This window comes from Podarcis cretensis (assembly GCF_951804945.1).
Source record: "Podarcis cretensis genome assembly, chromosome: 6".
Lineage (NCBI taxonomy): Eukaryota > Metazoa > Chordata > Lepidosauria > Squamata > Lacertidae > Podarcis > Podarcis cretensis.
This window is the reverse complement of record NC_137175.1, coordinates 44,364,690-44,436,412: the sequence shown is the minus strand read 5'-3', so window position 1 is coordinate 44,436,412 and position 71,723 is coordinate 44,364,690. Positions and strand designations below refer to the sequence as shown.

The following is a 71,723-nucleotide window of genomic DNA, read 5'->3' as shown; positions in this document are numbered from 1 at the left end:
ATTCTCCTTTCCCTTCCCCCCCCACAACAAACACTCTGTGAGGTGAGCGGGGCTGAGAGACTTCAAAGAAATGTGACTGGCCCAAGGTCACCCAGCAGCTGCATGTGGAGGAGCGGAGACGCGAACCCGGTTCCCCAGATTACGAGGCTACCGCTCTTAACCACTACACCACACTGGCTCTACACACATGTGTGCACAGGGCTCTTTTCTGACCTGCATATGGATGTGCAGAGGGGTGAATAAATCCTGTTCCCCCTGCATGTTCATTCATTCACCAAAGGTGGAAGGTCTGAAAGGGGCTTAGTATGGCAGGCCGAGAGCAAATATGTGGGTGTGGAACACCAATCCTACTACAACAACTGATGGTGAAATTCGGTTTTGTAAAGGTTTTAACTTCAGATGACTATTTGTATGATTTCATACTGGAGAAATGTGAAACCTAGCAAAATACTTCTTTTCTCTCTGTACTTAAAAGCGCCACAAAAGCAGCCGTGGATGTGTGGGTGGAGCAGAGTGTTCCAGCCTCCATAGCAAATGAGATTATCCCCTTGTAGTCCAGACCTCCCAAGCAGTCTCTGCAACACCACAAAGGCACACAGGGAGAAAGAGAGAGTCTAACAAAGACTCTTGCTCCCATGCCAGTGCAGAGTCGATCAGTGTGCAAGAGGAATTGTGGGAGCTGGGTGGAGTATCAGCAATGGAGAGAAAGCCCATTAAAATCCCTATCAAAGGAATTTTACTGTGTGTTTTCCTTAATGGTGACTTGCCAATACAATTCAGTCCAGTCAGTAGCAGTTTTTCTAAGTAGATTTCCTTGGGGCCATACTCTGAAAAACCTTGGACACGGATGCAATGAAGTGACAGAACCCAGGGTGCATGGGCTCTGTTAATAATATAAAGCACATTTAAAGTGCACACCTTCTCCCAGAGGATCCTGGGAACTTTAATTTACCCCTCACACAGCTACAGTTCCCAGTGCTCTTAACAAACTACACTTCCCAGGATTCTTTTGAGGAAACTATGTGCTTTAAATGTGTGGTGCGGATGTGAACATAGGAAAAGCAGCACATAGAGTTAATCTAGTTCTCACCAACACAAGTTCAAGGATCTGAGACAGATGGATTTGCTTTCCATCTTTGCTGGGATCTGAGCATATGGTTAACTATGGGTTTTTTTACCCAAATAAAAACAACAACAACAAAAATAATACTATAAGAAAGGGAGCAGCACCACTTTGGTATGAAATTACTTTGCCCTGCCTTATTTTTCCTCTTCTATTTTAGGGTTGCCAGATCCAAAAGGCTTTCAGCAGGTGCCAGAAGGAGGTAATAACCCAAGCAGAGGAGAATGAGCTGTATATTGAGTGCAAGCTTTATAAGCCTTGATGGGCTTGCCCAGTTCTTTCCATTACTTCATTTGCCCCAGCGCTGGACAGGGCTCATCTATTTTTCTGATTTCTCCTGGGGGAAGTTTGTCCGCGGATTTAATGACCAAAGTATCCAAGGAACGTTCAAAACATGAGTTCCCCTTTGTTGCTTTCAGCACCTGGCTGGATCCAGCAAGAAGCAGAAGTCGCATTCTCTCAGTGTGACCTCACTCTTTCCAGCTCCTCAAGCAGCACCACTCCCCACCCCGTCCTGTAAAGAACAGGGAAAACAGAACATCCCAGGCCACATGATGAGGTGGGGAGGGGAAATAAGGACTTTTATAAGCTGGGACTGTCCTGACCAAGGTGCTTTGTGATGGGCAGGTTATCCAGGGCCAATTATGGGGGAACAAGAGGAGCCTGACTTCTGTAGTGGGCAGGAAGACTTAAGGCAAGTTCACGCATTGGCCCATCCCCTCTGCTCTGCCGTTCCCTTGCCTTGGCTCTGATTTTTCAGATGACGGAATCTGTTGCCAATGGAAATAAATTAAAAGCAACACAGAAGCATCCCTTGGTCACAGCCACTTAATTTTGTGATTCAAACTTCTGTGCTGATGGAATGTTCTGTTGAAGGCTCCCAACAGCAGGAGGGTACCATAATAATATTTTCTTACATGGAAGTCCATGTGTGGAAGCCACCAAAAGCTGTTTCCATGGGACATCACTTAAGGCAAGCAGGCAGGCAGGTCAAAGAAATCATGTTTCTATGGCTATGAGGCACTTAGGGATGACTGAGGTTTCACTAGTGAATGTTGTAATTAGCCTTACAAGCTTCCTCAGAGAATTATTGGGAAAGAGCTGGTTTTTATTTTTACTGAGCCCTCAAAGAAAGCTTGGAAGATCCATACACCTGAAGGAACTGTCCTGCCAGCCCTTCCAGGTGCTCCTCTTTCTCAAATAGACCAGGTCACATCTGGACTATACATTTAAAGCACATTCAATGCTCAAATACCTCAATATATCATGGGCAGTATAGTTTAGACCTCACATACCTACAGTTTCCAGCATCTTTAATGAACTAAAGTTTCCAGGGTTTTTTGTTAAATTTAAACAACAGTAAAACCAGTAATTAAACAATGCTTCAAACAATTAATACAACTATGCAATTAAAACAAATCATAATACTACCGCTGATTGATAGCTTTACTTTCTTCTTGGGTTGCCTAAACATGTCCAGTTTTTCCCAAGGGCCTGGATGAAAATGTGGCTCTTCAGAACCTCAAATTATGAGGGCATTGTCTGCATTTCTAAGGGGAGGGAGTTCCATTAATGGTGTGCCATCACAGAAAAGGCCCTTTCTTGTGTCATCACAAAAGGACTAGGTTCATTGGTAGGGCAACAATAAAAGGCTAATTTGAAGATCTCAGGGCCCAGGGAAGCTGATTGATCCCCTCACGCACCAACAATCTTCTTCTGTCATGGTTTTCATAGGACAAACTGAACATAAATTGGTCATAGCAATACAGAGAAGTCAGCAGGTGAATAGTCACCCTTTAGGGACAGTCTGTTTCCAGCCTGCAAATCTTTATATCTTAGCAACAGATGTTTTATGGGTGGGTAGAACACGAGGAATTCACTGACAGATTTGACTCTGCATCCCTGGACTGAACAAAGATTGTGTATATGTGGTAATAATTATATCACATGTGGTGTCACACAGAGTGAGCAATAGTCTACAAAGGTTGGGTGTGTATGAGCATATTTTCATTTGGGGACTCACTGTCATCAAATGAATGGATTTTGTCGCCTTCACTTCATTAAACTCTCTGTGATGGCTCTGCTTACAAGATGTGTTCCTTTGCCTTTAGATCTAACTTTATGAAACAGATATACTCCCATCTGGAGCAATGTGAGTGCATGAACGTGGGTGGGTGGAAGTCACTTGGCAGTTATGCATGCCACAGTCTCCGCTGAAACCATGGCAGTTCTTATGTAAATCAATGTGCTTTGTCCTATTGATAAGACATGGGCAGGGAAGAGCTCTTGGATGAGGCATACAGGGTGCCCAAATTTCAGATAAATCAGTTTAAAATATGAAGGGACATGATACTTTGCATGTACAGTGGTACCTCGGGTTACAGACACTTCAGGATACAGACTCCGCTAACCCAGAAATAGTACCTCGGATTAAGAACTTTGCTTCAGGATGAGAACAGAAATCGTGTCTCCGGTGGCGCGGCGGCAGCGGGACGCCCTATTAGCTAAAGTGCTACCTCAGGTTAAGAACAGTTTCAGGTTAAGAACGAACCTCCAGAACGAATTAAGTTCTTAACCCGAGGTACCACTGTAAAGCATTCACAGTTGCCATGAGTGGGCACAGTGGGTGTCTTCCTGGACCAGCTTCCTTGCCTAGATTGAGCATTAATTTGATGCCTGCCTCCATGGGGCAGCTTCTAGGGAGCCCAGTGGAAAAACTGGCGATGCTTTTGGGTTCTTTCTGAATTGCTACCAGAATTCACATGTCACAACTGTGGTTGTGATGAGAAAGAATGAGAAGGGGAGGTATGAACATATGGGAAGTGAGTAGTTCACACTGGGAGGCATACCTTGCCGCATGACTCTGGCGTGTTTATTTCAGCTGCCTGTGCCTGTTGTATATTCTAGCAGTGGTGGTGGTACAGAACAGTGAATGTGTGTTTCCACAAGCTATTTAATATCCCCTCTGAGCAACTCATAAGCTCTTTCCTGCTTCACAATGATCCATCTGATAGTGGATTATGGTACTCCTGCACTTCACATGCTCTATAATTATAAGTGTTTCAACCAAGTCAGATGGCTGTCCTTCTAGGAAGAGCATCAGTCAAAGGTCACTGCGTTGTGTACTGAGATGGGGATCCTCTAGCAGGGTCACCAGCCCCTTGTAGTCCCAAAGTTCTTTTTTTGAGCTAAGCTGGAGAGCTACTCCTTGAGCTGCTGCAGAAAACCGTAGATCACCTGGGGTCCAAGTAACTTTGCCAGCCTCTGCTTTTCTCCACTACTCCCCACTATAACTGATCACTGCCCTTCCCTGTCACTGTATAAACTTACTTCCCCTTCATTTTTAGCAGACCTTATTCTTTACAGCAAAGCTCTTGATCACAGGCTCCACTCCTTGTTTTGCCCTTGCATATTCCTTCCTTGCTCTCTGGCCCTACAAGCCTCACCCTGATTTTTTTGTTCTCATCAGTCAGGCTGAATATCAGCTCCTCTTCCTGCACCCAATTGCTCAGCCTGAACTGCCTTTCAGGAAGTGACCTCAGCATACCCCTCCAACCTATATTTTCATCTTTTCCATCAGACAATTTGAACACATGATTTTCTTGGGGAAGGCCCGTCCTTGAAAAGGTCCAGGTCAGCCTGGCCCTCCAGATGTTCAGGACTACAACTCCCATCAGCCCCAGTTCAGTTCACCAGGTGGGACTTGTGGTCTAAAACATCTACAAGGCACCAGGTTGGCAAAGGCTGCTCTAGGTCTATCATTCTCTCCCTAAGGAGGCTTGGCCCTGGTGAGAGATTGGCCCCTACAGTATGTGACACCCAAACTCTCTTGAAATCCATGGTAAGTTAGTGGAGCCTTGAGATGCAATGCTTTATTTTTAGAAGTCTCAAGGGAAGGTAGGTGATTTGCTTTATTCATCAGGAAATTTTGGCGGAATATAATTTATGTAGCGATGCATATCTGTGACTATTATTTAGATACAAGCCAGAATCACATAGGGAAAGGATATTATCATTATGCTTCTCACTCCAATATTGAATAACTAACTAACACTCATTTCCCTACAAATCTGTTTGTTGTTAACCTTCTCTAATTCTGATATAATTAGGTCACTTCATTCTCTCAGCTACTCTCCATATTTCCCTCTCCAAAAAAGAATAATACAAACAGTAGGAGGTTTATTGTTTTCCCACTTAGCAGCTCAACCAATCCTGTCCGCACATAACAAATTTATTTTAAACTCTGTGTTGCATTATTCTGCTTTCAAATTGTTTATTTTCTAAAGATGAATAGCCATTTAAGTGATTCTTTGGGTGAAAGAAGCTGGAAGTTCAAAGGCATAGTTAACAGGCAAGCAACAGCGAGGTTTTAACCTGTTATATATACAGTGATTGGTGTTATTTGGGATCTTAGTTGACAGTAGTAGTAGTAGTAGCTGTAAAAGTTGTAGCAGTAGCAGTTACAGACTATAAATAAATAATTTGGTAGTTATACATTTGATCTTTTCACTTGGAATTAATTTCTTCTTAATAGCAGTTGTTCAGTACAGTCCCAAAGCTTTTGGAGAAAGCATTGCTTTTTGAAAAGGCAAAGACATTTTGCAAACAAAATGTTATTTCCTGAGAAGTTTGTACGTGAAGCTAATGGAGGAACTTATATGTGACCCAGATTTTGGAGCATCAGCACCTAACATTTATCAGTAGACTAAGCAATCAGAAAGTCATTTATACAAACACAAAAAAACTTCAGAGTTTTCTTTGTGGCTTTTTGCACTTCATGTTTCCTCCAGCAGCTTATTGGGAGAGAAATGAGATCTAGGTATGGGCCAGATATTCAGCCAATATTCAGCGGGTGAACAAAATGTCCATTCTAGCTCAAGGTTCACAGATCACAGAGTCAAGAAATGGAAATGCCATGTACATGATGGGGATACCAGAAGACCTTCCACTTCAGATCAGATCAATGTACAAGCCCCTTTTGCATATATTATATCATACACATTATAGCTGTACAGCTCCATTTCTCCTTTGTGTGTAAGGCATTTTCAGTTTACTGACACTCAGTGTGTGAGAAGCGGACACTTGAAATAGATGTACAAAACAATGCACGTGTACTAATTACAGTAATCAGAAGGATTTATATGAGTTGGGCTAGATCACTGGTAGGCAGAAGGTGGATTAGGATCTACTAGTAGATCTCTTGATAATTTGCAGGGTTTCTGGCTCCCAACAAAAATGACTTTTCCCACCTCAGCTTGGCTGCTGAACTGAAGAATGCTAACCAGGAGAGGAATTTTTCTGTGAGTTCACTTCAGTTCTGGTACTAAAAACAAATTCCTTAGCTCAGTCAGTCAGTCAGAAGGTGCTTAAAGGCACACTGTTCTTTAATTCCATTTTGACTGTGAGTCCTGGAAGACCTGCTCCCTGCCTTACAGGCCTTTCTTCCCCTGGCCTGGGAGCGCAAATCCCTGACTGACTCCAGCTACAAAAGCTAAGGCTGCTGGATGGGCTGGCATTTCTTTGTTTGGTTGAGGAGATTGATGTTGTTGTTGTTGCTGTTAGTATTTTATATCTTGGTTTTAGATCTTGTTGTGACTTGTATGGAAATTGTTCAATTTGGTTGTGTATTCTTTAAATGTTTTATTTGTTGTTTACAACTGCTTTTGTTATGTTGCAGTTTTGTATTTTTTCATTTTGTAAGCTGCCTTGAGCATGGTTTGAACTGTGGAAAGGTGGCATACAAATGAAATTATGTATGCATGCATGCCCTTCTACTGTCTGTCTTTTGCCCCAGGTTGGTTGGGAGATATTAGGGTTCAAATATAAAACAAAGTAGTAGAACCAACAAGCCTGTTGTCTGCCCAACTCTGGACTAAAGACTTCATTAGCTTGCAGAAGCTCAGAAGGAGAATTTGATCCAATGGTTGGTATGAACTGTCTCCTACAGCAACATGCTTACAGCACAATCCTAAGCATGTCTACTCAGAAGTAAGTCCTGTTGAATTCAGTGGGGCTTACTCCCACATATGTGGGACTTAGATGACAGCCTTAGTTCCAAAGGAGAGGAAGGGAAAGTTGCCGACAGAAGGAGATCTTGCCAGTTCTTTGGGGAAATGATCAAAGCCAATGGGATGCAAGTTATATAAAGCTGCAAGGACAATCCCACAGGAATGTATTTCAGTTTCCTGGAGGACAAGGTGCCAAAGAACTCATTAGGGGCAGGGAACTAGATTTCAACATGATGTGTAAAAGAAAGGGAGAAAAAGCTCATTGACAAAGTAATCACTTTTCTTAGGGAGCCAGCTGCTTTTCACTACCAGCCAGTCCATGTTCTCCCATTCCAATTATTTAAGGCTATTTGCACTACAAAGGAATATTTGCTATGGGATTGCTAAAGAGAAGAATCACAGTGTGAGAGAAGAGGAGAAATATTGATACCGGCTCTCCAGCTAGCATTCCCTGTTCTCAGTCTTGTCTTCTTCCCTTCATATTTATGAGACCCATTGAAATCCCCAGAGAAATGCTGAATTGTGCGAAAATGGCAAAAGGGGCCAGTATGTTATTCCATCTGAGTTCAGGGTGTCCCAACAACTGTTCCTTCTATGTTTTTGAGTCCAGAGAATGATTCACTTTTGGCAGCAAAGTTCTCTGTGTGTACAAAATGGATGCCTCATGAGCAACTCATCCTTGTAAATAAACAACTGCAATTACTGCTCAATTTTCCCAACTTGATAAAACCATGGGTGCTTTCCTACTGAAATCAATGGAACCCCAAAATATTTAACTTCAATTGAGTCATGCACCAAGATCTATATTTTAGGACCTGGATATTTTTAATATTTCTGGTTAATCAAGGGGAAGAAATATTTGCTAAGCTATCAGTTTTTGTGTTTATCAAGCTATGTTCTATGTAGTAAGATCTGAATCCATATCCTGGGACACAAAGCTCTGGATTGTCCTAATTTTTGTTAGAAACAGAGGAAGGAGAAATTAATCTAACAGGCTAACATAAGTACTGTACATCACATTCTTAGATGTGATCCTGGACTGATGTATCACAATTTCAAAACTAATTTTGGAATGCAGGATGCCCATTTTGTGGAGTGTTATGGTCTTGGAAGTCTTTTGCAATGGACAAAATGGGCATTCAACATATGTAGGGCACATACATCACCCCTGCACCGCTGGCGTCCTTTTCTGTGCCTGCTCCACTACGTGAAGGGGATTTCTAAGCATGTTCAGCTGAATGTGCTCAGAAGGCTCCCTGTGACTGGCAACATCACATTATAAGGGTTCCAGATTGTGGGGAGGCTTCTAAATGCATTCAGTCAAACATGCTTGAAAGCCCCCTCTAAATCTTCCTACTGTGGACTGTTGGGGTTAGAGCAAATGAGGGTGTTGTGGGCATAGCTGTCAATGTTTCCCTTTTTTAAAGGGGAATTCTCTTATTCTGAATAGGATTCCTTGCAAGAAAAGGGAAAAGTTGACAGCTATGGTTGTGGGCAGCGCAGCACATGGCCTATATGTACTTCCTGGCTTGATACATTAGTTGAATGCCTGGACAGGTGTCCAGAGTTACTGGAAACTCTGGACTGAGCCTTAATACAGAAATCATCATCTGCAGTCCCTGTTATCAGGTAAAAGCAAAAGGAGTTTTGGCTCCTGGCTTTATATTACATTACCTTTCTATGGACAGCATCATGCACAGAGATTCAGTGAGCAAGCTAGTGGGTGATTCACCCTCATTACTTTTTCTTTTGGTGCTCTGACACTGATGTATTTGGATCAATTAAAAGATTCATCTTGCAAAATGGGATCTTAGTTTCCTACTGATTTTGCATTTTCCCATTTGGCAGAAGCCAAGATCAATAATTGACTGTGTTTCTAGGCTTGACAAGTGTTTACTTCTGTGGCAGTGCAACTGGATCCCTTCGGCTTTTCCATCCCTCTCACTTCCCGAAAAGGATAGATACATCACTGTGATCAGAAACTTCTACTGCTACCGATACCTCTTTATTTAGAACCCTGTATGCTGGGAAAAATAAGACAGCTAGGCTTTAGGACCAAAATAGCTCTGTGACACAATGGTCCGTGTCCCTTTCCCCCTTTTCCTGTAAAAGAAAAACAGCCTTAGGAGACTGCATATAGAAACAAAAAAGTGGCAGGGAGTTGTTTCTTAATCCTTTCTCCTACTGCTATTCATCTGCTAAAAATGAACCCCCAACTCATTTTTCTCCCTGTGAGGATCTTTCCCCCCATTGGTGAAGAAGCAGCTGGAGTGAGGCAATACTGAGCAACAATTGGCAGGAAGAAGAAGGGGTTAGCAGGCCCTCCTCCATGACACTTCTACTCCCAGTAGCATCTTTCCGACACGGCTTTTCATTAAAGGGGTGGAGGAGCAGGTAACTCTAGGCTCATCCAAACTTCCTTTTGCACCACACTTTCCAGGTCCGTGCTTTGCAACCCTACAGAAGTTTGTTCAGAAGTATGGCCGTTTGATTTTACAGAATTGTAGAATTGCAGAGTTGGAAGGGACCACTAGGATCAACCCCCTGCAACGCAAGAATCTTTTGCCCGGTGTGGGGCTGGAACCCACAACCCTGAGATTAAGAGTCTCAGGCTCTACCAGCTGAGTTACTATGCACAGGATTGAATTCAGCAGGAAAGGTCCCAATTTAAGGTGTTAGTATTCACTTCAGGGTCCCTTCCAACTCTACAATTGTATGATTCTATAGAAAGCTCTGATTGGCTTGGGACCCAATTACCTGAAAGAGTGCAATTCCCAGTACCAGCTGTCTCAGTCCCCATGACTGGCAGGTGTGGTCTTGCTGGCAGTGCGGCTACTGGAGCTGCCCAGTGGCACTGACCCATTGCAGGGCCTTTTCAGTGGTGGTTCCCCAGTTGTGGAATGCCTTCCCTAGGGAGATACACCTGTCTCCATAATTATTAACTTTCAGGAGGATTTGAAAACATTCCTGTTTACCCAGGCATTTGGTGGCTGAAGCATATGGATCCTGGCAACCCTCAGATCATTGGATGGAATAATATTTTGAACTGCTTCTAGAACATTTTTAACTGTAGCTGCTTTCAGATGGTTTCAATTGTAATTGTTTATTGAACGTTGTAACTATTTTAGAAAGTTTTTGCTTTGGTTTTTTATTGTCCATTTCTGTTTGCTGCCCTAGGCTCCTTCAGGAGAAAAGGTGGGATATAAATTCAGTAATAAATAAATGTGTGCCAACTGTTTTAAAAACTGGTTCAAACTAACAGGCTGCTTTTCCTTTTTTTTTTTTTTTTTTTTAGCTTGTCTGGATTTCACTTTGCACTTTGCACATGGTGGGTGACGTGTTGTCTGAACTGATTCCTATGAGCAGAAATAGCAACGTGATACCCCCTCCACTCCAACTATATTAGACTATTTTTACAGTGGCATTGTGCCCTTCCTGCAGCTTCTGTGATTTAGCCCCGGTGCCTTTATCCTGGTCTTCTAGGAGCATTAAACTGCCACCCTTCTGAACTCCCAGAGCAGCCTTTGACCCTTACCCTAAGGCGGCTTTAACAGCCCAGCCAGCAATAACCTGACATAGTCAACGTTAACAATGGTAGCAACAAAGGAGGATTAGCATAGAAAAACAATTGCATTTAGAAAGGATGGGGGAATATGCACAGAACTGCCACTCGCTTTAAAACACAGGAATGCCATTTACTGCCCATTGAGCCTGGCTGTCATCTGAGTCCTGCTGCTTTGAAAGGCAAACCTAGACACACAGATTTACTATAAAGTTAGGAGAGGACAACGTGCTTATAGAGAGAGAGTGAAAGCTCCGCATTTTTTCTTTTCTTTTCTTTCTTTAATGTGATTTGTTGAACAACACTCGTGGGGAGTTTTCTTGCTCCAGCAGAAGGAAATGTTATTACACATGAACCTTTCAGCAAGCCAGGCAGAAGGACATGCGTGTGGATTAGATGCCAGGAGTTTGGCTGCCAGAGAAAGACGTTATTGTTGTGACTTTCTCCTCCGCCCCTCGCTCCCACCCACCCCTCTCCGAGAGAATCTCTGAGGAACGGAACCGGAGAAAACACACACGGCTTGCAGGAGGGTCATTTGCATCCGAACCGGACTGCAGTGAGGAGGGAGAGGAAGAGGGGGAGGAAGAGTCCTGGAAGTTAAAACACACACAGGCAGGAGGAAGGTCAGGTGGAAACAGGTAAGCCCTGGGCAGGTGTCCTCTATCTGGGGATGGCCTACCCTAAACAAGAGAAAGGAGGGACTTCTTTCTTAACCTGTAGTTAGGTGGGACTTTCCCCTGTCTTATGGATCAACAGGTATTTTCTGTCTGGGTCTTCAAAGGCTGCTTTTTGTTTCGGTTGGTCATGCAAACGTTCTGTCAAACAAACAAAGGAAAAGTGAAATAAAGAGGTGGTTAAAAATTCTGAGACTGTTTCCATGGCAGCAAAACTTGGGGAACCCCCTTTTTTTCTCATATGCTGCACACATCCACATACATCTGGTATGTTTATAGCCTTTGCCAAAGCAAGTTGAGTGTTTCAGAAGTCTCACTATCTGTAAGCTTGATTCATAATCAGAATTTTGTAAGGTATGGGGAGATAGGAGGTGAGTTTTATTTTCAGAGAGGAATATTAGGTTGTGGTTTCGTTTTTTCCTTCTATGCTGCTTCTGTTAATTCTGCTTGCACAGCATGTGCAATTTGTAAATGGTTTTGGATAGAAAGGAGTTAAGAGCCCCTAATTAGTTTAATAAAGCAGATTCAATTCCTCTTCACACTCTGGTAGCTGAGAAAATCTTACAATGTTTATTTTTTCCTTGAGGGAATGAATACAAATTCTTTGCATTTCTGAGAATTTAGGGCTGCTTTCTGTTTTGTCACAAAGAGGTGAATTTCGGAAGACAGACTCATTTTCCCACACTCAGAGACTCCTATGGCACAATGGGTCAGTGCATCTGGCTGTTAACCAGAAGGTTGGTGGTTTGAGCCCACTCAGGAACAACTGTGGGCAGAATTCCTGCATTTCAAGGGGGTTGGACTAGATGACCCTCAGGGTCCCTTCCAACTCTAGAATTCTTTGAGTCTATGACTTGGCCCCTAGTTCAATTCCATAAAAGTTTTGATACCTAAAGAGGAGAACACTTTAAAATGAGTGGTGTGATTTAAGAGACACTAACTGCAATCCCATAGACACTGATTTAGGAGTAAGTCCCATTGAACTCAATGGGATTTATGCTGAGTAGGCATATATAGGACTGTGCCATAAGGCTTTAGTCCTATATATGCACTTATGAGAGAGTAAGCCCCTTTGGGCAGAGTGGGTCTTCTTCTGAGGAAGCATGCATAGGTTTGCTCTGGTACACACCAGTATTTACAAACCGCATTTACTTGGAACAATGTCCCATTGATTTCAATAGGTTTTTCTTCCAAGTGGGTGTATGTAATCTCTAATAAGGTTACTTGTAGCACCATCCTATATTTGACTACTCACAAGTAAGTCCCACTAAGTTAAATGGAGCTTTCTCCCAGGTAAATGGATATAGGATTGCAGCATGAGTGTTAAGATTATTCAGTTTCATACACACACACACACACACACACACACACACACTGCATTAATGTTTTCCTAGGAAGCAACACCCCCCCCCCCCCGGTTCCCAAACACAGATACATGGTTGTTGGTTTTTTTTAGATGATTAGTTCTTGTCTTTCGGTTAAAGAAATCTATCTGGCAGCCCATTTCAGTTGCTTATGCTTCCACAGATTTTGAGACAAATTCCTAACTATCTGTTCTCATGGAAATGTGGGAGTCAGGAGAGAGAGAATAACTACTCCTGGCTTATTGACTATATAAGTTAGAACCATTCTTTGAATAAATAGGTTTGCAGGTAACTGGGACATGGGCTGCACACACCCCACACATTTAAAGCACATACCCCCTACCTTTAAAGAATATTCAGAACTGTAGTTTACCCTTCAGAGCACTGCAATTCCCAGCACCCTCAACAAACTACAGTTTCCAGGATTCTTTGTGTGTATGAGCCAGGAGTGCTTTAAATGTGTGGTGTGTATGCATTCTGTGTATGCAATCCATCTTGCTGAGCCTCAGAGATTTGCTTAGGAACTTCAGCAGCCAGTCCACATTTATCCAGCATTTACCCACGGAAAAAAAGCCCACTAAAGCAGGCTTTGGGGGCACTCTTCGCAATGCCCCTTGCTTAGCCAGTAGCACCTCCATTCCTGGTGGGTTTAGGAAGTCATGTGCCTGCTGGGGGAAGGGCTATTTTCATGCAGGACGTGTACTGCGCGCGCGCGCGCACACACACACACACACACACACACACACACCGTCTTTCCCTCTTGGAACAGAATCCAACTCATGTGATTTTTACCAGAGATTAGATGTTCAGAAGAGGAGGTTGGGAGCCTTCTCCTCCACTATGAAAAAAAAAAGGGGGGGATAGATGAGGCTGATATAGGAGCAGAACTTAAGCAATCAGGAAAGGGGCTTGGAATTGAACAGGCACTTTGCCTCTGGGGGAGAAGGGAGCTTTCAAGGAGCCGGGCTGAATTACCATCAATGCAAGCAAATCAGAAGTGCAGGATTTGGACTGCACTTTTGTTAGCTCTTTGGAAAGTCTTCCCTGTTCCTTGTGACTGGCAAAGAGCAACTGGAAAGAACTGGAGGTTCCAGGGAGATCTGAGGTTGCAAACATCAACGGCAAGCACGAAGGCACAATACAAGGAAGGCAAAAGTGTCGCCAGTAGCTGGTGTTACCAACCATACTGGTTAAGGGTGTGAACTGTGATCTGGGATGCCCATGTTCCAGATCTCATCCCAGCTACATCAGGCAGCTGTTATTTAGGGGGCTGGGCAACCAGTTCCAGCACTACCAGTGCCTGAAATGAATAAATGGAGGATCACTGTAGGGTTGGAAGGGACCCTGAGGATCATCTAGTCCAAGCCCCTGGAATGCAGGCACATGTAGCTGTGTTAAGAGGATCTGCTTTGTACGCAGAAGGTCCCAGGTTCAGTTCCCAGAATCCCAGTAGGGCTGGGAGAGATCCCTGGAGAGCCGCTGCCAGTCAGTGTGTCTCAGGTCAACATAATGCCCTCTGGATGTTGTTGAACTCCAACTCCCATCAGCCCCAACCAGCATGGTCAGTGGTTAGGAACGATGGGAGCTGTAGTCCAATAATGACTACCCTTGGTGTAGATACTGAGCTTGATGGACTAAAGATCAGACTTGGTATGAAGAAGTTTCTGATGTTCCTATCCAAGCTGCTTCAACCAAGAAGTTGGTGAAGACTAGGGCAGGATCTGTGGAGTCTGTATTCAGCAATGAGTTGCTGGGAATATTATCTGGGCCAAAGGGACCTGTGTTTTTTCAAGAGACTCCCTGCACTCCCAAGTTGTGTGTGCTGCAGTGCCAGCCCATGTGAGCAGGAAATTCCCATCCCAAGACATCTCCTCTGGGCAGGCCTGTTGCTACGACTGGGAAGTCCAGCCTGTGCTGCTTGCTTGAATTTTTTCTCATTTTATGCTGTGAAGTTGAATGGGGGAAAGACAAAGGAGAGGCATTTCACTGTATTTTTGCACTCCGTCTGGGAATTGTATATACACTAAATAAATGCATGATGTTTGCATTTTATTGTGCTGCTTTTGAAATGTGGACTCAGGCAGATGGAAACATAAAATGAGCCCTAAGGGATGTAAAAGAGTGCAGGCATTTAGCAATGGGGTTTTTCTTTTTCTGTGTTGCAATATCACAGGAATTATCCAGCCAGTTGATTCCAGATGCTTTCTGTATGAGGCACACCCCATCTGCATGCACTCGCAGAAAGCCTTCCCTGCAGACAAATGGCTGTGGTGGTCGAGGCTGCCTCCTTTAACCAGCCCACAAATAATTTGGAATGGTTAATGGTATGATGGCTCCAGCCCAATGCAAACACTCTCTTGCCTGGCTTTTCAGTCATTCCAGAGTCTGTGGAGAGAGATGGTCTGCAGCTTCACCTCTCTGGTCTTCAATGTCTTTTGGAGACAGCAGAAGAAAAGACTATTTTACTGAGGGTAAAGTTTCTTGCTTCTGTTTTAAGTTCAGGTACACCCAGCTTGGACTTCAATGCAGCTTCCAAGAGGCAGAGAGAACCAACATCTCATTCTGATAGGGAGAGGGGTAGGAAAGCTACCCAAAATATCCACTGTTGTCTCAATGGAATGGAAATTGATTATACACATTCGACAAGCATATGTGAATCTTCATGCTTTACTTAGGCTTTACAGCATGCTTGGTTTGTGCTTGGGTTTAATTTTTTTCGTACAGAGTTTGAATGTTTTTGTCATGGACTGGAAAAGAAGGATAATGACTCATATAAACACTGGAAAGAGAAAGAGGTATGAACAGAGAGTCAAGGCCTGAACGTTATGGCAAAAGTTCAGAATCCATGCTGTCTGAGTGAAGAGCTCCAGTTCCTGACTGCACTCTGACTTCTAAGGACCAAAGTACATATGACAGCAACAGATCTATGTGCTTCTATCTGGATCTTTTCCAGTTACAGTGTTACCTCGGAAGTCAAACGGAATCCGTTCTGGAAGTCTGTTCAACTTCCAAAACATTCAGAAACCAAGGCGCAGCTTCCAATTGGCTGCAGGAAGCTCCTGCAGCCAATCGGAACCCACAGAAGTCGCGATGGACATTCGAGTTCCAAAGAACGTTTGCAGACCGGAACACTCACTTCCAGGTGTGCGGCATTTGGGAGCCAAAATGTTCAAATTGCAAGGCATTCGCCAACCAAGGTACAACTGTATATATAAAGTGGGGTTGGGGGTTGCAATTTAGGGGGTGGGTAGATGCTGAGGCTCAGAGGGGCAGTAGCTCAGTGGTGCACCCCATTCAAAGTCCCATGTTGAATCCTTGGTATCTCCAGATAGGACTAGGAAGGACTGAGTGTGAAACTCTCAGAGTAGACAGTACTGAGAAATAATGGTCTGACTCACTAGTCCCTTCTGCATTATACACTTAAAGCAGTATCAGACCACTTTAAACAGTCATGGCTTTCTCCAAAGAATTCTGGAAAGTGTAGCTTCTAATGGCTGCTGAGAGATGTTAGGAAATCTCTATTCCCCTCACAGAGCTACAATTCCCAGAGTCCTCTGGGGAAATGGATTGACTGATAAACCACTCAAAAAATGTAGCATGTGTGGTGGTGGGGGATAGGGGCCTCCTAATGACTCTAAGCATCATTAACAAACTGCAATCCCCAGGATTCTTTGGGGGAAGCCATGACTGTTTAAAGTGTCCCGTTCAAGGGAAGTCATAGTACTGCTCTATTCTGCCTTGGTCAGACCACACCTGGAGTACTGTGTCCAGTTCTGAGTACCACAGTGTAAGAAGTATATGGACAAGTTGGAATGTGTGGAGAATGACCAAGAGTCTGGAAATCAAGCCCTATGAGGAATGGTTGAGGGAGTTGGGTATGCTTAGCCTGGAAAAGAGAAGAGTTATAGGAGGTATGATAGCCAACTTCAAATATCTAAAGGGCTATCACATGGAAGATAGAGCAAGCTTGTTTTCTCCTGCTCTGGAGGGCAGCACCCGGACCAATGGCTTCAAGTTACAAGAGAGGAGTAAACATCAGGAAAAACTTTCTTTCATTAAGAGCTGTTTGACAGTAGAACATACTCCTTTGGGAGGTTATGGACCCTCCTTCCTGGGAGGTTTTTAAGCAGAGGTTGGATGGTCATCTGCCATGGATGCTTCAGCTGAGCTTCCTGTATTGCAGGGGGTTGGACAAGATGACCCTTGCAACTCTACATTTCTAACTGGTGGCTCTTACCTGTGGCAAGTAATTACTTATAGCTGATGCTCTGGCACCAAAATATTTACATTATTGGATGCTCATTTACATTATTGGATGGCGGCTTTGGCTGTCTCTCACCTTCTTCTGATGTAGCACAGACACAACTGGGAAAGGCCCTTGACTGAGTCAGCGTGCACAGCTCCTATTCTTGCAGCTATTGTGTGTGCAGATGCATAGCTCTGTTCAGGTGACACATGCTGGCCCACCACTGCTGCTTCACGGCAGCGTATATTTGAGTGGGCAGCAAGTGGCAAGACAGTGTTGGAGGACAGAAGCGTGTGTGTCACATGGCTCGCTGCTCTCAGGTGTGGCGGAGGACGCTGTCCTGTCACCAGTGCTGAAGTCAAGATTCAGCTGCCAGTCTGGTTGGCTTCTTTATCTGGGGTGCACGTGTGCCAACCTATCCTTTGCCTCAGACAGCAAAATGCCTTTGGAGTAGGTAGGCCTCAGGCTGCGTAAGCACCATACATTTAAAGGACATTCCAAGCACATTTTCCCTCTCAGGGAATTATGGGCACTGTATTTTGTTAAGCGTTGCTGGTATTTGTAACTCTCTGAGGAGTAAACTATGCAGAATTCTTTAAGGGGGGAGGATGTGCTTGGAATGTGCTTTAAGGATTTAGGTCCACACTTCTGCTTGCCCTGTGCCTAGAAAGCATGGGTTCAAGCAGTTTTCCAGTCCGAGTGGTTTGGGTTTTGCCCTGTGGCTTCCTAGGGAAAACCCACTCTTCTGCGCTAAATCAGAACAAAGCAAAGCAAAGCAAAGTGTGGATTAGCCCTTTGTCTATTCACAGCCTCCATTAAATCGAAGACAATGCAGCAGGAGGTTTTTGCTCACTCCTCACAGGCAAAGGTGTACACATAAAGGGGCATCATATTCTATTATGACACAAGAATGCCCCCTGGAAAGTCAAAAGCAGCAACCGTACTTGAATTATAAGGAAGGCAGGACAGAGCCTGGTAGACAACAACAGCCTCCTTGTCTTTTGTGATGGTCCTGCGAAAGCCCTTGCTTTTAAATATTGATCACTCCATATTGAATTGTTTTTGGAGTAATCAAACAACAGCTTCCCTGGCACGTTGCAAGTGTCCCAAATTCACTTGCCTCAGCAAATCTGCTTGAGTGTCTAGTCTGGCAAGAAAGAAAGGCATTTCTGCCAATTCACCTTCTCACTATCTGCTCTTATGATGTTTGAGAATCTGTCAGTTGCTCAAACCCCAGTGTTAAAAGTTGACATGCAAAACATGTTAGTGTTCTTCATCCTACACCACACCTATGAGACAGTTTCTATAGGCCAAACCTTGGGAAATAGCTACACCCATTGGCTGGAGGGGAAAGCCCAGTCTCTGCCTCCTCAGTTGTGGTAAGTTCACTCATCTCCCTTAGCCCTTCTGCAATGTATACACACAGTTCAAAAGGAGAGTATCTCTGCCTACAAACTGTCAGTCTTTTGGACTTCCAAGGAGCTTTTCCTCACACTAGGCTTGCCATACATCAGGAAAATTTCTGACATGTCCTGGGTTTTGGGTGTAAAAATGGTGTCAGGAGGGAATTTTGCCGAACTGGCAAAATGTCAGGAAAAACTGGGTGCATGGCAACACGATGGAAAAAGCAGCGGAAACAACTCCAAAAGCTTGAAATTGCAGGTCTCAGGATTTTTTCTTTTTGAAATATGGCAACCCTACCTCACATCTAACATGGTGTAGCATCTGCCAGATTGCTACATGTATGGCAAGAGAAATTATTCTTTTGCCATCGCTTGTGTTGTGCATTTTTGCCTCAATCAATGTTGCTCATTTCAATTCACATCTGGTATCTTACCTAAAATAAAACATTTTCAGTCAGATATTCTGGAGTCTGCCAAATGGATCAGCTCTGGAGTTTTGCCCCTTGCATGTCTTATCTGCTTGGTTCAAGAGAAAAAGAATTTGAACAACTGCCTCTTGCAAGCCCTGTCTTTCTAGCTGTTACTCATTAGCCAACATGGTTCCCTCATCCCTGACCATAGGCCATGCTTCCTTAGGTTGGTGGGAGTTGGCAACATGTTGGTGGCCCCTGCATTGCCCTATAGCACACCTATGTCCACTCAACCATAGAAAAATATATTCCAGATAATTGGAGAGAAAAGTTCTGTCTCCACTAACACAGAGGTTGGGATTGGGACTTGGGTCAAAGGCAGGGCAGATTTGCTACAGCCCCCTAGGCAATTGCTTTTAGAAATCTATGTGGAAGCCAATAATTAATTAAATTTTAGGAAGCCAGGGAGGGAATCTTATGGATTTCATTAAGTGCCTCACTACATATTCCTCCCTATGATCTAAGAACTTGTCGAAAACTGCCGCAAGAAGGAGAGAGTGACCCGTATACATTGGTTGGAGGACACGCTGGGGTCACGTCCTGACTCTCTCAAGACACACACAAAATAGGACAAAGGGTTGTTCACATTTTCCCTACACAGCTGGCTTCTCCTTGCATGTTTTTAAAAATGGGGACTTAGGGTGACACTGAGTGCAGAATCTAACTAAAATGATTTAAGAACCTATTTGAATTTTTAGGCCACTTTTAGAATTTGAACACATCAGACATGTCCAGGTCACATCAGCATCTTCTGAGAAACTTTAGAAGTTAGCAACTTTTCATAACGGGATGCGGGTGGCGCTGTGGGTTAAACCACAGAGCCTAGGACTTGCTGATCAGAAGGTTGGCGGTTCGAATCCCCGCGGCGGGGTGAGCTCCCATTGCTCGGTCCCTGCTCCTGCCCACCTAGCAGTTCAAAAGCACATCAAAGTGCAAGTAGATAAATAGGTACCGCTCCGGTGGGAAGGTAAACGGCGTTTCCGTGTGCTGCTCTGGTTCGCCAGAAGCAGCTTAGTCATGCTGGCCACATGACCCGGAAGCTGTACACTGGCTCCCTTGGCCAATAAAGCGAGATGAACGCCACAACCCCAGAGTCGGTCACGACTGGACCTAATGTTCAGGGGTCCCTTTACCCTTTACTTTTCATAACAGACAAATACATCAAGCTAGCCATATAACTTTCAATTAAAATTATATCCCATAGAGTTAGGCCACAGATTGCCCCCTTCTATGTGTACTGAGGGTCACTGTTTTCCAGACAGGGGACTGGAAAGGTATGTTGCTGCACAAACAGACCTCAGGTTCAATCACATACATGTTACCTACAAAACTAAAAAAACATATTAAAGGTAGAATACCTGCTTCTTACATCATTCTTTTTTATGCTTTTATTAAAATATTTTCTTGGACAACAAAAGTGCATACAACATCTCTGTTTTCAAATCATAGAGTCCTTCCTACAGGTTGGTTACATTCGGTGGGAGACATTCTCTTTTTTAAGGCTCAAAGTTGTGGCCAGAGTTCTTGTTACACCTCCATAACATGCACAGTACAATCAACAAGGCCAAATAAAGTTGCCTTGGGGGATGGATTCAGCCCAGGCTATCTCTGATTTAAACAGTGGGATTTAAGTATGATTTTCGCTGGATTTTGCTTAAAATTTGCTTTGTAGTGTACTTAGTTTGTTTATTTGCGGCCAGCTCATTCTTAATTTCACCATCCGTCCTTTATAATTTGTGAGCTCAGCTCACAAATGTTATTTCAGGGTTGAGCTAGTAAATAAATGTGTATTATATTGTTGAAAGCCCAGCTACATAAATATAGAAATAAATGACATACTTACAGATTGCATCATCAGAAACTAAAAAGTACTATGCTAATTCAAAGCAGATTGGCACTTCTTTTATGACTTTATAGGAAGCTCCTGAAATGCAGTGTTCACTTTTTGCATGCATGGAGGTTTGTTCGCCTCCAGTGCCTCCAGATCTGAATTCATTTTTAGTTCTCCTTACAAGAAGCTTACATTACATTAGTTCTTGTATCACAAAAAAGAAACTTTTGGGATAAAATCCAGAGGAGCAAAAGGAGGGGCGTTAGAGTGAAAAGGCTGTGTTCTTACTAGAGGGAACTAGACTTACAGAAAAGATCATTTTGCTGAAATAGTTTTCTGAGACATTCATTTTCTTCCCATAATTCATATGCTATGTCCCTGCTGAGTCCACCGTTTTGTGTTGGAGCTAATGATTCCAAGCCCCAACCCCATTAAGATGATGGGAAAAAGCAGGAACCAAAGAATTCTAGGGTTAAGATGAGACAGATGGCAGCAAATACAGGGGGAGGGGAGGAGGCACAGAATCTCTTTATGGAAAGCGTCTGTAACTTAGATGCCCAGGAATGTTTTGAGACAGCTCAGCCAAAATATGTCAAAGGTGGCCAAGCTTCCCACTAATCCAGTATGCCAACAGCCCTGTAGTGCATGTTCCTTCCCTTTGCCCAAGTATCTTCCTCAGCCTCTGTCAGGGAACTGACATCGGAGCGAGAGGTGGAGGCAAGGCTCCAAAGCGATGCAGGAGAGGGGACCAGCAGGGGGGAAGGAATTCAGCGTAACACCAGTAGAGAAGGGAGGGAGATGGAGGATTCGGAGAGAGGTCTCCAAGACTCTTCACCCAAGACCAGTGGAGAGAGCACAGGCACGCCTCTGCCCACTCCTTCCTTGTGCAGAAGAGTCCCGCGCAGGGAGAGTAGATGGAGACTTGGCGTCAAACAGCTTCTATGCTGGAAGAGGTTCAAGAAACGTCCATTGATGGATTCTGCAAGCGACTGAATGGCCACGGAGTGAGGGCTGTCAGCCAAGGCATGGTTAGCCAGGTGATCTAGCCAAAAGTAACGGCAACTTACGCACAAGTAACCCCTTATAACCATTACAGCCTCAGACAGACCTTGTGGTGTTGTGTGGATTTGAAGAGGGGGTGTCAGGTGGCAGTATTATTTGATGATGCAAATAGGGTGGCCACTTATGCACCACCAAAAAAAATAAGAAATGCATCTCCGAGAAAGAAGGCAAAAGAGGACACAGAATTGCATAAACTTTCAATTTGCTGATTTATATTTTGTAGATGCAAATTTAGAAATAGATGTCTTTGTGCTCCCTTCCTGCATCTGTTTATCATTGAACTGGACAGCAAAGAGAAGATCCTTCCAAACAGAGGATTGACAGCCCTTCAAATAGAGGACATGTGTAAAGTAGGAGACATGTCCATTCTCCAGATGAAGACATCTGCCAGGCCATCATATGTATGTAAGAGAGGTTCCTAGGAAAGCAGCTGCAATCACTGGAAAAAGCATATGCAGGCCTGCTTACTGGCAGATCTCGCCATTTCTCAAAATATTTTCAGACCGATCTTTTTGACTTCTGACTCTGTCTACTGTTGGTCCTCAGTGTTTTCTTGTTAGCGTAACACTGTTGACATTTCCTCACCGCAGACCAATTGGGAACTTGACAGCCATACAGCGCTGTTTGTTAATGGGGCAAGAGCTGTCTGATGGAGCCTGGCTGGTTGGCTGGCTGCATACATGATGTCAGTGGCAGCTGGACTCCTAGCTGTATGATGGACGGTTGATGAAATGAAACATGCTGAGGTTAGTAGACTGTAGAGAATCACAGCATAGGCGCAAAATATTCCATTTTTTAAAAACCGCAAGCCATATTTGAATGTGGAAAGTCTAATTTTTAGAAGCTTCCAAATGTTTTTGACAATCTAAAACCATTGTCCACCAATTGCTAATGATGCTAACACTAAGTTGGTGAAGCACCTTAAATAGGGGGGAGATTAGGATAACCCACTGCATAAGAGGACGGGGGCTCCTGAACCTTTGTTATGTTAAAATGGCAATTCCTGCAGGGACAGTTTTTCTCACCCTTTTTGCTGTTCTGTGCAACCCTCAAAGCAGAGATGGGAAGCCTGTGCACAGACACCTGATGTTGCTGGCCTATAACTCCCATCATGCCTGACCATTGGGCCATCCTGGCTGGGGCTGATGGGGGTTGGAGTCCAACACCACCTGGAGGTCACAGTTTCCCCATAAACATATAGTAGCCCTATCTCACTTTGCATGGGCAATCAAAGCATTTATAAAGCTGCATACATGGGAAGGGGAGAATTGTACCAATTGCCCAACGTCCTTGTTGTATCTGACTATACGTGTTGGAACTCACATCTGCACAGGGGCCTTACACAGACAGTCCAATACACTATGACTATGTTTGTGTGATTTTTAACCCTTGAAAAATAAAGGGTAGGAATCCTGTGTTCAGAGCCTACATTCACTGGACACTTCATGACCATCCACATTAGGGTTCTATCAGTCCTGTTTACAATATGGGGATATGTTTGCAGAGATTTTTGAATTTTCATTAGTGAAGTATCTTTAATAATACCCAGGATGATCCCATTATTAAGGCCAGTGCTTTTTTTCTTAAAAAAATGTTTAGGGGTACTCTCAATTTCCTACTCATATTGAAATACTGCCCCTCCATGAGGCCAAACTTAGATTCAAAAAATGTTTAGTGGGTATGCTCCCTGAGCCTCCCTCCCCCCAGAAAAAAACACTGATTAAAGCATATTCAAGAGAAACTCATTCCATGGTGGGGCAGCAGTATTGGACATGCCTACTCTGCCCAGCCTCCATGCATTTGAGGAACAACTAGCTAGTTTATGATGGAATATAAACTATTTTAGCCATTTGCCAAGGCTTGGTGGCAGCTGATTCAGAATATACACGGATCTCAGATGCCCTGTCAGCTAATTATTTTTAATGTGGAACCACAGAGGGAATTTGACTTGATACACTGTTATTATTATGTCCCCAATTAATCATAGGTACAGTATTGTTTTCTTACTATGTCAGCATTGAATACCAGATTTGTCCATATATGGCCTCTAAATGTCTGCATGTGGTTTAACGTCACCTTCTTTGCTTTAATTTAAGACCTGACAACTTTGCTAACATCAGTGAAGTTTTGAACATTATAGTGCTGGTATTATATTAGTAGAGCATCCTGGAAAAATACATAAAAATATATTTTATGTATTTTAAGATTATATTTAACCCCATTTTCCCAATTCTTCAGGCAGCTTACAAATCAGTAAAAGGCAAGAAAAATAAAACCCAATTAAAACTAAGCATACTATTAGCCACACTAAAGTGACAATAAAAACTAATTCAGCTGCAGCAAAGCCATAAGCAGCCCCAAAAGGAAAGCAGTTTGGCTCTTGGGACAGTACATTCCAAGACTGGGACATGGGGATCAGAGAGGTGATCAGTTTGTTCGGTGAACATGCTGCAAAAAAATACTGTTGTGGGAATGGACCACTAATGGACTCCATGTTTTATTGTTTCATATATTAATTGAAATATCTATATCCTGCCTTTCCAACTCACAATGAAAGCAGCGCCATAATTGAAGAACAATCACACTGTGACCTTAAAAAGCAACAAAAACAGTAGAGCAGCTGGTAACCAGCAGTATACTTTTCAGCAGTGAGATTTAGGAATGAGCCAAACTATAAGCATGCCAGAATAAAAAATGTGTTGGCCTGAAGCCCACAAAGAAAGGGAACAATGTGATCTTGAGGACTAGGGAGTTGTACAGCCCGGCTTTCATAATTCTCCTGTGTCTTCACCAAGATATTTATCTATTAATTTATTTTTGCTGGGTATGTTGTTTCCAAAGACAATTCAAGCTGTTGGTATTAAGCTATGAGTCTGTCATGGCTTCGGAACCAGGTACCTTAAGGACTGCTTTATGAGTACCAAGCTATATGGAAGTTAAGATCCTCTACTGAGTTCTTTCTCAGAGTGCCACCGCTGTTGGCAACAAAGGGGGTGAGTGCCCAGAGTGTAATATTCCCTCGTGGAGGAGTTTGTCTGGCTGTCTTTAAGACTGGCAGATGAAGGTGGGGGCAAGGGGTGCGCTCCACCCTGGGTGCCATCTGGGGGTGTGTGACATCGCGTCTGCCCCTGCCCCCGGAAGCTCGGCGCTTGCCGCACACCACCGGGACACTCGCCACTTGCCGTGCATGTCCTGGAATGTGTACCGCTTGCCATGCACCCCCCAAGGGCGGCGCGCCATGCCCCCTGGGACGCATGCCAGCCACGCTCCCAGATGTACGCCACTCCCGGTGCCGGATATATATGAATGAATAGGAGCAGCCCACCCATGAGGCAAGGTGTCATGACCTCCTCAGACAGCAGGATCCACAGGGGCAGCTGATATGGCCTCCAAGGAATGCATCACTTGCTGATACTGTGGTGGCGACAGCAGCAGCAGCTGCAGCATGCTCCTTGGAGGTTGAATCTGCCACCTCCTCAGCTTCCTAATACCATGTCTCCTCCTAATGTCGCATCTACAGCAGCCACATGGTGGATTGGAGACACTGCTAGTCTCCTCCCAGACCTGTTCGAGATATAAATCTTTATTCCCCCTGATGTAGATCTTCACTCACTCCTTCTTCCTTGGCATGGAGGCTGAACATTTTGTGGTCTACCTCAGGCACCAAAATGTCTTGAGCCAGTCCTGTAAATGACTGTAAAATGAGCAGTTAAGGTGCATGACAACTGGCCCTTGTACATTAAGGTTACCAGATTTTTTTCAATGAATCCGGGGACACTTTTCAACTTCAATGGATTTTGTCAGGGGACTGATTTGTAAATCCGGGGACTGTTCCCGGTAAACGGGGACGTCTGGTAACCTTATTGTACATACTCCCGAGGTTTCATGGAGAGTGTGCACATAATCTGTTCATGAAGAAGGAAGTGTGCACATTTCCCCAACACGCTTTAGAAAATGTGCATAGGTAAAAGGTAAATGTACCCCTGCCCGTACGGGCCAGTCTTGACAGACTCTGGGGTTGTGCGCCCATCTCACTTAAGAGGCCAGGGGCCAGCGCTGTCCGGAGACACTTCCGGGTCACGTGGCCAGCGTGACATCGCTGCTCTGGCGAGCCAGAGCCACACACGGAAACGCCGTTTACCTTCCCGCTGGTAAGCGGTCCCTATTTATCTACTTGCACCCGGAGGTGCTTTCGAACTGCTAGGTTGGCAGGCGCTGGGACCGAGCAGCGGGAGCGCACCCTGCCGCAGGGATTCGAACCGCCGACCTTTCGATCGGCAAGTCCTAGGCGCTGAGGCTTTAACCCACAGCGCCACCTGCGTCCCAAAGAAAATGTGCATATATTGATGTAATTATGTACATTTTCTGGTCATTATGCATAATCCCCAATTAGCCATTATCTGGGCTGTTTCTGCCCCACAGACTAATCTTATATGGTCTTCAGCATATCCTCAGTCCAGTCTACTTTTCACCATTCTCAGCAGTTCTCCAGTCAGCTGAGCAGCGAAACAGGGATGGAAATGCAGGAAGAGGAAAGCTTAATATCTTCCCTGCTCCTTCCACCATATTGATAGAAATTGCTCCCCTACGCTGCTATTAAGCTCGGGAAAATGTTGAATAGCAGCATAGGGTCAGTAATCACTGGAATCACAGGGGAGGGAAAAGTTAACTAGTTGAGAAAGGGTTGCCATGCAAAGAAAAAAGAGCTGGGAGAGAAAGAATGTGAAGAACCAGAATTCTCATGGGAAGGAAAGTGGAGGCAACACCGAATTCTCTGAGGAATCAACAGAAGCTGCTGCCAAATAATAGGAATTGTTAATATTGATTCTGCTAAGCAGGGATGCTTTCACAAGAGCACTTGAAAAAATAATCTTGCACTAAGTGTGATTGCCCCCTGAAAGAGAAAGCAGCTCATCATTGTGAACTCTTCTGTGGCATGAGCCTGTAACCTTTTTCATGTAATAGTTTCTCAGTACTAGGTATGGGGAAACTGTGGCCCTCCAGATGCTGCTGGCCACCAGTTCCCATCAACCCCAGCCATACATGGCCAATAGTCAGAAATGATGGCAGTAGAAGTTCAACAATAGCTGGAGAACCACTGTTTCCCCACCCCTGATACAGGAGGAGATGGTCCTTCAAGTAACCTAGTCCCAGGATATTTGGTTTATTGATTTAAAGGTACTAACAAGCACTTTGAATTGGGTTCAGAAATGAACTGGTGGCCGGTGCAGATGGAATAGCAATGGAGTCAAATGGAGGATGTGACTGTGTTCTGCACTGATTGCTTGTTTGCTTCAGAGACAAATCCACTGCAGGGACCTATAACAAAGCTCCAGTGGCCTCATTTGTCTTGCAAAAATGCCATGAAAAGGTGGTGATGGCTAACACACCACCAGGTGTGGAAATGTGGCTGTCTGAGAGGTTTTGCGGGGGTGGGGAGGAAGCACTTTTCAAGGGAATATTTCTAACCTCTCCCTTCCCTTTATTCCTTATCCTGTTCTTTGAAAAGGAAAAGGCATTGTCCAGGCATGGCTATTCGTAGCTTTATCTGTAGTTTGTCCCAAAGTATGCTAAATACATGATGGGTGCATGTACACACACACAAACTCCGGGAACCCTTTGTGTATCGCGCTGAATATTTCCAGCACTATCCCCAACTTTCAATGTATCGCATGGAACATTTCTGCACCATCACATTACATCTGCAACAACAGCGGTAGGAAATAAAGTAGCACACTTGGAACAGTGATATGTGAGAGGCTTCCAGGCCTACAGTGCCAGGTTGCTCTGTAAATCATTTTGACCTATGTCACTCGAGCAAGTAAGAAAACACAGGGCGAGTCTGTGTACTACTTCTTTTTTTAAGCCAATGTAATCAAGACTACAAGCTCTGTGTCAATCTAATGGCTTGTCTAAGAGAGAAGCAAGATGCTTTGTACACATTTTCACACACCATCCTGTAATCTTATGGAAGTGTCTCTCTGCTGAATTGACTTTAGGTTAGCTTTGACTGGTAATCTTCCTTCTTGCAGAAACCTATCTGCTTAGCAAGTCTGTTCAAAGGCGGGTCAACTGCTGTCAAAATTTCAAAAATCCATTGTCACAGTACCATGTCTGGGTATTATCATAAATGTGGCTTGTGATTATAGGCCTATAACCCACTTTAGCTAAGTAGTTATATTGTTAATTTTCAGGGCTTACCTCTGCTTAAAAACCTCTAATGAGGGAGAGCTCACCATCTTCAAATGGAGTTTATTCCACTGTTGAATAGTTCTTACTGCCAAAAGGTCTTCCTGATGATGAGTCGTGATCTCTTTTTGCAACTTGAATCTATTGGGTCCTAGCCTCAGAGCAGGAGAAAACAAGCTTGCTCCATCTTCCATGTGATAGCCCTTTAGATATTTGAAGTTGGCTATCATACCTCCTATAACTCGCCTCTTTTCCAGGCTAAGCATACCCAACTCCCTCAACCATTCCTCATAGGACTTGGTTTCCAGACCCTTGATCATCTTGGTTGCGCTACTCTGCATATGTTCCAGCTTGTTCATATCCTTCTTAAATTTGGGGGCCCAGAACTGGACCCAGCACTCCAGAACTGGTCCAACCAAGGCAGAATAGAGTGGGACTATGATTTCATTTTTAAGCCATATAGCTCTCAAATAAGCATGGCCTATGTTTTTCAGGGCTTTTATCTTTCTTTCTTTCTTTCTTTCTTTCTTTCTTTCTTTCTTTCTTTCTTGTCATCCACACTTCTGTTTGCCCCAATGCTTTCCCTTGGGAAAAGCTGCAGTTTAGCACTGAATTCGAACAAACAGCAATAAGGTTTCTGCTGATTGCTACTTGTTCCAGTTTAACACCAAATACCAGATTTTCTTTGGGAAAATGGCAGAACAAAGGCCAAATTGCTCAGACCTGTACCTAGAAAGCATGGAACAAGCAGAAAACCACTTGGACTCGTGTTTTCTAAGCACGGGACAAACGAAAGCATCAATGAGCCCTTTCTTTCGCTACTAGCATGATAATCTCTGGACTTAACATCTGACTTGTTGCCACTTCTGTGGCCTTTCATAACTGAAAGGTTACTCTTTTGGTAGCAGGTGTCATCCAGTGGGCCATATATGAGCTGTAATTCCACATACATGGAAAAGAAGCTAATGATATTCAAGTTCACAAGCAGCATCTTAAGCAATAAGGAACTTGGTTATACAGCATGAGGCTAGAGAACTGAAAATAGTCAGCCTGTAAGCGTTTCTTTAGTACACCCAATAAAACACGACTGCCGGGCCTTGGCAAAAACGGACTCTTGCGAGCACTATTATAAGATAGAGTTAAGCTACACAGACTTCATGTATCCGATTCTTCAGAAATCCCCTACAGCTCAGAACATTTCTCTTATCTTGCTTCACTTACAAAGGCCGTGTTCCCAGATGTGGGGAAATTGAACATATTGGTAGGCTGCACAGCACAGCAAGTGGAGCAACCAATATGTGCATTGCTCTGCCACAGTGAAATTAATAGGACAGAATAAGTCTGCCTGCCTGTGTGGCACAGAGATGCACAACTCTGTTTATCTCTGTGGTTGCTCATTGTGTGCGGGTGTTAGTACAAATAGGAGGGGGAGTGTGGCATATGGGTCAGAGCAGGACAGTTTGGGCCCATTGTCATGACTGGAATAGGCTCTGAATAGGCCTTTTTAATGGGTTGAAAGGTGTATACTTTAAAAACTAGAAATCTCTCTCTGTGTGTGTTCAGTTGGGTTTGGACAGTGCCACATTTAGGTGCTGAGTTGAGGGGGCACAACATTATGATGATGATATCACCTATATTTGTACAGGTCATACTGAGAAGGTCCATAAAAAACAGCTGTACCAAAAATAATTATTGTAAAAATAAGGAATATTGGGAGGCACCCAATTTTTTTCTTGCTCAGGACACCATATTACCAGAGTCTGGCCCTGGTTTGGGATTTGTCAGTTGATCCAAAAGAGCTGCATGAGGGCAGAGAGAGAGAGAGAGAGAGAGAGAGAGAGAGAGAGAGAGAGCTGCCTGTGCATTTTAATGGAGATATTTCAGTTCCTAGAGTTACACCAGCTTGACTCAGTGTTTCCAGTGTGACCAATTGCAGAATACATTCTAATATACCACAATTTGGAGCTGCTCTGTTAGGTGAAATAAGCAGAAGGAGCTGCAAAATGCAACACGGTCCCTTGACTTTAAATCTTGTGATTGGATTTGTTTTCAAAAGTCAACAACCGGAGGGCCACGGGTCTCCTGGACGAAGTTTCAATATGATTCTGCAAAGGGACTCTGGACAAGTTTCCAAAACAAGCACAATAACTTGTCTATGGTTGCAAAGGAAGTTTGTGACAGAGTATGGGCCTGAAACCATTTCTTTTCTGCCCAAGGGAGAAGCTTGCTCCTGTTTTGCTGGTTGCTGTAGCTGAGAGCCTGACAGCACCCTTAAGACTATTTGGTACTGATTCATTGTCTTGTGAGTCAGCTTCCATATTAAGCATAGATCACTAAGGCGATATTTCCATTGAACGTGTTCCAAAGCTGCAATAAACCATTTTGGCAGAACTTCTAATGGCTCCAGTGCCCCTTGGCACCATTTGAGGCTCCTAAGTTAATTAGGCCCTGCTTGTGCATTTTTACAACTGAGAGAAAAAGTGTGGTGCAGATTTCAGTGTAGGCGCTTGGTGGCAGTGCTGTTAAAATATCCATTTGTGCTGAAGTGGAACACTGTGGTTCAAAGCTGTCAGGATTTTTCCATGCTCAGTAGGAGGATGCCAGGAAACGAAGAAAGTAACCTCGCCCACCTCATCACACCCCAGCTAAGCAACTTTCCCTTTCCTCTCCATATGTTCTGACAATTTGCATTCACATTTGCCAGATACATTGTGTTGGAGTATTCACAACCTTGGAACCTCGGCAGCATTGCTCCTGCCTTGCTAAGGATTTAATAAGTTGACGGTTGCAAAATCACTTGGACCCAACCATTTCCCTTGCATGGCTTTAATGATGACAACCACTGTGCCTGTTTGGATCTAACTGCCTTGTGATTCGGGGTTTTAAAGACCAGATGTCCAAAGCACTTCTCCCTTCTCTGTGTGTGTCACATTCTTTTAAAAATCTGGCCATAATTGGAGCTGTGTTTGGTATGTTGAAAAATCTGCCACTTACTTTGATGCCTAATGAGAACCAAGTCCTTAGGAAGCCTGATGGATGGAGTGACGGAAAGCATGGGAAAACTTAATTCCATAATTTGAGTATTATTTTCTTTTTATTGATGACATCCTATGTTCTCTGGGTGGCACAGCTAAATATGGCTAGGATACAATATGGAAAATAAAATAAATCACAATTACCGTTTGAGACACAGCCCAGCAGAGATTAAGCAACACAATTAAGCATGAATAAGTCCTTAAAAATTTAAAGGATACACTAATAAAAGTAGGATGGTGGTGGGTGTGCAATTGAATTCCAATCTTCAGTGCTACCACATAAAATAATTTGGACCCAGAATTAGATAGATCCCCAAATACTTATTAGGACATATCACAAGCAGAGAACAGGAGCTAGTAAATGAAGTCATCATGAGAATAATAAAAAGAATCATTGTGTATGTTGGCACCTTTTTTTCTCTAGTTCAGCTTTCCCATGCAAACAATTAGCTTTGTGCAAGATGCACGTTTGGGTGGATCAAAAGCTGTTGTTATTTTCCACAGGATTCAGACAGGGCAGGATGGGAAGTTAAAATGCCTCCCATCAAATGCTGCAAGCAATTTAAAAATAAAAATAAAAAATTGAAGGAGCCACAGTCCAAATACATAGGTATAGGTGCATGATTCTTGTTTCCCTTCCTCACATGAAAAATGAAGAGATGGTAGACATTAGCTTTTCAGTAAGAAGACAGCAGTTCTCTGCACCTTTCTCAGCTGCTATTACACCTACAGGTTCTTTACAGCTTTCAAGGACATTGTTGTACAGGCTACAATTTGCTCACATTTCCTTCACAGCTGTGACCACGAGAAGCCCTCTTATTCCTCTGACAATCCTGAGAATAAGGGCCTTTCCAGATGGTTATTTAAGAAGAGGATGCTATTCTTCAGTAAGATATTTATGCTAGACGTACTCTAGCAGTGGCTGTGTGGTGTCCCAGCTTCCATGCAATGAATGGAAGGGCAGCCTTGCTGCAGAGGTTAGTGATGCTTATGCTTGCAAATAAGATAGATGTGCTCTTTGTTTTCAAGATGAAGGATACACACACAATTGAAAGGATGGTGCTGAAAAAAGAATGAGGTATTCTGGAAATGGAACTGGTTAGCAGGTGCTCCTCAGTTTTTCTAAAACATATACTTAAAAAGCTGTCCGAGTGTATACAGGATTGCAGAGGCATAGTTGGGGGGCATTGTGCACTGGGCGCCACATCGTGGGGGCAGCGCTTACCATGGGGCCTGCAGTGTGCTCAAGTCATGCATCCCTCCTGGGTGTGATGTGGTGGCTCAGGTGCCTGCAGGCTCCACACTGACTGAAACAGCAGTATGGGGCTTGCGTCTGCCCACCGCCTCCCCCTCAGCCACCCTACAGCTGAAGGGGAGGCAGCAGGCAGACTCCTTGGAGGCTCCGTGGTGCGTCCTGCCCCATCGCACCCCGCCCCTAGGGTGCGCACCCCTGCTCCGGGCACCTTAGCAGCTAGCTATGCCACTGCAGGATTGCTCTGTCTGACCATAAAAAGTTGTGCACCAAATAAGCTATGTAGTACTGGCCATTAAAACACACACACACACACACACACACACACACACACTTCACTTTTGCACCTAAAGGTACTCTGGTCGGGGAAATCCAGTGCTGGAGAAAAGGATAGCAACACTAAGTTAATGTCCAATATGTATGTGTCATGGTCCTATTTTTGATGGTTTCTTCTTGTCTTCTAACAGGTGACTGTCTAGACCATGAAGGGGCTTGCCAGACTGATTTTCCCACTCATTCTTGTGCTGATTTGTGAGGTGAATGGACAGAGGCGCAAGCCTGGAAGAAAGCGTGCTACTCCTCCACCCTCTGAACCAGTTGAACCTACAGAATTGCCTCCGCCTCTGCCACCTGGACCTCCCTCAGTTTTCCCAGACTGCCCTAGAGAATGTTTCTGCCCTCCAGATTTCCCTTCAGCCATTTACTGTGATAGCCGCAACCTGAGAAAAGTGCCCATCTTCCCACCCAGGGCCCATTATATCTACCTGCAGAATAACTTCATTGATGAGCTTCCTGAGGAGTCCTTCAAGAATGCCACAGAGCTGAGGTGGATTAATCTGGATAACAACCGCATCGCAAAGGTGAACAAGAAGGTGCTGGATAGGTTGGAAAGCCTTATGTTCCTGTACATGGAGAAGAATCATCTTAGGGAAGTACCCAACAATTTGCCTCCCAATCTGGAACAACTTCGGCTGAGCAGGAACCGAATCTCTAAGATCCCTGCTGGTGTATTCAACAATCTGAATCACCTCATCCTCTTAGACCTTCATCACAATGAGCTGAATGATGGAAACTTCAACAAAAATACTTTCAAGGGGCTCAAGAACCTCATGCAGCTCAACTTAGCTCACAACAGGCTACACAAGATGCCACCTTCAGTTCCCAATGCAATCCACCAGCTCTTCCTAGACGAGAATCAAATCGAAGACATCCCCAACAACTACTTCAAAGATTTCCCTAACTTGGCTTTCATTAGGCTTAACTACAATAAGCTCTCCGACAAAGGACTGCCCAAGAATTCCTTCAACCTCACTAACTTGCTGGTGTTGCACTTGGCATACAACAACCTCACCAACATCCCCTACATCAACTCCAAGCTGGAGCACCTCTACTTGAATAACAATTCCATTGAAAGTGAGTCAGCAGAGATCTGCAGTTGGCTAGGCCTACAGGAGAACATGTGGCAGAACCAAGCCACCTAAGAATGGTCATCAAGGCCAGTCCAAGACATTTTGCTTCCTGAGATGAAGCGGCAAATGGTGCCCAAGTCAAGATATATAGTGCCCATACTTTTAATCTGAGGCAGAAAATCTAGCCAATGCTTTTGGGCCATACACTTTTGGGCAAAGCCCATGTCAGTTCATAGGACAGGTGTCATCCCACAGAGTGCGCAAGCACAGTCATGGGAATAACAAAGCCCTTACTACCCCCAGATGTTTGTGCTGCTGGAGCTCCCACCACCTGCTGCCTTGATTGAAAAAATCTGCAGGAGAGCAGGAATGCAGAATCCTTTCCAGAAATTCTAAGCAAGCAAAAGAAACAATAAGCCATGAAACAACCGGCCCAAGTGCTATTCTCCCCCCCACACACACACTTTGCTTTAAACCTTTGGCACTCTGGAAGAGCAGTGGGTTAGGCCAATGAAGCCAACTTATACAATGGGCTCCAAAGAGAGAAAATGTAGTTAAATTCTGAGTAACTTTATTCACATCTGGCAGCTCAAGGCAAAAACATTTCATTTGAACCAGGCTAGCTCATTGATGCAACATTTATGACTCCCGTGCTCAACAGAACACAGTCAGGATCTAAGACTAATGATTCTTGTGTTAAAATTACAAGTTTTTGTTTTAAATTCATAACTTAGATTCACACGCCTTGGAGTCTCTAGTCTAAGGTTATCCTAAGGTCACACTTTACATCTTTTATTAGCAAGTACAAAGGCTAGAGACCTACTTTTAGAAGCAGGGAAATGTGGAGCTCAGATTTAGGGGCTTCTTCTTCTTAACCCCACAGCATTCAAGTTGACACTTAGCTTGGATATCACCTAGAAAATGCAATGGGACTTGCCCCGTTTCAGGAGGCACTCCCAAACCTCTTAACCCCTTGGGGAGTTTTCTCAGGATTAAGACCTAAAGGGTTTTAAAATTTCTTTTGAACAGATAAGCATGTGTTTCACAGCATCAGTTGTTCCATCTGTGCAGTAAGGATAAAAGCATTTTGCACAGCAGGGATATGATACTTGTGGGTGCAGATATTTTACTAAATGGTAATGGGGTCTCATTAGTGCTTCAGTTTGAGGGTACTAATTACTTCATTAGTTACTTTCAGTTAGAGATGCACTCCAGCAAAAGACATCACCACCCTTGCCCTTTGCTCTGCCTAGGTTGCTACATGAGGGAAAATATAATATAAGGAGAATCAACCTTTTGGGGCTGTGTAGGTGGTGTTCAACTAAGTTTACTCAGAGTAGAACCACAGAAATTAATGACAGGAAATAAGTTTAAATGGGTCTACTGTGACTAAAATGTTATTGACTACCACCCAGTGGGTACGTTTTGAACTTTAAGGAACGGCCATGGGTGCCAGTCACAAAATGGCTGCCATCAGGATGTGGCATAACAAGAAATGGCTGCCACTGCTCAAAGAGCAGAAAAAGAGAAGCACTTTGCACCTCTCCTCTGCTCAAATTGGATAGGAAGGTGGGTGTCCAAGCATGACAGATAAAGAAATGTTGGCATGTTTAATTGGTAATGTAAGAGTGGCTAAGCCAGTGCAGACAGGAACTGATTAGGAAGAGCCAACGTCTCTCTTATGTTGTGGGTTTTTTTCAATGGGTTAGGTACAAAGGCCTTTTGCAGACACCATAGGAGGTACTGGTGGGCACACTGCTGACCATGGGCGCCGAGTTGGTGACCCCATCCTAGCCCTGCCCCCTGATATTCTCAAGATGACTGAAACAATAAAAGAAGAAATGGCATGGATATAATCCTTAGCTGGTGCCATCGCATGAAATATAAACTGTTTGCACTGAGATTCAAGTGCACATAAGGTTCATGATTTAGCAACAGGAAGCAAATTCTGATTCATGAACTCTTATAATTAAGATTGCTGTTAATCATAATTGCAGTGCTTATAATGTGCAATGCCTTGGAGCCAAGCATGGCTTTTTACCAACCTCTTTGCCTTACATCCTCAGCTGGTTCCCTTAAAAAGGTTTTTCCCCCTCTCTCTTAATAATAGCTGCCACCCCTACCCTGGCTTCTCTAGGAAGGTGGAAATATATCAGCATGCTTCTGTTATATATTTTTAAAGCCCAGGTATCTGGCTTTCAGAAGCATAAGCACAGGAAAGCAATTGATCAAATGAAGGATTTGTTGTGCCCTGAACAAATTCCAAATCTGATGCAAGGTTTGCAATATTGTTCACGTTGCATAGCTTAAGAAAAGAAAAGAAAAAGCTGGCTCAGGGTGGGAGTTGGATGGGGACTGTGGCTTCATTGGTCTCTGCCATAGTCCTAATGAGAATTGGAGCCCCCCCCCCCCTCTCACACACACAGCATGAGTCTGATACTTGCAATGCCGATCCTTTGTCTAACAGGCTTGTTGAAATCCCCAAGTAGAGTCAAAGGTGGTTTGTTGATATCTAAATCCCATGCCATTGACACAGAGGAGGAAAGAAGCATATGTAAACATAATTTTACCAACCTACCACTACTCCAGGTTGGCTTTGCCTAAACATGGTACAAAAAGAGTATTAGACTTTACTCTTACTCAGTACTTTCACCAGTGGTGTGTGCCTTTGGATAACTGATCAGACTTCAGGGAAGTGATATAAGGAGGGTGGGGGCAGAGCCAATCAGGGCTAGGGATGAATGATATTGTAACCTAAATACGAGTAAATGTCTGCTAAGCAACAGATAAATTAACACCTAAAAACTGAGCCTTTTTAGAAAGGGTGTAGTAGCTGGCTACTTGATAACAAGCCTTCTGTATAGCCCTCTGAGCACTAGGGATTCCTCTAGCTTTTATAGCAGATATGGCAACACTTTGGGCCTCCAGATATTGCTAGATTTCCGTTTCCATTAGTCTTGATTGTCACACTGGCTGAGGCTGATGGAGTCTGGGAACATTTGGAGGAGCATAGGTTAGCGATCCCTGAATTACAGAATAAGATTCTTTGAAGAATAGATCAAAGGAAGAGGTTGGATGTTTTCCTGCTTAAATAAGGGCCTACTTTGTTGGTTAGTTTTTTTAAAAAAACAACAACTGTTTTTCCCCTTTAAATAATGTTAGCCAGTATTTATAAATCACAATCAGCAAAGGCCCAGTAACTTGTTTATTTTATCTTCATAACATCCCCAGCGAGGGAGCCATTTGAATAGTTTCATTTTACAATAATAATACGGATGCGAGTCTTCATTAGCCTGAGGCCATCTAGTGTTATGTTTGAGCAGGTCTTTGGAACCTAGAAGTGGAACAACACCGTTCTGTTGATATAATGCTGCTGCTGCTTATCATCACCATCTCAGGGGCACTGAATGTCTCCTACCAAAACTAACTTGAAGGGTATTCAAGATCCCCTGTAGAAATACATGTCTGTGTTGTTGGTATGGTAGGACTCAGATGGCAGAGGTGCATAGGAGGGCAGTGGGGGCCTCGGAGCAGAGTTCCGGGTCTTCCTAAGCCTCTTCCTTCTCTCTCTCCGCCTCCCCCCTTTTGCCCAGAATCAGAGCTGCTCAGTGACAAATGCAGACTGATTCAAAGGCTTAACCTGCAGAGAGACCCAGTGGCCAATTTGTCTTCCATATGGGAAACTGAGTGCAGGTTTCTCAGTTTTCTCCATGTGGTTCACAACGAGCAAAACTTGTATTGCTTACCTAAATGCATCCCATCACTTTAGCAGTCAATAGTTATACATGAATGAAGTCACATATCCGTACCAAGCATTTAGTTATATTTTTACATCGGATCTGCTTTAAGATTGGAATGTACAGATTGCAATATTGTGTACTAGTCTGAATAGTACAGGGATGGCATGGATATCCAATATGCTAAACACCAAGCTGTGCTACATTAATCCCTTTTCTAAGCAGCCTTGGAATGCAACATTCAACCTTTTCTAACATTTTATATCTATGTGCATTTAAAGCTATGTTCACTTTTGTGGTGTGGGTACACACAACAGCATTGTTGCCAACCTCTTTTGAAAGATGTCTGTATCATTTATAAACTAGATTACACAGGCCTATGAAATGGGGGAAGGGTGATATGGGACTTGAGGAATGAGCTGGGAAAGCCCTTGTTCAAAGCAGACAAGGAGGATTTCTCCAGATATTTCACAGTGATGAATGGAAACATAGGTCTTAAAGCCAAAAGGGACCACTGCATAACCTTGGATTTCAAATTGACGATTGGTGGAAGACCAGAGGGTGAAAAGAGAAGTGCAGAATCAATTATCTTGACTCTCCTAACTTACTGCTGTGCTTTCTTTTCTCTGTTTAGAAATCAATGGGACCCAGATTTGCCCCAATTCTATGGTCGCTTTCCACGATCCGTCCTCAGATTTTGAAAATGTGCCCCGTCTTCGCTATCTGCGCCTGGATGGCAACCATCTGAAGCCACCGATCCCCTTGGACCTGATGATGTGCTTCCGACTCTTGCAATCTGTCGTGTTCTAAGCCTCGCAGCAATCACCACTCCTCTGGGACTTTGGCTTTGCACAGTGACTTGATTTCAGTCTATGTTAGACATGGGGAATATATGTTATCATCCCTACCCTGACCTTGCTGCCCCAGTGCCTTCTCTTTACTGCTCCATTCTGCTGCCTCCTCCTCCTTCTGTTGCAGGAAACTCTGCAGGTCTTGTTTTACACAGCATCTTACGGAGTCTCCTAGGAGAGTTCCACAGATTCCTCTTTGATATGTGTATTATCCACAGAAGTGCTAGAAGTCACAGTAATACTGGCTTCTTAAATATCAACTCCTTAATTTGTCTCAAAATTAGAGAAGAGAACACACCCAGATGCAGCATTTGTGTTGTACTCTTGCTGTCTAACACTTCAGATTGAGTTATTTGCACCCACCCACCCCTAGCCAACAACACCAAGCTTATAAAAGAAGTTGGATTTGTTATTATTACCAAGACCAAAAAGAAGAAGAAGAGGAAGCAATTTCATTTAAATAGGTAAAATTTCAAAGTGGCATTTGTCTAATAAGGATGCTGGATCAAAAGGAAAGGGAAATTCAAATTTATTTTTAGATGACGGGCACTCATAAATACCATGGTAAGAGAAACACCATACTGTGGCATGTGGTAATCAATAGATAAAAGTGCATAGCAGATTGTATTCTGTGGAGCCATGTGAAGTGCATTGTGGGTACAATGAAGAGTGACAGAGAACAGATATTTCCCCCGTTTATGCTCTTATGGGATGATACGGGTGATGGTAGCAACATACTGTCAGTATGTTTACCTGAGTTGCCAAACATAATGTGATCACCGAGATTCGGATGATGGTACTTTAACAGCACCATTTTAAAATGAGAATAATTGCTTGATTAATTACTCATTCTCTTCCCCACAGTATAATTCCACTTCAGTTTGCTACTGTGACACAAGTGCAGTACTAGAGAGAAATTGCCAAAGGATAGAACGGTGTACCTGGAAAGGACAATCCCATTGCCATGATGATTTGAAGGATATGGCCATACCTTCTTGCTCATGTGTATGTGTTTGTATGTGGGAGTCTTTTTGCATAAGAGGCTGCTTATCAGAACTCTCTGTTGCCTCACTAGCTTTCACACAATTTCCCTTTGCAATGTCTATACAGGACAGATGTCACAAAGGAAATTGTGCCTCCCCATCCTTCAGGCAATGTCCCCTTGAAGCTCTCAGGCATAATGTTGCTTTCCCTTTCAGTAAAATTACTCAAAGAGGAGGAGCAACGGCATGCCAAAATACAGTAGAGAGAAGCCGTGGGCATGTGGAACTGAGCTAGCATGGACTATTCTCTTGGACTAGGAACAATAAACATATGGTATATTGTTATGTTAGAAACAACTAACAGATATTAATAGAGTCCCATGTAGATGAGTAGATACCCCTCCATTGTGTGTGTGTGTGGGGGGGGGTGTAGCAGGGTACCAGTGGTGAACCTTAGGCTCTCAAATTCCAACGGCACCCTGTGAGATGCTAAAATTTGGTGCCCCCACCTCTTGCACTTTGTTATACAGCATTATTGTGGTGCCCCCTACAGTGTGGTGCCCAGTGGGCCCTAACCAGTCATACTAGCCTGAAATAGCTAATGCCTTGCTTGTGGGTAGGGACAGACAGACCCGTTAAAGCCTAGTCTGTCCTAGTTCCAGAGGAGGCAAAGTCTACCCGATTCCATTTCTGGGTAGATTTTTAATTGGAAACCTGTAAGAAAAAAAATCGACCTGAGAACACACACTTAAAAAAAGAGAAGTACTCATGAGATGATTTGAGGGTTGTGTGCTGCCTCCATTACTCTCCCCAGGTCTCCTAAAAAAACTTCTAAAAACAGGGTATCAAGTTGTCAAAGCCTGAGTGGCTTGCATTCCGGGCATCTTGCCACTACATGTCATGAATGCACATAGATCAAGCCCCACTGGGAGTGACAGGACAATACCCTCTCATTGTTTTCAGGAGGAATTCTGTGGAAAAAGCATGGCCTCCCCAGTCCTTTTTTTCTGCTGTGCTGCAGTCTCTTTATCTTAGCTTGTCTTCTGAACTGGGACTCATGGCCAAGCGTTCTCCTCACTAACCACAAGCTGTAGCCAAAGCCTGTTACCCACCCTACTTTCTGGAGTAAGAACTGAGACTGAGAAATAGGGGCAACACAAGGATTTAAATTTAAGCTGCCCATATGCATTATTCCACACACCAGGCCCTACCAATAAGGTGAAAATTTAGGTGCCGGCCTCCTGCAGCTTAGGGCAGCTTCTGGCTTAATAGCCTCCTGAGTTAAAAGATAGGCTTTTCAATGTGATTTTGCAAGCACTTCCCATATGACAGTGGTTTTCAACCAGCGTGCACACTGGGGTGCCTTGAATGATGGTCAATGGTGCAACGGGCAACACTAGCCTCTGTCCCTCTTTCTTCCCCTCCCTCCTCTGATGCCCTCTCTCATCTCTGCCTACCAAAGGCTTGCACAGCTGTTTATTGCAGTAGCCCAGTCTATAAGCTCCCCAGGCAAATGGTGCCTCTGGGAGGCACCTCTCTTTGGGGCTGGGGGGGGGCAGCAGTGGCTGCCCAGAGGGCTCCCAAGGAGAGGGGAGAGGAGGCTGAGGGAACAAGGGAGGGTGTTCAAAAAAGGGTGAAAGGTTTCCAGCTCTGCAGGCAAGGGGTGACATAACTGGGCTCCTGAACCCCACAGGGGTGCCACAGAAAGAATGCATTTGGTCAAGGGAGCTGTGGACTCAATAACATTGAAAACCTCTGCCACATGGAAACATTCAGGGGCGCCAACTATAGGTGTGGAAGGGGTTTTGGTGCCCTCAATATTTGTGTGCAGGGGGCCAAGTCCCCCAATATTGAGGGGGCCACCATCCTTCGCTGATGATGGGAGAGCGCTGGCGTGCTGGGCAGGGGCAGCACAGGCAGAGGGGGAAGATCACCCTCTTTGCTTCCCAAATGCCCCTGCTGCTGGGAGAGCACTGGCATGCTAGGTGTGGGTGGGATGCATCCTGTGACGCCGAGCCCCCTCAGTGTCAGCACCCCTGGAAACATTACTTGAGGATTAGACATCTATGTGACTTTGTCCAGAGCTGTGTCCACAAACACAACTTTACTTGAAAACCCTAGGATTCTGTTCAGAGATCCATTCAAGAAATGTCACAGTCCCCAGGTAACATTCCCATGCAGAGGTGCTTGCGTAATAATTTTGAAATGTCAATTGGTGAACATAAACATTACATCAGAAGGGGACCCCAGCGGATAAACAGGGCACAAGACTTTCCTATTCTGCTGACCTATGTGAGTCACTTCCAAAACATGGGGCAGTTCTCTTCTCCTAATCACTTGACACCGACTGAGCTATGTTTGCTCAACTCACTTCCATGACTCAGGCCCCTTTTGATCCTCATGATTTGCTCTGCCCCAAGAGCCAGGTTCCACTCTGCACGCTCTCTAAATCCTTCTTTATAGCCAATCAAGTCTTTTTACAGCTTAGTGAAATGAAACTCAGTGGGGGTTTCTTGAAAGAAAATTAGGTTTTGGACCCGTGCATAACTTCTTCAGTTGAGATTCTTCAGCACATTTTCATATTTCAACCTCAGTTCCAAGAGCGCTAATGACTCTCCGGTGACTCAGAAAAGCTGATGATTTAGTTCACTGGCCACTCTCATGTTCTCTTCTCCTTTCACATTGGATTTGAAGATTTTGTTATGTGCTTCCCACTTACCTAAGCTGAAAGGCAATGACACAGGGTCTAGCTTTCTTTGGATGAGAGAGCACTGGAGACATAGAGTGTCTTTATAATAACTGAAGTATAAATACGCAAGCAGAGCATAATAGAAATAGAGACTTCTAGAGAAGGACCTGCACCCTCAGGTGTTTCACCTTCAACCATCAAACAACTCCAGATTCTTCCGCTGCCTTCCTGATCCTCTCTTACAATTCAGATTGAAAGACTTGAACACTGAGAAATAGCTCCTGTCATGATTTTTCCTGTAGTCCCTTTATCACTTCTGTTATACTTCACAAACCAGTATGAAGTCAACCATGCTAAATGTAAATGAAGCTCTGCAATCAGCAATATACACAACCTACCCTCTTCTTTCTTTCTATCATCTATCTATCTATCATCTATCTATCTATCTATCATCTATCTATCTATCTATCTATCATCTATCATCTATCTATCATCTACCATCTATCATCTTATCTAATCAATCTCTGCTCATTCCAAACCACTGCTTGGGTGGAGCCTTAATCCAAATCCCTTGAAAACAGAGGACTGGATTTTGTCCCTAATGACCAAACAACCTCAGTCCACTGGACATCCCTCCGGATAAAACTCAGCATATCCCACTGGTACCCATGTTGGGGTTGGGCATGCTTGGGATCATTTATTTTAATGGAAATGCAGGCATGAAACTTGCTTTTAATTTAATCTATCTATCTATGGGGCCATACTTGGCCTTTTGTTACACCAGTGTAAGCTAGTGTAACCCCATTGATATTTGTTGAGTTACTCTGGATTTATGCTTGTAACATTTGGAACATGATCTGCTGGTTTCTTTTTATATCATATTAAATATGTTGTGTAAGTTTCAAGTCTATGCTGTGGTAAACTTCATCTGCTAATTTCTGTTAAAGTTACAAAAGAAGATCAGGCCATTTCCCCCTGATCAATTGGTAATCCTATTTCATATGATATCAGCTACAATATACACACTGATTTGTTTTCAGGGGTTATATGGTGTTGGGTATCCAATAAGTATCCATAGCTGTCAATGTTTCCCTTTTTTTAAGGGAAATTCCCTTATTCCAAATAGGATTCCTCGCAAGAAAAGGGAAAAGTTGACAGCTACATGAGTATCCATTCTGATTTGTTTGTGGGGAGGTTAGATGATGTTGCATCAAAGCAAGGGTTAGCCACACTTTTCAGCATATTTCCCAACATTTTCCTTCTAATAAAAAGTCTCATGTTTTGGGGAAGTCGGCCTGTTTGCATGACCTCCCAATCAACTTCAACCTGAAGCTGGTATCTGATTGAATCACACCTGAAAATGGACACAATCTGGAAGTGCCCCCAATGGATGGGTTCAGCAATAAACTGGTAATGGAAGCTCCCCCACCCTCCACCAGTCTCCATATAAGCAGAGAAGCTTCACTTCCTTGATTTTTGCATCTTGGCATGCTATTAAAGATGCAGGGTTGTTTTTTTAAAGCTACTACAACAATGTCATATAATTCCCTTTTAATTGCTTGGAAAGCCTGTACAATCATCCATGCACTTCCTGGACTGGGCAGGCTATATGCATTGAAACTAATCAATCGATCTATTAATTACATTCAGATTCTTCTTTGCTCTCTTTGACAGCTATTTTCAATTGTTTGGTCCAGACAGAGCACAGAAGATTCATCACAAAACAAACAAATTTAATTTAATTTAAACTAAAAGAAAATTCCTAATAATGCTGTCAAACTGATTTCATTTCTTATTATGTCATGTTTCTGCCCCCCCCCACATAAGAAATATGACTACAGCTGCCGTAGAAGACCAAAACAGTACTGTAGTACTATTTCTGAGAGGTTTTTATGCCTAGTTTCTGAGGATATATCAGTTCCAGGCTCATGTGTGAAATGACACAAGTTATATACCCATCTCTCAAGGATGGATCTGATTGGCTTCAAACTACTCCCAGGAGCCCTGTGCAAGTAAGAATATATCTATCATCTATCTATATCTATATCTATATCATCTATATCTATATCTATATCTATATCTATATCTATATCTATATCTATATCTATATCTATATCTATATCTATATCTATCTGTCAGGGACTCAGCGGGAGCGCAGGGAGGAGAGGAGATGGAAAGCGAGGGGGAGCAATCTGAGGGCAGCGTAGGAGAATATGACAGCAGCCCGATAGATTCCATGAGCCTCTCCAGCGAATCGGAAGATTTACAGAAGGGGGCGCCGATGGGCAGGGCAAGGGGCGACCCAAGGGGGACACCCCAGAAGCAAGGGGCCAGCGGGGACTCCCAGAGCACCAGTTGCAAATCAGGACCAGCTTCCCCACCAGAGCGTAGTGGGGGGGAGGAGTCCCAGGTGTCAGAGCCCACATATGCACCACCAGCGAGAGAAGATGAGTCAGGGTGGACCACGCCTCCATCGGAGAGCGAGTTAACGGTTAAGAGGAAAGTTGCAGGCTGGGCGCGCGCGCCAAGTTCAAAGGTACAGGCGAGCGGCACAGAAGGTAGCCCGGATAGGGAACCAGGTCCTAAAGCCCGCCGGAAGGAGGGGCAAGAATCGTCAGGGTCAGCGTCAGAGGAGTCGAGGAAGGATGAGACCCTAGCGGGCAGGAGGGCCCAGAGGAGAAAGGAATTTAGGAAGAGGTGGAGCAAAGCGAGAGTCTTAAACTGGTGTGGAGGGGGAGGAGACTCAGACAGGACTTCGCCGGTCTAAGCTCGGGACGTAGAGCTGCACGCTGCGGCTTTGAAATGGAGACTGAACCTCAATAAAGACTTTTGTACATAACTACAGCCTAGCGTTGGTCCTCTGTGAGCTGGGACCTGGAGGCAGCTCTGACAGTAAGTCCTGTCTCAAATTTCAAAGAACCTCGCAACGTGAGAGGACGCAGCGAGGGGCGAAGATTGGTGCTTCGCGAGCTCACAAAAGCAGCACAAGATGACTACAGAAGAACGATTGGCAGCTTTGCAAGAAGCCGTGGTACAACTTAACGCAGAAATACGAGCGGCAAAGAGGAGAGAAGAGGAATCAGATGCTGTCTGCAAGGATCTGCAAAACAGGTTGGAAATGCTGACTAAACAGGGGCCACCGGCAGCCAGATCAGAAGGGATCGGGCTCGGGAAGAGAGGGGGGAGCCTGGTGTCGCATTTCGATGGGAGTCTGCAGCAATATCCTAACTTCAGAGCAGACGTAGTTTTTGCGCTAAAGTTGCTGGAGAAGGACTTTAGAGATGAGCAGGAGAAAGTAGGCTTCATACTAACGCATCTCCATGGAGAAGCTAAAGCGTGGTTGCGCAATCTGTGGAGAGATAATGATCCAGCCCTCCAAAACGCAAAAGCCTTCATTAAGGCGATGGACGATTGTTTTTTATCGGAGATAGATGTCGATGTCGCTAGAAAAGAGATTCACGGTCTGAAACAAGGCAGAGCCACTGTAAGGCAATATCATTCCCGCTTTTTTGCATTGGTCAACGCGCTGGGATGGGAAAAAGACTCAGCGTCCGTCAGGGACCTGTTCTGGGAGGGGCTGAACGGGGCTGTGAAAGACGAAATCGCAAGGGGGGAGAGGCCACGGAGCACTCAAGAAGTGGTCCAGAAGGCGTTGACGATTGGTGTGCGGCTGGAAGAACGTCCCTGGAGCAAAGATGAAGGGCGTTGGGGACGCACGCCAGCAAGGGCACCTCCTTTCTTCCCCAGAGACTCAGCGCGCGCTCAATCCACGCCTCCACTGGGAGGGGGAGAGGAGCCGATGGAGATAGGTGGTGCCAAGGCTCAGTCAGCGACCAGAGCCCTCACACCAGGAGCAGCCAAGGTGAAGCCTCCTAGAGGGAACAGGAAGTGTTACATCTGTGAAAGTGCTCAGCATATGGCAAAAGAGTGCCCCCAGAGGCTCCACAAGCACAATGCAGCCTCAGCAAAAGTAACAGAAGCAGCTCAGCAGAGGGAACCGCAGCAGGGAAACGACGAAGTCTGGCTGGAAGCAGAGCCGCTGGGGCCCAGCCAGACGAATCAGTGAAGCAGTCCCCAGGAATCTTACAGCCCACAGACCCCCTCCCGCCCAAACCAGTGGTGCAGCTCACCGCAACACTCCAGCTTCCCAATGGGCTCACCATGGAAGTGCCTATTACCATTGACTCTGGTAGCAATGCAGACTTTATGGGGGTGGATTTCATCAAGCAACATAGCATAGCGCTCCTGCCTGCCACGATGCCCCTGAAAGTAGTGACAGTCGATGGAAGAGAATTGCTGGGGGGACAGGTGGTACAGCAAACGCCGCCAATGGTGATGCGCATTGGAAATCACCGCGAAGTCATCAGCTTCAACGTCACCCAACTGTCAGACACGCCCATAGTGTTGGGCATGAGCTGGTTGGACAGGCACAGCCCGGCATTGGCATGGTACCAGCGTAAATTGACCTTCTGCTCCTCCTACTGCGCAGAACATTGCATCATGACTAACCAGGAGGACGAGGGGCAAGAGGATGACCCACAGCTACAACTGGGCATGCTGCAAGCTGTACCCGACAAGTACAAGGCGTTTTTGGAGGTCTTCTGCGAGAAGGAAGCGGACAAGCTGCCTCCCCACAGACCCTACGACTGCAAGATTGACCTCCTGCCGGGGGCAACGCTGCCGACCGGAAAACTGTACTCCATGTCTGAAGACGAACTGCGAGAGCTCAGGGAGTTCATAGATCACAATTTGAAGCGGGGATTCATCCGAGAATCCAAAGCAGTGGGGGGCAGTCCTGTTTTCTTTGTGAAGAAAAAAGACACGCCCCAGAAGAGGCTTGTAGTTGATTTCAGAATTTTAAATTCGAAAACCAAGCCCACGGCTTTCCCGATGCCCAAGATCGACGACTTGCTCGCGACGGTGAGAAAGGGACGCATCTTCACCAAGCTGGATCTACGAGGGGCGTACAATCTTATACGCATGCGGGAGGGCGACGAGTGGAAGACGGCCATGTTCACGCCCTTGGGCACCTATGAGTATAGGGTTATGCCTTTCGGTTTACAAAATGGCTCCCACTGCTTCCAAGCCTTCATGCATCACGTGTTAGCGGGGCTCCTATACAAGAAGTGCGTCTGCTTCCTGGACGACATTCTGATCTTCTCGGAATCGCAGGAGGCTCACGAGAGAGATGTCAAGGAAGTCCTGCAAAGACTACGGGAGCACAGGCTTTACGCCAAGCTGGAGAAATGCCAGTTCGACATGACGGAGGTGGATTTCCTGGGCTACAAGCTGTCCGACAAGGGAATCGCCATGGACAGCGCCAAGGTACGATCAGTACTGGACTGGAAGAGCCCGCGCAATCGGAAGGAGGTCCAGAGGTTTGTCGGCTTTGCTAACTTTTATCGCAAGTTCATCAAGGGTTTCGCTATGCAGACGGCGGCCATCACGGACACCCTCAGCTCCAAGAAGAAGAAGTTCATCTGGACGGACCAGGCGGAGCAGTCCTTTCAGAAACTCAAGCGTCTTTTCGCTTCCGAGGAACAACTGCTGCATGTGAACCCCAGCAAGCCCATGAGGGTGGAGACGGATGCCTCCGACAGAGCCGTGGGGGCAGTCCTGTTGCAGCGAGACCCGCAAGGGGATTGGAGGCCGTGTGCTTTCTACTCCAGGAAGCTCAGCAAGTCGGAGCAGAACTACACCATCTGGGACAGAGAGTTGCTGGCCATTCATGCAGCATTCAAGGCGTGGCGGCACTTCCTCATCGGAGCCAAACACACGGTGCAAGTTCGCACGGACCATAAGAACCTGGAGTACTGGCGCACGGCGCGGTTCCTGAACCAGAGACACATCCGCTGGGCGGAGTTCTTTGCGGATTTCGACTTCAGGATAGAATATATCCCCGGAGACAACAACGTCATGGCTGATGCGCTATCCAGGAAGCCGCAGTATCTGGAGGAAGCAGCACCGGTAGCGGCCAAACACATTTTCGCACCCAAGGCGTGGGCATGCGCTTCTGCCACAATAGACCTGGAAGCGATACGGCGCGAGCTGCGAACAGATTCCTTCGCGCGCTCCAAGATGGAGGAGGTGCGCAGCGGCACGGCAAAGGACGACGAGTTCCAGATACGCGACGGACTGCTCCTCCGCAAGGGGGCCATCTACGTACCGGGAGATGAACTCCGCGCGACAGTACTGCAACAGCTACACGACGCACCCAGCGCCGGACATTTCGGCAGGGAAAAGACGGTGGAATTGGTAGCCAGAGACTTTTGGTGGCCCAAGATGCGGGGAGAAGTCGCGGAATACGTCACGAGGTGCGACACCTGCCAAAGGGCCAAGCCAGTACACAGACCGCCGGCGGGACTGTTAGAACCGCTACAGACCCCGTCCGAACCGTGGGAGAGGGTAGCCTTGGACTTTGTCACTGACCTGCCCAGCTCGAGGGGCAAAACAGCAGTACTTGTGGTAGTCGACATGTTCACCAAGATGGCGCACTTCATTCCTTGCGCGAAGGTGGCCACAGCGGAACAGACAGCCAAGCTGTTCATAGACCACGTGTTCAAGGTACACGGCCTGCCACGGTCTATCCTGTCTGACAGGGGGCGCCAGTTCATCTCGAGTTTCTGGCGGAAGCTGATGGGGATCCTGAACGTCAAGGTCAACCTAGCGTCGGCAAGACACCCGCAGACCAACGGACAAGCGGAGAGGGTCAACGCCATCATGCAGCAGTACCTGAGATGTTACGCCAACCAGCAACCCTCGACCTGGGTGGACTATCTGCCCCTGGCCGAGTTTGCCTACAACAACACACAACACGTGTCCACGGGGGTGACACCGTTTTTTGCCAACCACGGGCGACATCCCAGGACCTTCCCGGGCTTAGAGAAAGAGGGGGAGGGGGAGCCACAGGGAGCAGAGGCATTGGCAGAGGAGTTACAGGAGGTCCATGAACAGCTCCGTAGACAGTTAGACCTAGCAAAACACGTATACAAGATGCAAGCAGACAAACACAGAAGAGTGGGGGAGGACATACGGGTAGGGGACTGGGTCTGGTTAGCGGCCCAGGCAGTGCCGGCCAGGTCCTTAGCTAAGAAGAAGCTAGGACACAAGCAGTTGGGCCCTTACCTAGTCGAGGCACAGATCAACCCAGTGGCTTTCCGTTTGACACTACCGGAGGGTTCCAGAATGCACCCGGTCTTTCATAGATCGGTGCTAACGCCCTACAAGGCACCTCACAGGTTTCAGGAGCCAGGAACAGCTCCCAGTCCGCTTAGAGATGCACCCATGACAGGGGGGTCGCCGAGGGCGGGGCCACTCAACGAGGTGACGGAGATTTTGGACTCGAGATGGGGGGAAGAGGGAGTCGAATATCTCATCGCAAGGGAAGGTGCCCCGGCCAGCGCCAACAGCTGGGTGCCGTACTATGCGGTGGAGGAGCACTACCTCAAAGACGAGTTCCACGCACTCTTCCCACACAGGCCCATGCCGGAGGATTATTTTGACGAATATCTTTTCACCCCCACACTCTCAGCCAGTACGTTTCAGGGGTTCTCCTCGGTTGAGGAGACGGTTCCAGAGACTACCTCGCCGGAGGGGTCGGTCTCAGACTTGGGTGCGGAGCGCTCTTATTGGTGGGACACTCAACCCGAGGAGGAGTGGCGCAGGAGACTGCTCAGAGGGCCCTGGCACGCAGACTACCCAGAGGAAATGGGGGAACAAGGGGGCATGGACGGGTTGGGGGAGGATCCTGGTTTCGAGCACGCCGGCAACAAGATGGAAGCGGAGGAGAGCGACGTCGATGTACCCGTCACGGACTGGCAGCATGCCAGGGGGGAAGACCGGTATCCGGCATGCACCCCCACAGCATTGGAGCACCCGGAACCCACGCCAGAGGAGGGGGAGGGGGGAAGGGGGGGCTTCGAGGGGGGGATGGATGTCAGGGACTCAGCGGGAGCGCAGGGAGGAGAGGAGATGGAAAGCGAGGGGGAGCAATCCGAGGGCAGCGTAGGAGAATATGACAGCAGCCCGATAGATTCCATGAGCCTCTCCAGCGAATCGGAAGATTCACAGAAGGGGGCGCCGATGGGCAGGGCAAGGGGCGACCCAAGGGGGACACCCCAGAAGCAAGGGGCCAGCGGGGACTCCCAGAGCACCAGTTGCAAATCAGGACCAGCTTCCCCACCAGAGCGTAGTGGGGGGGAGGAGTCCCAGGTGTCAGAGCCCACATATGCACCACCAGCGAGAGAAGATGAGTCAGGGTGGACCACGCCTCCATCGGAGAGCGAGTTAATGGTTAAGAGGAAAGTTGCAGGCTGGGCGCGCGCGCCAAGTTCAAAGGTACAGGCGAGCGGCACAGAAGGTAGCCCGGATAGGGAACCAGGTCCTAAAGCCCGCCGGAAGGAGGGGCAAGAATCGTCAGGGTCAGCGTCAGAGGAGTCGAGGAAGGATGAGACCCTAGCGGGCAGGAGGGCCCAGAGGAGAAAGGAATTTAGGAAGAGGTGGAGCAAAGCGAGAGTCTTAAACTGGTGTGGAGGGGGAGGAGACTCAGACAGGACTTCGCCGGTCTAAGCTCGGGACGTAGAGCTGCACGCTGCGGCTTTGAAATGGAGACTGAACCTCAATAAAGACTTTTGTACATAACTACAGCCTAGCGTTGGTCCTCTGTGAGCTGGGACCTGGAGGCAGCTCTGACACTATCTATCATCTATCTATCTATCATCTATCTATCTATCTATCTATCTATCTATCTCTATCTAATCTCTATATCTATCTATCATCTATCTATCTATCTATCTATCATCTATCTATCTATCTATCTATCTATCTATCTATCTATCTATCTATCATCTATCATCTATCTATCTATCATCTATCATCATCTATCATCTATCTATCATCTATCTATCTATCATCTATCTATATCTATCTATCTATCTATCATCTATCTATCTATCTATCTATCTATCTATCTATCTATCTATCTATCTATCATCTATCATCTATCATCTATCATCTATCTATATCTATCTATCTATCTATCATCTATCTATCTATCTATCTATCTATCTATCTATCTATCTATCTATCTATCATCTATCATCTATCTATATCTATCTATCTATCTATCTATCATCTATCTAATCTATATATCACCTGCCTTGCTTGGGCGGCAGAGCAATTTAATCCACATTAATTGAGCAAGCCAAAATTATGTGCTTGAATCCCTCCCACCACCACACAGACATACAATACTAGCATTTTGGAGGTCACCATGACCCTAAAAATAACCCTAAGAAGCCATTATGGCAAGTAAGAGCTATAGTATTATTATTGGTAGTAGTAGTAGTATGCTTTAGGCAGGCACTAATATAATTTGAAATACATTGGTACCTAGGTCTACGAACAGCCCTGTTAACGAACTATTTGGTGAACGAACTCCACAAAACCAGGAGTAGGTGTTCCAGTTAGCGAACTTTGTCCTGGAAAATGAATGGAAACCGAATGGTGGAAGGGCAGTGGGAAGCCTCAGTAGGAAAAGCGCGCCTCGGTTTAAGAATGCTTTGGTTTAAGAACAGACTTCCGGAATGAATTAAGTTCGTAAACCGAGGTACCACTGTATTTAGGAAGGTTCCCAGAAGCAGTGTATGTCCCCAGGGTGTTCTGTGTGAGTTGAAATCATCCCCACACTACAGCCCACCTGCCAACTTTCCAAACCTACACACAATTGCAATGAAGTCTGAAATGTCACTCCCAGGCCTGCAGCATTTCATCCCAACAACAAGACCAGCTTCTTGGAGAAAAGGTTTAACTGAGCATGTTTGTTTTCTGGTGGACTTTGTTAAGGTAGCCATGGGGGGTAAAATGGGAGGAGGGGTAGCCTGGTGACAGATGGGCTGACTAATCATCACCCTGATTGGCTGACCTTTCTGCCTGCCCCTGCCCACCCCTCACATCTGCACAGTTGTTTCCCTCCTTACCGCCACCACTCTCATTAAAAGCTTTTCAGTCCCATCACACTTGGTGCTACAGAAACACCGAGCCTCTTCTCTCAAGGCAGGCAAGCAGCGAAAGTGGTATGTATGCCAATAATTTGCTCCCCCCCCCCCCTTCCCTCTTCGTTGCTAACAAGCAGAGCTCAAGATCTTTCAGGCTTGGTTCAGAGAAGTTACAGGCATGGAAACTACCCAGGGATTGGGACTATTACACAAAGCATGAGTTCTTCCTTCAGTGTGAGGCTCAAAAGCTGGCCATGATATTCCCAATGCTGGATATGATCAATGGAAGATCTGTGGGGAGTAATGACCACAGTGCTCACTTAAAGGCATCTTTCTAAATGTTCTCTTTTAGGGTTAAATTTACATGTGTCTGTATGTACACATGGGGGGGGGGCAGAAATAGATGTTACAGATTTCTACTCAGATATGTACATCCACCCATCAATGAAAGACTGTGTGTGTGTGTGTGTGTGTGTGTGTGTGTGTGTGTGTGAGAGAGAGAGAGAGAGAGAGAGAGAGAGAGAGAGAGAGTGCCTCTGATAATGCTTTTATATGCTTACAAGTGTTCTGTCTGGATTGTGTATGTTGCCGTGTGTGCACACAGATGTGTGAGTGCACCTATGCTAGGATGTGGGTGGCGCTCTGGTCTAAACCACTGAGCCTCTTGGGCTTGCCAATTAGAAGTTTGGCGGTTCAAATCCCCACAACGGGGTGAGCTCCCGTTGCTCTGTCCCAGCTCCTGTCCACCTAGCAGTTCGAAAGCATGCCAGTGCAAATAGATAAATAGGTACCACTGCAGCAGGCAGGTAAACAGCATTTCCATGTGCTCTGGTTTCCATCACAGTGTTCTGTTGTGCCAGAAGCGGTTTACTCATGCTGGCCACATGACCTGGAAAGCTGTCTGTGGACAAACGCCAACTCCCTCGGCCTGAAAACGAGATGAGCACCGCAACCCCATAGTTGCCTTTGACTGGACTTAACCATCCAGTCGTCCTTTATCCTTTTTTTAACCTACACATATGCATTCCTGTAGAATAATCATGTGTGTGCCTATTTTATTATTTAAATAAATTTAAATATTTATATACCACTTTCCTGCCTGATGGTCTACAAGGTGGTTCACTGAAGTAAACACTGCATTGCAAAAGTCTAAAGAACCACTCCCCACGCAACCGCAAAGGCGATACAATGTAAGAAAGACAGCAGCAATTAACCAATCAAGTAGAAACTGTATAACAAATGTATAACCACAGTATATAAAAACCATACCTTAAACAAAACCATCAGCTGTGGCATTTAAATGACATAAATGTCATTCATATCTGACAAATCGAAAGGGGGGGGGGCATTCCATAAGGTTGGGAGCATCATCACGAAGAAGGACCTTTCCCCTGTTGCTATCAGCCAAATTGTTATGTAGTGAAGTTTTACCCTGGGCCAGCAGGGGGATACTGTATATAGTTTTCACTCAGGTCTGTAGATAGTTTTCACTCAGGTTCACGTCAGTTATTTTAGGCGGGAACTCTGGGCTGTTGTTGCTACAATGCTGACAGCCGGCTGCCTATAAAAGCAGGCCGGCTGAGCTGTTTGCAGTCAGTTCGATTGGTAGTGGTGGACGCCTATTCCAAACGGCTGGAGGTCGCCCTGATGCCCTCCACCACTACCGAAGCTGTCATCCGGGTGCTGCGAGGCCTGTTTGCAACGCATGGGTGTCCTGATGTTCTTGTCTCTGACAACGGACCGCAGTTCACGTCAGGCACGTTTGAGCGGTATCTTTTGGGACTGGGCATCTGCCATGCCCTAACAGCACCCTTTCATCCATCCAGCAACGGGCAAGCGGAAAGAATGGTGCGCTCGGCAAAAGAGGCAGGACCGGGGAGACTGGCATGAGCGGGTCGCCGAATACTTGTTCGTGCAACACATCACCCCTCATGCGGCCACAGGGAGGAGTCCTGCTGAACTGCTTATGGGCCGCCACCTCAGGTCACCGCTCGACCGGCTACACCCGGACTTTGCCGTGGCTGAACCCCCAGGCTGTGCCAACGCGCCACGGTCATTTGTCCCAGGAAACCAGGTCTTTGCCCGGAACTATGTGGGGGACATTCCTTGGGTGCCAGCCACAGTAGTGGGAGTCACTGGACCTCGCTCGTACTAGGTGGCACTCGAAGATGGACGCTTGTGGCGACGGCACATAGACCAGCTTAGGCGCAGGGTTGGAGACTTGGACACTACCGAAGTGCCCCCAACTGCGCTTGCGGCTCCAGAAGAGACACGTATAGATGGCGAGGCCCCACCTACACCTCCCTCGCAAACTGCCAGCGTGGAGCCGAACCAAGCCGCTTCAGAGGGTCTGCCAGACTTACCACAGACTCAGACCACTCCACTTGCGGAGGCTCCACCCACAGCAGTGGATCCAGGGGAGTTGGTTCCAATGCCACCTAGGGTCGCACCACAGCCTCAGCAAGAACTGTGTGGCCCTCCGGACTTGGCTACCAGTCCCCGGCGGTCTGGCAGAGTTCCCAAGCGCCCAACTTATTTAAAGGACTATGTTGTTGGACATGTATCACTGTTGGTCTAAGTATGGGAAATGTAACCGATATGCTTTTGTGCCTAATTGAACCATTACGCGTAGTGCTGTATATAAGGAAACCATTATGATTGTAACTAACGCCTTATCTCGGTGGGGAGGGGTGTTATGTAGTGAAGTTTCACCCTGGGCCAGTAGGGGGATACTGTATATAGTTTTCACTCAGGTCTGTAGATAGTTTTCACTCAGGTCCACGTCAGTTATTTTAGGCGGGAACTCTGGGCTGTTGTTGCTACAATGTTGACAGCCGGCTGCCTATAAAAGCAGGCCGGCTGAGCTGTTTGCAGTCAGTTCGATTCCAGCTTACAAAATAAAGAGCTGCTTTGGAGAAATCGCTGTGTCGTCTGCTATGTCAACCCACAACTTAACACAAATCTCCAAAGTCAAGGGTTCCTAAAAAACAAGTTAGCTCTTCCAGATCCTAAAGGTTAGATTCAAATATCTGGGTCCCAAACCATTTAAGGATCTGAAGGTTAAAACCAGCATTTGTAATTGTGCCTGAAACAAGCTTAAGTAAATGTAATGTAGGCTTCTTGTATGCTTTGTGGGCGAGCTTCTGTGTCTGTTTGCAAGTATTGGACATATGTGATGCATTGCTGTGGGAACATATTTGAATTTGTGTGTATGTGTGCATTCACCTAGGCTTGTGTAAACACCATGTACATTGATGGTTCTATATATATAATCATTATTATTAATAATCATAAATACACAAACAGATGGAATAAATGCGTTGGCAAACACATTACGATCCAAAAATGGCTGCTGTCCAAGCACTGGCATCTTCCGAACAAAACAGATTCTTATTCCAAGAGAAGTTAATCAGTTTTGAATTCTGTCACTCAGTCTCTGTCTCTTCCTCACATTGTTCAGAGGGGAAACTTTGTACCAGACTCAGAATGCCTCAACCACTGTGGACCTCTTCTTTGTAGGTGGCCAAGGCTATGGGTTCTAGTCCTGTTCCCTTAAAGGTTTTGGATCCTTTTTTTTTTTTTTTTTGCCAATTGGGAAGGGAGGTGGTGGCCTAGTACCCTGGTCCTGAATGGGGTAACTGTGCCCCTGAAGGACCAGGTGCACAGCTGGGAGTTATTTTGGACTCGCAGCTGTCCATGGAGGCACAGGTCAATTCTGTGTCCAGGGCAGCTGTTTACCCGCTCCATCTGGTACGTAGGCTGAGACCCTATCTGCCCACGGACTGTCTTGCCAGAGTGGTGCATGATCTAGTTATCTTTCGCAATGTGGTCTATGTGGGGCTACCTTTGAAGGTGACCTGGAAACTACAACTAATCCAGAATGTGGCAGCTAGACTGGTGACTGGGAGCAGTCGCCGAGACCACATAACACCAGTCTTGAAAGATCTACATTGGTTCCCAGTACATTTCTGAGCACAATTCATAGTGTTGGTGCTGACCTTTAGAGCCCTAAACGGCCTCAGCCCAGTATACCTAAAGGAGCGTCTCTACCCCCATTGTTCTGCCCGGACACTGAGGTCCAGCACTGAGGGCCTTCTGGTGGTTCACTCGCTGCAAGAAGCCAAGTTACAGAGAACCAGGCAGAGGACCTTCTCAGTAGTGGCACCCAAACTGTGGAACACCCTTCCACCAGATGTCAAAGAGAAAAACAACTACCAGACTTTTAGAAGACATCTGAAGGCAGCCCTGTTTAGGGAAGCTTTTAATGTTTGGCGGACTATTGTATTTTAATATTCTGTTGGGAAACCCAGCCATATGGGCAGGGAATAATAATAATAATAATAATAATAATAATAATAATAATAATGATGATGATGATGATAAGCTATTGCATCTCCTAGTCATGCTTTCATTCCCTCGGCTGTGAACTGAACCAAAATAGCTTTTGACAGGGTTCATGCACTTGGCAATCTGGGAGCAAAAATGCAGGTTAAGACCTTAGGAAGAAGCATCCTCTTTATTGTCTGCAACTCACCAAGTTGCTAATGATGCCTCAGCATTCCCACTGGTGGCAGCGGAAGCTTTAACTCCCTCTTTCTGAAGCTTTGCCACCCTGGGTCTGAACGTCCTTTTCTGCTGCAGTCAAATCTGGCTTGTGAGTAAGAGGTGAAGTTGCTCTGGGCCTCTCCTGCACGGCAAAGCAGTCAGGCATGAAAATGACTGAAAGGGGAAGGAGATTAATAATCCCCTCAGGGCTGGAAGCTTCAGCCATTTGTTCCCTGGCGCTGTGAACCTCCACTGCTTGTGTCCCCCCCCCCCACTCCCCGCCGCCTGCAAGCTCTTTATTAAGCTTGTAGTGGAGCTCCTTTTGAAAGTGCCGCAGGGCAAGGTCAGGCGGTCTCTGAAAGCACTGGAAGGTATAGTAATAAGGAGCTAAAGTGGAGGCTTTGATGAGGAGTTGGAGCAGGAAAAAGCAGCAGCCAGATTACTGAGAAGGCAGAGTTGGAAGCGTGGTGCTAGGAAGAGCAGAAAACAATATTGAGGCTCCTTAGGATCTGGCTCTGCCGCAGAGAGTGGAGGCTGCTCCAGAAGGGCAAACCAACCTCAGTCTGCCCTCAGCCAACCGTTGCCTCAGAACATAAGAAGAGCCTACTAGATCAAGCCAATGACCCATGGTTTTATTTCTTTATCTTATTTTATTACACATATATCCCATATTTTTCTCCAAGGAGCTCAGTGTGGTGTACGTGGCTCCCTCACTCTCCATTTTATCCCCACAACAGCCCTGTGAGGTAGGTTAAGCTGAGAGGAAGCGACTAGCCCAAGGTCGCCAGGCAGATTTGCCCTCCATTCTCAAAAAGGGACTCTGTAAGGGGAACCCAGTGTGAGGGTTTCACTGCAAACCTGAATTCTAGATTCATGGGGAACCAGGGTCTTGGTGGTGTTTTCTCATTGGTGGAAGGAAAGCACTCAGTTTATGTTCAAAAGCTAGCTCCTTTCAATTTAATTTAGGTAGACCAACATGCCAAAGGGCATGGCAAAGAGTCTGTGTCAGAACAAGGAATGGTACTCGCCTCGTGCTGGCTTTCTTATGGTGCTCCTGCTCTTCTTGCTCCCCACTCAGGCACAGGATGCAGACTGCAGCCTTGGTGGGCATAATATCTGCCCTGGCTCTGGCTCTGGCTGTTCCACTGAAGGAAGATGGAAAGAAGAAGGAGAAGCACAGATCTGCCACTTATGACAGCCTGGATTTAGGCAACTATGACCTCAACCTGGACAACTATGGAGAGGTCATCGATCTCAGTAACTATGAAGAGAACTACGATTACGGGGACCTGGCATCAAAGGTACTATAGAATTGCCACTGAAATGTGAGATCTGTTATTCAGCAGATTGTTTGTCCTGCTCAGAATCGCAGCTTTAAGTGCCTCCCAATAATTTAGCTGTCCCCAATATTCATACTCTGCCTTTCTAACAACCCACTAACTCTTGCCAGATGGTTGTGTATGTAGTGTACACATGCAAACTGGTGTATTCCGCTTGCAGAATTTGGATTACCCTTCGGCCAAATCACAATTCTGGGTGTACAGTGTGTCCACACTTATATGTAGATATAGTCACCCTGTGCAGAGGCATCAGCTTCTCAGGTTTTACCACCTTACCCCAGGAGCTCAACTGTCGGCAGCAATTTCAATTAGCTGTGCACCTGTCTTCTACTGTCTACCCAGTCAGAATTTGTTTCCTTTTCCCATACTTACATTGTTAGCTGCAATAGATTGTACTCTCTATAAATCCTTCACCAAAGCAGTTCACCAACTGTTGGGGCAGTTCATAGGCAGCCATAAATAGGCTTAAGGAGACCAAAGTCTTAAAGAGCAACTGCATGCCACTGCAATAGGAGTGGGGAGATCCAGATCAGGACCATAGTATGCTGGGAGGGGGACCTTCTCCTCCCCTGCCATGGCTCCAACCAAAGGGAGATTCCCTCCAATTGCAACCAAAAGCGGGATTCGGAGACTGCAGGAGAGGAGGGTTAAGATTTCAAATTCTCCATATGCCACTGTTCTGTTCCGATTCTGTCACCCTCGCCCCCTCTCATAACCACCTACATTTACTAGTTAAAGCAACATATTAATGTAACTTATGATTTAGCCCTCAGAACCAAACTAAATGAGATGCCGTTTCTGCAATTAATTGAATGATTCAATTTTTTCATATAAAAAGGTACCCGATCCAGATTGAGGCCCCCGTATATGCAGGTAGGAGGTTTTAACCCTTTGTCCACCAGCACAACCTTAGTCTGGATTCCCCCCCCCCCCAACTGCTATTTGCATTGGAAGAAAAATGTCCAGTCATGCAAATGAGAGCTTTTCTTCCCAATGCAAGTAGCAGACACAAATCTTGGTCAGAACTTCAGCAGGTGACAAAACGTTAAAGGCTCCCTCTCTGCCTACCCACTGCTACCAGGGTCCTGATCCAGATCAAGACCCCTGCATCCATACATAAAGAAATGTATTGTGATAATCAACTGGCCTCTAATATGGTGAACTGCAATTTCCACAAGAAGGGTGACATTTCCTTTCAGCTGCTGGGAACATTAGACTATGTAACATTACCCCAGCAAGGAACACCTGAAGTGTTTGTGTGCAGAAGAAAAACATCATTATGTATGAATCGCCCTTAGAAGACCAACCTGGAAACTTCTGGCCTATGTATGACTCGGTTTCCCCCTCTGTAAAATGGACGCTGAGCATCTTAACTAATGCAATCACAAGGCCCTTGCTTTACTTACAGATTGAGGTTGGCACCCTGCCTCCTCCTACCAAGAGCTTGGCAGGGCCTCTGAGCACAACAACTGGGGCAACTGAAATTCCACAAAAGAGCCCACCAACATCCACGGCTGCCAGGCCTCAGGGACCAAGCCTGTTTGGGTCCATAACAGATCAGGGTGAGTAAAACACTGTCACTCAAAACCATTAGTCTTTCTGCATGAAACAAAAACTAAGGATAAGGGTGGCATATGCTGTGCAGGAAATTTCAGCGTGAAGCAGCTGGTGAAATATTGCCCCAGTTGTAATGATGAGGTCTCTTGAGGAATGTGAAGCATCTGTGTGTTTCTTCATATCCGTACAGGATGGGTTCCTCAATAGTTACAATTCATGACTGTTTGGAGTGCCATGTCAGGCTTAAGGCATCACACAATACCTGAAGGCCCAAGGAAGGGATGTTTTGTCACATCTGGGAATGAATGGCTCCTTTATTCTTTTGGGTCCTCGCTGTGATGATAGCTTCCTTGTCTTTAGCTCAAAGGGGAGAAGTGATGGTTAAATAAGAAACAGTCTAAAAGCAACAGATCACTAAATATGAAAAGCTTATTGAAGTTGAACAAGTAGAAATAAATAAATCACTAAACACCTGATCAGCTTTGCCTGCAAAGCCCTAAACAATCTGCATATATTCGGCAGCATCTGCTTCAGACTTGCTATTTAGCATCTACACGAAAACATCGAGTTGGGTTATCGGGAGTTTTGGAGTGCAGCTCGACTTCTTCACATCTGCAGGTGTAGCAGTAGATGGGCTGGACCACTGTGTTGCCTCAGTGACTAACTAGATGAGAACCAACAAACTGAAGCTCAATCCAGATAAGGCTGAGGCACTGTTATTGGGTGGTTCCCCAGACTGGATTGTTTCTTTCCTCTTGATGGGGTTACATTCCCTCTGAAGGAGTGGGAACTCAACTTGGGGATCCTTCTGGGTCCTTCGCTGTCACTTGAGGCTCAAGTGGCCTTAGTGGCTTGGAACACATTCTATCAATTTGGGCTGGTGGCTCAGCTGTGCCCCTATCTAGATAGAGATAGCCTAACATCTGTTATCTATGCTCTGGTAACCTTTAGGTTAGACTACTGCTACACATTATACATAGGGTTGCCTCTGAAGATGGTTCAGAAACTTCAGCTGGTGCAGAATTCAGCAGCCAGGTTGCTCACCGGGGCAAGATGGTTTGAGCATATTATACCAATTCTGGCCCAACTGCACTGGCTGCCAATTAGTTTCCGGGCCCAATTCAAAGTGCTAGTTTTGACCTAAGCCTTAAATGGCTCAAGACCGCAATACTTCAAGGACCGCCTCTTCCCATAGGAATCTACCTGGACCTTGAGGTCATCCTCTGAGGTCCTTCTTCGTGTGCCTCCTCCACAAATGGACACAAGAATGGACCTTTTCTGCTGTGGCTCCCCATTTGTGAAATGCTCTCTCCAGGGAGGCTCACCTGGCTCCTTCATAACTGTGGGTGCTAGGTGAAAACTTTTCATTATAACCAAGTCTTTGGCTGATTAATATTCTGTGGCCTTTTAAATGTGCTTGTGGGACTATTGATTAGTTTTTGTCTTATTGTGTATTTTATTATGTATTTTGTGTTCTCATTTTGTATTTTTCTGTTGTGAACCTCCCTGTGATCTTCAGATGAAGGGTGCTATACCAATTTAATGAATAATATATTATGGTAATAAGCATCCTTCTTCCACCATAAAACAAAAAATTCTGTTCAAGTAAAGCTTGCTTTTTTCTTTTTTTCTTTTTAAGGGAATGGTGCTGCTAGTGTTGTATTTATCTCTGCTGCCAGCTTTTATATCTTGCCTGGTTTATTTTTGTATTCCTTTGTTGTCCTTATGTTGTTTTTTCAAACTGCATGCCAGTTTTGAGTATTTTAATTGATGGGAAAAGCAGCTCCCATTTCTTTTGATAAACAAACACACATTGTTGAACATTTAAAAGAGGCGCCTGATTCTTTTCACCTCATCCCCTCTCTGCCCTATGCCCATCCATCTAACAGATGGAAAGAAAGCAAAATTTGCTCTGCTTGTACATTCAAAAAGCAAGCAGGCTTGGGCTCCTTGTTTGAGACAGGAGAGAAGCTTGATAAAGGAGCTGCTCAGAAACAAACAGAAACGCCAGCAAAGCACCAAGACTTTAATGAGCAGCGACGCAGCGAAAATCGGACAGAGTAGCAATTAGATTAGTGACAATTAAAATCCTGTAGCGAGGGATAAATATCTTTATTCATTTTCTGCCACTCTGAACTGGGACAAATTAAGTAGTAGGCTGAGCGAAATTGTTGGCTTTCTGCTTTGAACTCCTCCACTAATAGATTTGGAGTCTGTTTAGTCCTCTGAATAGGAGGTTTTTTTATTTTAAATACTCAAGCAGTTTTAATTGGTGCCTGGAATCTTGTCACTTTGACTCTGCAATGGGCTGTTGGCTCCAGACGTAACAGCAGCAATGATTTCTCAGTGCAAAAATAACTCCCATTTCCTTTCGGTTGGGTTTCTCTGAATATGAAAGGCCAAACAAAATTCCTGAGGTAACACCATAAGGTTAATAAGGCAATATTGCACCCTTTGTATTGGACTTGGCCCAGGCTGATTCATTGCTAAGCAGCTATTTGGACTAGTGGTTTGTGATTCGTCTCTTTAATTGGAATTGACTCATTTGTTCCTCTTTTTTGCCTTTTAAACTCAGCCTGCTGTTTGGTCGTCCTCTCACCTGATAGCAAAATGAGAATGGCAATTCCTTCTATCCCATGCCCACGGTTTTCAGAAAATATTTGAGTCTAGGAGAAATAGCAGATCTATCATTTATCTCTTACATTTCAATCTTACCCTTTCCTCAGGGAGCTCAATGCAGAATACAAGGTTCTGCACCCTGTATTATCCCCACAACATACCTGTGAGGCAGCCTGGATAGAGTAAGTGTGACTGAGCAAGTGACTGGCTCAAGGTTACCTGGTGAGGTGCATAGCAGAACCATGTATGCCAGCCTGAGCTCCTTTGGGAAAAGTGGGGTATAAATATATACCAGTATACCTGAAGGAGCATGTCCACCTCCGCCCAGACACTGAGGTCCAGCTCCAAGAGCCTTTTGGCAGTTCCCTCACTGTGAGAAGTGAGGTTACAGGGAACCAGGCAGAGGGCCTTCTCAGTGGTGGCGGTGAAATGCCCTCCCATCAGATGTTAAGGAAATGAACAGCTATCTGACTTTATTGAAGACATCTGAAGGCAGCCCTGTATCAGGAAGTTTTCAATGTGTGATGTTTTGCTGTGTTTTTATTATGTTGGAAGCCACTCAGAGTGGCAGGGGCAACCTAGTCAAATGGGGTGTATGTGTAAGTAATAAGTTGTTGTTGTTGCTGCTGCTGTTTGTTGTAATAATACAAATATATGTTTTGTTTGTTTTATTGCTATGGCTGGTGGATGATGCAAATAAAGATTCATTAATTCATTCAATATACACAAATAATAAAATGAATGTCCAGTTGACAGTTCACTGTGTTATGGCTTTCAAAAGAGACAAATGTTTAACAAGATTTTTCAGGTCATGGGTAGTCATGCACATACTGGAGAATTCTCAGGATCGGTTTAGCAAACAAAGGAACACAGTAAAATGCAACATCATTTCAATTAAAAAAGTAATACCAGAAACAATGCATGATGGGAAAGTATGATGTGTAAATAGAAAAAATGGAAAATGCATTTTTTTAAAAAAAGTAATACCAAAATGTGAGCACTTAAAGAATGGATGTGTCCAGTAGCTCTAATCCTCTAAAAATTAAATGTTTGTCTTATTCCTTGAAGCAGAGATACGGAAGTTGTGGCCTTCCAGATGTTGAACTCCATCTCCCTTTGAGCCCTTGCCATTATGGCCCATGCTTAGGAATGGTGGAAACTGTAGCTCAACCACTAGCAGCCCAAATGGTGAGGCAGAGCTACAGAGCCAGTCTCTTGACAATGGTGTTGCTCAGCTTACCTGGGCAGTGCTGGGGTGAGGCAGGGTGGCCAGGATGTGGATACCCCAGCTAGAGCACCCAATTTCCTCTACTGGTGTGTTTGTGCATCCACAGTCACACCACCACCCTGGCCCATCCCAGTGTAATCCAGGTTAAGCTGTAGCAGTGCTGGCCTCAGGAGAGCAGCTCTGTAGCTTTGTCCCACCACATATATCATTACTGGGTTCAGCAAGAATTTCTCCATCTCTGTGCAGAGCCATTCCTAAACTCTTGCACTGAGCAGGCCCACATTAACTAGCACTCTCTACCCTGTCTCTAGGTCTTCCCACCTGTTTGGTCTGTGTGTGCATCAGCACCTCTGTGTACTGTGATGACTCTGATCTAGAACACATTCCACCTCTGCCCTTGGAGACCACCTATTTCTATGCCCGCTTCAACCACATCAGCAAGATTCAGGCCAGCGACTTCACCGGACTTGGTATGCTATGCTCCTTAGGGCTTCTGGTTACAGTTCTCACACTTGCAAGCTGCTTCATCCCATCTAGGCAGCCTTGTCTGTTACAAGAAAAGTCACCTGTGCAACTCTCTGCTCTTCCTCTCTACTCTCCGGATGGTGAAATAGGAAATGTGTTTGCCACACGCTTGTCTTGGAAGTGGGTATCTGAATACCAGAGTCTGTTTTCACACTGGCTCTTATTTCATAATGCAGACTGAAAGACGATTGGGTCCTTGCCAGATTGCAAGCCAAGAATCTGACCCAATCAGGCCCTGTTTTCATGACCACAAGGTGCATAGAAGCAGCAGTGGGAAAGGAATTTGGTTTTAGGCATGTCACCACAAATTCTGCGACGTGGTGAAAGACACATAGAGCTGGCACAGCATAGGCTAGATTCCTACAGGCTTTCCCTGTGGCTATCAAATGCTAAATGGATGTGTGAACAGGCCGAAAGTGTGCTGGAAAATGTGAATGGGATGAATCTGGGCAAAATCTGGGTTGCAGTGAGCATGACATAATTGCTGCACTACCTGGAACAATATCCACCTTTATTATGTGCTATCACAATGGATTCTGCAGTGATAACTGTGAGTTGAGTTACTAGTCTGGGCATGTGATGAAGCAATCACTCAAAGCCAGTTTCACTGTTCATCTGGACATAACCTGGTTACATTCATCCCATCCTGGTGGGATTTGAGTGAACTCACCCTTTGATCCCCAAGTCCATTAACAACTGGGCAACCATTTTGAGTTCCGACCATATGTAAAACAAATAAAGATCTGGAATAGGATTCATATGAGTACCAAACTATTCTCTCTTGCACAGCCTGATGTTAATTTGACTCCTGTCGTATATGATCTTTAGTGCACAAATTATGTGTACCGTATTTTTCGCTCCATAAGACGCACTTTCCCCCTCTTAAAATCTAAGGGGAAATGTCTGTGCGTCTTATGGAGTGAATGTGTGGTCCCTGGGGCTGGGGGGGGGGGACCCGGGCTTCCCCTGCCAGCCCCGACCTGCTCTTTGGGAGGGGGATGGAGGAAAGCCGGGCTTCCCCCACCACCAGCCCCGGGGAGCAGCGGGAGCTGCTCCCCGACCTGCTCTTTGGGGCTGGCAATGGGGGAAAGCCAGGCTTCCCCCCACTGCCAACCCCACAAGCTCGGGGAGCAGCAGGAAGGCTGCGCTCTATATGCAAAAGAAAACCTAAGGACTTTTGCTTGTTCTGCAGCCAGGTGCCAGCATATGTAAGGCACAAAGGCTTCCTCGTGTTCGTGGTTGCAAAGCATTAGCCCCAAATAACTGTGGCCCAAATGATTTTTTTCCCTTAACAAATAAGTATGCCAGGATCTGGAGGTGGAAAAGACTGCCCAAATTCTGCAAGGCACATACATTTGAGACCTTGTAATACACTATTCTAAGGGACGCGGGTGGCGCTGTGGGTAAAAGCCTCAGCACCTAGGGCTTGCCGATTGAAAGGTCGGCGGTTCGAATCCCCGCGGCGGGGTGCGCTCCTGCTGCTCGGTCCCAGCGCCTGCCAACCTAGCAGTTCGAAAGCACCCCCGGGTGCAAGTAGATAAATAGGGACCGCTTACCAGCGGGAAGGTAAACGGCGTTTCTGTGTGCGGCTCTGGCTCGCCAGAGCAGCAATGTCACGCTGGCCACGTGACCCGGAAGTGTCTCCGGACAGCGCTGGCCCCTGGCCTCTTAAGTGAGATGGGCGCACAACCCCAGAGTCTGTCAAGACTGGCCTGTACGGGCAGGGGTACCTTTACCTTTACCTTTAATATACTATTCTCAGCCAGTGGAAAGCCTCAAGAGGAATGTGGTTTTCACCTTTGAAGGTTTTGAGCCAATACCAAAAGAAAAGGCTGGCATTTTGCTAGCATCTCATACTGTTTAATACCAGGGGAAACTGGTGGAAGAGAACATGCTCACAAAGCCCGTCAGCTGTGCAGTTCCTGGGCTGTGTGTTGAAAGCAAGTTGTTTTGTGAGACATCAGTGTCAGAACAGCTAATTTCATTTTGATTCTTTTAAAAAAAGAAGAGGTCATATTCAATTCTGGTGCAATAGAACTTCCTCTTCTTGTTGTGCCTTTTCCAGCCCCTTGTCTGCCCCCCCCCCAAATCAGCTTAGGAGAAATAGAGGTACTCTTAAGAGCAGATTTGTGGGGAGGAGAGGAAAAGAAGGCCTCATTGCACCAGTGGAAACTTGTTGGCATAGCACTGGATACAATCCTGTTACAATACCAGGGGGCTCAGTATTTCAGTCCACACCCATCAAAGCCCTAGAGAAAGACAAATACAGGCAGATGATGCAGAAATGGGCTTGCACAGGGGCTATCATCAATCATCGCATCACCAATGCGAAAGGGCATCCCAGTCTACTCTCACTCTCTTGGAAGGGATGCGTGGGCTTATTTAAAATAAGAAACACTATGGTAGTGATGCACATGAACTGATTTCCAAGTGATCACCTGTGATTTGGCTCCCAAAACTCCCAAAACTTTTTTTTTTCACAGCAAAATTGAAACGAATTGACCTCACGAGCAACTTTATTTCCTGGGTGGATGAAGACACTTTCAGGATGCTGCCTTCCTTGCAAGAGCTTGTCCTTCCTGAAAACAAATTGACTTCCCTGCCTGAATTGCCCAGTTCCATTGTGCAGCTGGACGCCCGCTTTAATGCAATCCAGAGTGCAGGCATTCAACCAGAAGCCTTCAAGGTGAGCATCTCTCAAATGCTGCAAGGCCTAGATCAAGACCCCTTCTACTATTTGCAGCTCCTTTTTTGATTGTTCTCATTCCGTATTGGTAAGAGAAGGTTGTTCTACATGGATGTTCTGCATCATTTCACAAGTGTTTGGGGCTGGGGAGTGGGGACAGACAAGGTGAGTGAAGCATTCACATGATCTAGGGTACAAAGTGATTGCCCCTGGTGTTGTGGAACTCTTAATGGACCTGAGCTATAGAGGCTGATCAATCTTGTTGATTGCAGCTACTTGCCATGTCACTGAGTCACTACAGCCCTACCTGGGATTTGGGCGAATTATCACCAGGTTTGAGCCCTTTCCTTGTGGTTTCTTGATTTGCTTTAGAACAGGAGTAGGCAACGTGGGGTCCTCCAGATGTTGTCCCAACTCCCATCAGCTCCAGACAGCATAGCAGATTATTGGGGGCGATGTCTATCAATATTTGGAGGGCATCACTTTGGCTGCTCCTGCTTTAGACATTAACCATTGGTGATGAACCCAGCAGTGGAATTCAGGAAGGTCTGGGGATGGGGGCTCCCTTATTATTACCTTGAGGTCTCTGCATTTAACCTTTTGCCTATGTTTTATGCAAACAAACAAAAAAACACAATACAAAGCATCAGAATCACAATATAAAGCATGCAGAATCAGGACAATGTGGGATGTCTTTGCTGGTCCCAGGCACACCACCCTTCCCTTCTGGATTTGGGCCTGAAGGACCAAGGAAAATGGAGGGATGCATGAAGGGTTTTATGCCTATCTTTTATCCAAACAAACAAAAAAAACACAATATAAAGCTGTAGAAAATCAATATTCATTTGTACTACATCCTATGTAACAGACGTTTAGCAGGCTCCAGAGCACCCAAGACTTTTTGTCATCTGTTTGTTGAGCTTGTCTCTTGGCCTGGGTGCTTAAAGGTAAGAAGGCAGCCATTTCTATTCCAACCTGTATGGATTCATAAAAATTTATTCATAATTTTATTCATAAAAATCAGCATCCTTTGTTTTCTGCTGTAGTTCATTCCCAGCATCTTGCTGTCTGTCTGCTATATTTTTTTCATAAGTTCTGTCATAATTATTGTCACTGTTATTGATTTCACACCTGCACTTGCTGATTGAGGCAGAGATGGGGCAGTGGTTAAATCCTATTAGGTTGGCTGGGTGCTTAGAGGTTTGCCAGAGAAAGCAGGATTTGAACACACCCACTCACCATCAGTTGAACACAGGTAACAGGTTGAACAGGTAAATATGCAAACTATAGCAATATCTGCTCCAATGGCTGCTTAGGATGGAATTCTCTGACATCCTTATGAGGACCCACAATTTGATATAATATGTTGGGTTCCTCCTATCATCTGTGAAGGTCCAGCTTCCTGTTGGGTTAGATTTTTACCCCTGCACGAACCCTTAGCTGCTTTGTCCTGGATTTCAATCTGCTAGGGCCTAGCCAAGCTGACTTCTTTTGAAATCTCACATTTTCATTGAAAATCCAGGGATGCCTCACTTGAACACTCAAGGAGGCAAAGGGCTGATGGTCCTTCTTCCTTCTGCTTTCAGGATCTGAAGAAGCTGGAGTTCCTTCATCTGTCTGACAACATACTGGACTACATCCCCATGCTGCTGCCTGAGAGACTGAGGTCTTTGCATCTACAGGTGAGAGAGTGACGATGAACTCTTTAAATGAGAGAGAGAGAGAGAGAGAGGACACCAACAGCCAAAGCACAAGCCTCTGAGAGACTCAGTCATTTGCCATTCATTTCCTTTTGGATTACTGCTAAAAAGAAAGGAGCAGTTATAATGTGGGCTCATGCATTATCTTTGCCATTATTTCTCTAATTGCATGTGATCTGTACCTACTGATATTCTTTCCCTGTCTTGCAATTGCGATTGAACCCTAAATGGGGTCTCTTGCCAACCTCCATGACCAACACCATGCCCCGCAAGAGACCTGGATGCATTCAATCAGGCCTAAGTGTTTTGAAGTCCAGGTTGTAGTCCACCCTGGTCTATAGTGGTGAAGGCCCTTTCCAGCTAGCTATCATGCCCCCAAGGCTTACTGATTGGTCTGCTTTTCCCATGGAGTTTCAGAATTCAGAACAAGGGAAAACACTAATAACTTCGAGCCTCTTCTTGATCTATGAGTGTTGGTGATTTCCCCCCCCCCCCACTCTCCTCCACCAGTCCCACCTGGTGATCGTCTTCCCTTCTCAATTTCCTTCCCTAGAACAACAACATCCAGACCATGCACGTAGACACGTTTTGCGACAGCAGGGACCACAGCCACATCCGCCGGGCTCTGGAGGACATCCGCTTGGACGGCAACCCCATCAACCTGAGCCTCTTCCCCAGTGCTTATTTCTGCCTGCCTCGCCTGCCCACAGGCCGCTTCTACTGAATGGAGCAGCAACCATTCACCTCCAGCTGGCACCATAAGGCTAAGGGGAACAGATTTCAAGAGAAAGTGACCCTGGTATGAATTTAACTGCCAGGAAGATAGTGATGCTGCTGGACTGCTCCCTTGAACTGCCTCCACTGTCTCCCTTTTTCAACTTAGTCCTTCTCATTTACTTGAGTATATCTGGTGCTGGGCTGCATAAGCACCATTAATCCTTGATTTGCCAGTGCTGGGAAGACGAATCAATGACTCTAGTGCTATTTTTTAAAAAATTAAGCATTCACTCAGTACATCTTCTTCTCCTTCTCCTTTAATCCTAATGTGCAACTGTCAAGATATTTGCTAGAAAAGATTGGCAGATCAATTGAGGTTCCTTTTCTGAGACTCCACCTTGCAATTTCCTTCCATGAAGTAATGGCTCTGTGCAGCTTTTTGACTTGGCATCCTATTCTAAAGCATCTTCTTCAAGATTCACAGCTAGTCCAGTTCTGGATCCCTGGGTTGCTCTGTAGCTGACCTTCCATTCTTGATTCCCCACCACCACCACTACCACCAAACTCCCCATGCCTGACACCACCACCTGCTGCTATTGTAGTTTGGGGACTTTTTGCACTTCTGCAGATGCCCCCTCTGGGTCCTGACCTTTCGACCCTCTTTATTCTGGCAGAGTATCTGCTGCATATTAATTGTGCTGCACAATAACACAGCCTTTTGTGCAAATCAGGGCCTCTTGTGGAGGATGCAGCTGGTGTGCTTCCAAGCCTACATGTAGGCTTGGATCAACACACAGGAGAATTTGTCTAAGGCTCAGATATTACAGAATCAGGACAATGTGGGATGTCTTTGCTGGTCCCAGGCACACCATCCTTCCCTTCTGGATTTGGGCCTGAAGGACCAAGGAAAAGGGAGGGATGCATGAAGGGTAAGTTGTAAGAAAGCACAGTTTGTAACAACATCGTGGTTGATGGAGGGGCCCAGCTGTTAAGGTGTCGACCTTGACTTCTAATTTCCTGGTTTTGTTGAGTTTGAGTCAACTCAGGACTTAAACCAGCATATATATTTTTAATCCTTTAATTTTCCTGGTTTTTGAAAAGCAAGTGTATTAAAATATTAGGGTCTGTTAAACATGAAAGTAGCTTTTTTGCAGCAATGATTTTTTTGAATGTACTGGTAATTGTTAGTTCTCATTGTATGGCTGAAAAGGGTGTGTGGGGCTGTGGGAGCAGGAGGAGTTCTGTGGTTACATGAGGTGTGTGGTAGTAGAGCATGTATTGTATGGTTGTGTTGCGTTGCATGGTTGCAGGGCTGTGTGGTTGAGGATTGTGTGAGTGAGTGCTGTGGAGGATGATTGCAAGGAATGTGATTGTGTGGAATTGTGTCTTATCAGAAGGTTGCATTGTTGCAGTGGTGGGTGGGGCTACATGGTATGTCATTGATTGGTCAGTTGCAAAGTGTGTGTGGTTGTGTGATGTGTGTGAGTGTGTGTGGTGCTCACAACAGTTTCTCAAGTTTCCAAAAGTGCCCTGGGCCCCCAAAACATTGGTGCCTCCGTGTCACTATTATATTCCAAAACTAAAGAAATACTTATTGCACATGGAATCCATTAGGTGGCCCCCTCTTCAAACACTGTAATCCTGGCAAAATTCATGCTTCAAAATTCAATTTGTACAAACACCACCTTATTTCTCCAGTAGTTGCTGCCATAGATTTTAATGTGGGAGGAAAATATTAGTAGCTTTTGAACCCCTGTTGCATGCATGAACACACACTCAATCTGGATCAGGACCACAATGTGCCTAAAAGGTTAAAGCTGCCTCTAAGCCATCTCCAGCTTTAAAAAACAACAGCTGCTTTTAAAGACACATATATGCTGTTCACATAACATGCAATTTGGCCCTAAATGTGTGATAATGGAGCAGGTTGTAATTGCTTAGTGCTGAGAAGAAAACACTTGGCATGTGCTCAGATGCACTATGTGGTTGTGGCAGGCTACAGTGGAGGGAGAGTTAAGATTTGGTCCCATTGTGGTCAGGCAAAGCGATCAGTTCCATTGGCTCCTCTTCTCCCTGAACTGTTTCTGTTCCAGCTGGATTATTGCAGGACTTCAAGAATGGGTGCCTGAGTCTGCTTCTTTTCTGCCTCCTTTTACCCATTTTTATTGTGTCTTGTAGACTGAAAGCTTCTTAGCTTGTTTTTAATTATGTTATCAACGTTGCTATGGGAGGTTTTAATATGTTATGGAGTCTTCTAATTAATGGTATGCGTGTGCAATCGTTTGATTAAAATACAAACTAAAGTGAAAATTAATTTTCTAAATACTTCTGATTGATTTCTGTTAACCTAATGAAAGTTAAAGGTTAAATCCTGGGGGGGCGGGGTTGTAGCCAGGCCCATGCAAAGCGGGGAAGGGGGAGGGGGCATTGTGTACACTTGCCCCGGACCTCGGAGGGCTAAGCTTGGGGTGGGGGCCACCAGAGACTGTCTGCTTTTCTGTTTGAGTTTATAATTTTATTCTAACAAGACTCCCGCCCCCAGCCTCAGACAAGTTCTGCATGAGGTTGGTTTTAGCACTAAGTAAATGGTCCCATTAGTGCAAAGATTTCTGCCTGGCCAATGGAACTCCCCCCTTCCCCCTGTAAATTTATTTTCAGGGTTCCTAGGAACAAATTTGGGGTGATAGGGCACACACAGGTGGAGGCAATCCTTGTGCTGATGGGACAGTTGAGGTGAGATCCCAAGATAATAAGTAGGTAGGCTGGGTCTACTCTTTAAAATAAAAAGGTGGTCAAATCCCTCAATTTCAAACCTGCATTGCAAAGTTTACATTGCTATGAAACGGAATAAAAGTGGAAGCTCCAACACAATTTGAATGGTTCAGGTCAGAGGATCTGCGATATAGCAATCTGCCCCAGAAGC

At 45.4% G+C, this 71,723-nt stretch overlaps 2 protein-coding genes and 1 long non-coding RNA gene across 3 annotated transcripts in view; 2 read left to right on the top strand and 1 right to left on the bottom strand.

Moving 5' to 3' along the window:
- Positions 1 to 11,118: 11,118 nt before the first annotated feature.
- Positions 11,119 to 39,570, top strand: PRELP (proline and arginine rich end leucine rich repeat protein). Its single transcript, XM_079982382.1, has 3 exons — positions 11,119 to 11,331; positions 32,687 to 33,632; positions 38,000 to 39,570. Exons 2-3 carry the CDS (start codon positions 32,702 to 32,704, stop codon positions 38,173 to 38,175), a joined length of 1,107 nt encoding a protein of 368 aa, XP_079838508.1. The 5' UTR covers positions 11,119 to 11,331; positions 32,687 to 32,701; the 3' UTR covers positions 38,176 to 39,570.
- A 642-nt stretch (positions 39,571 to 40,212) lies between these two features.
- Positions 40,213 to 43,631, bottom strand: LOC307219290. Its single transcript, XR_013840350.1, has 2 exons — positions 42,387 to 43,631; positions 40,213 to 42,349 (listed from the first exon to the last, which is right to left on the bottom strand). It is a non-coding gene; the product is annotated as an uncharacterized lncRNA (long non-coding RNA).
- A 7,447-nt stretch (positions 43,632 to 51,078) lies between these two features.
- Positions 51,079 to 71,723, top strand: part of OPTC (opticin) — a 20,677-nt gene continuing 32 nt past the window's right edge. Inside the window, exons 1-7 of the mRNA XM_079982383.1 lie at positions 51,079 to 51,961; positions 57,507 to 57,729; positions 59,177 to 59,330; positions 63,484 to 63,642; positions 66,181 to 66,383; positions 67,970 to 68,065; positions 68,637 to 71,723. The exon at positions 68,637 to 71,723 is cut by the window's right edge and continues 32 nt beyond it. Coding sequence (XP_079838509.1) covers positions 57,514 to 57,729; positions 59,177 to 59,330; positions 63,484 to 63,642; positions 66,181 to 66,383; positions 67,970 to 68,065; positions 68,637 to 68,807 — 999 coding nt within the window. The 5' untranslated portion in view covers positions 51,079 to 51,961; positions 57,507 to 57,513 and the 3' untranslated portion in view covers positions 68,808 to 71,723. The remainder of the gene's footprint in view (positions 51,962 to 57,506; positions 57,730 to 59,176; positions 59,331 to 63,483; positions 63,643 to 66,180; positions 66,384 to 67,969; positions 68,066 to 68,636) is intronic.

Bases quoted from the DNA above. Each gene is read 5' to 3' on its own strand.
- PRELP (XM_079982382.1), top strand. From the start codon at position 32,702: ATGAAGGGGCTTGCCAGACTGATTTTCCCACTCATTCTTGTGCTGATT. The intron at 33,633-37,999 runs GTGAGTCAGCAG...TTCTCTGTTTAG, and splicing joins GAATAACAATTCCATTGAAA to AAATCAATGGGACCCAGATT.